This window comes from Gorilla gorilla, chromosome 12 (genome assembly GCF_029281585.2).
Source record: "Gorilla gorilla gorilla isolate KB3781 chromosome 12, NHGRI_mGorGor1-v2.1_pri, whole genome shotgun sequence".
Taxonomy (NCBI): Eukaryota; Metazoa; Chordata; class Mammalia; order Primates; family Hominidae; genus Gorilla; species Gorilla gorilla.
This window is the reverse complement of record NC_073236.2, coordinates 74,821,250-74,892,787: the sequence shown is the minus strand read 5'-3', so window position 1 is coordinate 74,892,787 and position 71,538 is coordinate 74,821,250. Positions and strand designations below refer to the sequence as shown.

Below are 71,538 nucleotides of genomic sequence, written 5' to 3'. Positions count from 1 at the left end.
GGTAGTGGCTGGGATGGTGGTACTTGGGGGGCTACTGGGCTAGCTCTGGGGAGAAGTTGTAGAGTAGGACAGAGGGGAACAGATCTGGAAGTTTTTAAGGAAGTTAATAAGGTTGATGAGCCTTGATGATGGTTTGTGGGGATGGGGAGTGGGGTGACCTCTAGGCTTGTGGCTGGCTCAACTGGATGAACAGGGGTGCTACCCACCATGACAGGAATATGGTTGAGAAGAAGAGATGGAACACCAAAAGTGTCAGGTTCCTGGAGGGACTGGCCTTAGGTGGGAGTGGCGACAGCTAACATTAGTTTAGTGCTAGCCATGAACCAACTGTGGCCCAAAGTGCTGTACATGTGTAAATTTATTAAGACAATGACCTTACGCCCATTTTACTGATGAGAAAACTGAGGCACCGAGAGGTTAAGTAATTTGTCCAAGGCCACACAACTGTTTAGGAAATGGGAGTTGAATCCAAGCAGTTTGTTCCCGTGAGGTTCCCAAGGAATATATGTGCTGAGAAGGCTCCCATGAGCAAATGGCATGTAATGTCTGTAACACTACTATCTGGGGCTTGGGCCCCCAACTCCAGTGCAGAGAAAACTCTGGGAAGCTAGATTTTGATTCCCAGAACAGCCTCCCTTTTCTAAGTCAGTTAGGCCTAAATGGCTTCTGACGAAGCAGCCTGGGAGGCGTGCTCGATTTCACAGCCGCCACCCCAACTTGAGTCTCCAATCTTGCCACCGTGATCTGGGCAGCCTGGCCTAATGGATCCCCAGCAGGGTCAGGGTGAGAGGCTGTGTGTTTCCTGTGTGCCGATGCTGCTGCTTCAGCCTGCTGCCAGGAGGGAGGAAGAAAGGATGTCCATACAGAAAGGGAGACAGGGATGGGCTGGCTCAGAGGGAAGCGTCTGCCTATGCCAGGGTCACTTGGAAAGAAGAGAGAGAAGAGAGAGCCACCTGCATGGGCTTCACCTCCTTGGAAAACACCACCGCTGGAAAGTGTGGCCTGGTCTCTTGCTGAAACCATCACAGGGTTAACAAAAATTACATGCCAGGTTCTGACAGAAATATAATTAAGCATTAATCAGGCTGCACTTGGCACACTTCCTTGTAGCTGCTTGCTAAATAAAAGTCACACATGACCATTTGCATTCCCATTGTTCCTATGGATAGGATCTCTGACGTTAGCATCATAAGGCTTTCGTTTAAGGATTGCTTAAGATGTTTTTCAGATCCTGAATTCCAGCGGAATGGCTGACGCCAACAAATCTGAAGGCCCCCACAGAGGAACCAAATTGGCGTGAGAATGTAGTTTCATTCCCCCTATCCCATGGCTTCACCCTGCACTCTTTGGCCCAGGAATGATCCCCACATCTCAGCCCCACACTCATGCAGACCCCTTAAAATCTCTAGCCCCAGCTCCTCAGGGAGGCAGATTTGAAGTTCACTCTCATCTCCTCATTTGGTTGCTTTATGAGTAACCCTCTTTCTGTGCTGCACCTTGGTGTCTTGGTGTCATCACTTTCCACACATCGGGCAGCAAACCTGGTATGGTGACGTTGCCTGGAGCCAGATGAGCTCTCATCTGTACATATAGAGATGTAAGTCTTCAGCATGGCTCGTCTTGTCAACACAGAGTGCTAACCAGCGTCCTCAACAACATCCTCCCATTGGACACAAAGAAGAGCTTCCTAGCACACTGTTCTAGAACATCCTTCCGAGTAGGTGACTCCAAGGGTCAATGCAGCACTAAGGCTACAGAAGCGAGGGGAGGGGCTGTGTCTACCACCCATCTTCCTCATCACTCTCATCAAAAGGCATTTCACACTTATACTGTAAAAATGTCATGTGAATGTGGTTACTTTCTCTCCCTTTCTCTCTCTCAAAATATCTTATTGTATGTAATGCTTTTGAACCTCAGTTGACCACGGGTAACTGCAACCACGGAAAGCGAAACTGTGGATAAAGGGGTATGGACTCTTGCCTCATCTCCCACTACTGGATTATCAATTCCTTGAAGGCAGGGACCATGCCATTTAGTTCTGTTATGGCCACTGCCCCCAGCACAGTGCTTGGCACTTGTGGGCACCTTGTGAAACTGATCAAAGTCCCTATTTGTTCAGAAGCCGCCTGGTCACAAGCCAGATAAATCCAAAGTGTCTTCAGGCAGAAGGAGAGGTTTAAGAGACACAGATGCATTGACAGCTCTGTTGCATAGGAAAGAGTTGGTCATTTCAAAGATTTGTTGAGCATTTCTTATACGCAGCATGCAGGCTGTGGCGCTGGGGCACACAAAGATGAACTCATATCTCTCGCCCTCCAGGGCTTCACCCTTGAAGGGGAGATACACGTACTGCTGGCTACCACGCAGTGGACCAGGCGGGTATTGATGAGTATGGACAAAGGGATCCTAGAAGAAATGGGATCTGTTTTGGGGTGGGAAGATGGGTTGGGTGACAGAAGAGGCTAAGGAATGGCTTTTATAGAGGATATGACACTTGAGTGGGCTTTAAATGCTATAAATATAATTATCATAACATAAAATTAGCACTTTAAAGTGTATAACTGGGCCAGGCACAGTAGTTCATGCCTATAATCCCAGCACTTTGGGAGGCTGAGGTAGGAGGATGGCTTGAGCCCAGGAGCTCCAGACAAGCTTGGGCAACATGGCGAGACCCCCATCTCTTCAAAATTAAGAATAAAAAAAATTAGTCAGGCATGGTGGTGCATGCCTGTGGCCTTGGGAGGCTGAGGCAGGAGGATCACTTGAGCTTGGGAGGTTGAGGCTGCAGTGAGCCGTGATGATGCTACTGCACTCCAGCCTCGGCAACAGAGTGAGACACTGTCTTAAATTAATTAATTAATTAAAGTGTATAACTCCGTGGTTTTTAGTATATTCACAATGTTGTATAACCATTATCGCTATCTAATTCCAGAATATTTTTATCTGAGACAAAAGTGGAGAGGTGTAGAAATGCCTGGCCCCTCTGAGGGTGGGAGTGAGTGATCCACACAAGAAAGCATGCCTGGAACAGGGATGGGAGAGGCCAGGCCAGGTTGTGCAGGGCTTCTCCTGTCTTGGGAAAACAGGAATTAGGCTGTTTGCCTGTAGGTAATGGTAGGGCACCCGGGAGAATTTTAGCCTGGAGTGTGACATGAACTTTTGTGTCCCTTTCTCCCTCCCTCCAAGCCTGGGCAGAGCAGTGGGCAGGCCGGGAGACATCTTGAAGATGTTTGCTTCCCTTCTTCAGCTCTCCAGGCTGCTGACATCCTGGCTCCCTGAAGTCTAACAGGGGAGAAAAGAGTGGATTGAAAATAAGAAAATGCTCGTGTGAAGGAGTAAAAAGGCAGCTGGAAGTACAACATTCATTTGGAGATGGAATAAATAAATGAGATAAAATCCTAAATAAATATCTTACACGGTTCTAATTGCATTTTAAAAGCTGCCACCAGAGAACAGATAAAATGATGCTGTATTTCATTAGTGGCTCCTGTAATTCTACGGTATTTGCCAGCAAGCCCTGTTAAAGTACTCTGTAATTAAAGACCAGTTCTAGGTCCTGTAATTTAGAGCATTATCAAAATATGGCAAGTGACAGGAGGTAAAGAAATGGAAACAAACCCTGCTTTTATGAGGTCCTGGTAGACCACATAGAATGTGAATTTTTACAGCTCAGCCTTTGTATTGCCCTCACCACCAGGGCCAGTCCACATCAATGCTTTCCATTTGACAGGTGACCGGTTATGTTTTTGTTTTGTTTTGTTTTGTTGTTAGATGAAGTCTCACTCTGTCACCAGGCTGGAGTGCAGTGGCGCGATCTCGGCTCACTGCAACCTCCGCCTCCTGGGTTCAAGTAATTATCCTGCCTCCGCCTCCCGAGTAGCTGGGACTACAGGCACCTGCCACCACGCCCAGCTAATTTTTGTATTTTTAGTAGAGATGGGGTTTCACCATGTTAGCCAGGATGGTCTCCATCTCTTGACTTCGTGATTCGCCCGCCTTGGCCTCCCAAAGTGTTGGGATTATAGGCGTGAGCCACTGCACCAGGCCTCCAGTTATGTTTTTATTGTCCCAAAGGAGTGTGGATGGAGAAGTAAATCAGTTCTTTGATTTAAAAAATTGAGATATAATTATCACAACATAAAATCAGCACTTTAAAGTGTATAACTGGGCCAGGCACAGTAGTTCATGCCTGTAATCTCAGCACTTTGGGAGGCTGAGGCAGAAGGATTGCTTGAGCCCAGGAGTTCCAGACAAGCTTGGGCAACATGGCAAGACCCCCATCTCCTCAAAAATAAGAATAAAAAAAATTAGGAATGGTGGGGCATGCCTGTGGTCTTGGGAGGCTGAGGCAGGAGGATCACTTGAGCTTGGGGGGTTGAAGCCGCAGTGAGCTGTGATGATGCCACTACACTCCAGCCTCGGCAACAGAGTGAGACACTGTCTTTAATTAATTAATTAATTACAGTGTATAACTCAGTGGTTTTTAGTATATTCACAATGTTGTACAACCATTATCACTATCTAATTCCAGAATATTTTTATCACCCCCAGAAGAAACTTTGTTCCTATTGGCAGTGTCTTAGTACATTCCTGCTGCTATAACAAAATACCCAAAATTGGGTAATTTAGAAATAACAGATACTTATTTTTATTTTTAAATTTTTTTTTTTTTTTTTTTTTTTGTACGGAGTTTCGCTCTTGTTGCCCAGGCTGGAGTGCAATGGCGCGATTTCGGCTCACTGCAACCTCCACCTCCCAGGTTCAAGCAATTCTCCTACCTCAGCCTCCCGAGTAGCTAGGATATAGGCATAAGCCACCATGCCCAGCTAATTTTATATTTTTAGTAGAGATGGGGTTTCTTCATGTTGGTCAGGCTGGTCTCGAACTTCCAACCTCAGGTCATCCACCTGTCTCAGCCTCTCAAAGTGCTGGGATTATAGGTGCGAGTCACTGCCACTGGCCCAGATATTTATTTTTCATAGCTCTAGAGGCTGAGAGCTCTAAGATCAAAGCCAGCAGATTTGGTGTCTGGTGAGGGCTCCATCTTTGCTTCCAAGATAGGTGCTCTTGTGTGTCCTCACATGGCATAAAAGTGAAAGGGGAAAAGGGACTAAGGCATTCCCTTTGATCTCTTTTTTATTGTTGTTGAGACAGGGTCTCACTCTGTTGCCCAGGTTGGAGTACAGCAACACAATCACAACTCACTACAGCCTCAACCTCCTGGGTTCAGCTGATCCTCCCACCTCAGCCTCCTGAGTAGCTGGGACTATAGGCATGTGCCGCCACTCTCAGCTAATTTTTGTTTGTTTGTTTTGTTTTGAGACACAGCCTCCCTTTGTTGCTCAGGCTGGAGTGCAATGGCATGATCTCCGCTCACTACAACCTCTGCCTCCTGGGTTCAAGCGATCCTCCTGTCTCAGCCTCCCGAGTAGCTAGGATTACAGGCATGTGCCACCACCACTGGCTAATTTTTGTATTATTAGTGGAGACAGGGTGTCACCCTGTTGGCCAGGCTGGTCTCGAACTCCTGACCTCCAGTGATCCACCTGCCTTAGCCTCCCAAAGTGCTGGGATTACAGGCATGAGCCATCGTGCCCGGCTGTCACCTTTTTGTAATTTTTGTAGAGACAGGGTTTCACCATGTTGCCCAGACTGGCCTCAAACTCCTGGGCTCAAGCAATCTGCCTGCATTGGCCTCCCAAAATGCTGAGATTACAGGTGTGAGCCACCAGGCCTGGCCTTGACCTCTTTTATAAGAACACTAGTCTCCCTTATTGGGATGGAGTGCTTATAACTTAATCACTTCCGCAAAGGTACCACTTCTTAATACACTGGGTATTCACTTTCAACATATTCAGTTTCAACATATGAATTTTGGAGGGACACACACATTCAGATCATAGCAAGTATTCAGTCCTCATTCCCACCTACCCAGCCTTTGGCAACCACTAATCGTCTTCCTATCTCTACAGAATTGCCAATTCTGGACATCTCATATACATAGAACCATACAATACCTGGTCTTTTGTGTCTGGCTTCACTTAGAATGTTTTCAAGATTCATCCCTGGTATAGCATGCATCAGTACTTCATTCATTTTTATGGCTATTCTGCAGTGATTAGGTCTATGCAAACCTGCCTCCAAAGGCCAAGGGAGTCGAGAGGCCAGAGAAAGAGGCTGGCAATCCAGCTTCTCAGAAGTAAACATTTAGTAGGGATATAAGAATGGAAGCCATGTTCCTGGTGGTATGAGACAGTGAATCCCCACACCATTACCCCCTAGGCCCAGGGCTTATATACCATAGGGAAAAGATATCCATGCCTCAAAACGAATTTGCCTAAGGGCAGGATTTACAGTAAGTAGTAAAGTAGAAATCTTAGAGGCATTCCCCAAATGGGTTTATCAGAAGTCAAAATGGCAGATTAGCATCCAAGATGGAGTTAGTTGCTTTAGCCTCTACAATAGAGAAAAGATAGATTGTTGCCTGGAAACACCACATTTGGTTTATTCATTCATCTGTTGATTCCACATTTTAGGTATCTATTATATGACTATAAACATTCATTGCAAGAGTTTGTGTGAACGTAGGTTTTTTATTCTCTCAGGTACCTAGGGGTAGAATTGCTGGGCTCATAACTCGATGTGTAACCATTTGAGGAGCTGCCAAGCTGTTTTCCACACAGCTGCACCGTTTCCCATTCCCAAAAGCAATGTATGAGGGCTCCAATCTCTCTATATCCCTACCCGCAGTTGCCAATGTCCTTTTTCTTTCTTTTTTTTTTTTTTTATATATAGCCATCCTAAGGGTATGAATCGCATTGTGGTGAAGTAGTAAGTAGTATCGCATTGTGGTGAAATCTGTCCTGTAACTAGGAAAATAGCCATTCTTTTGCCTTTGCTGTTTGTGATAAACCATGGAGGTTCTCTGTGTTAGGCCAGCATAAGACAGTTTGTGGTTCTGCTTCTCCTGTTCTCACCACTGGGCCCTGGCCTGGAGACCTCCTCCTGACCGAGGACACTGTCAGAGGGACTCAGGTGGATTGGGTTCAATCCTGGTTCTGCCAATTGTTAGCGAGGGTGAACTTATTAAAGGGCGAGTTATTAAAGTTTCCTAAGCCTCATCTCTAAAATGGGAATAATTTAAGTGACTGCTAATTTATTTCAAGGACTCTTAAGATATACCCTTTTCACATCTTAACATCTCTGAGATAGAGATGTGTTTCAAGGTGTTTGTGGGGCTGGCAGGAGTTGTGAATGTAGTCATTCTCACCTGGACATACACATTAGAACTCGCAGATGGGATGTCAGCTGCCAGAGAGAGAACCCCAGAGACAAGAGTGGAGCCTCTTCGAGGCAATGCCACCGTACCAACACTCTTGCCACAAAGGACAGCACTGTGCGTAAAACTCAGATCTCAAGGACTGGGCCATGGTGATCCCAAGAGTGGGCCCTAGATCAGAGGAAGTTTGGGGAGTATCTTCACCTGTTCATTTCACTTGTATTTTCCCTATTATCTATGCACAAGAGTGGTATGCAGTAACCATCTCTGTTGAAGGAAATCTAAAAGAGCTCTTTCAGAACTGTAAAATAAAAATTCTAAGGGCTAAGAAATACTTTGTGTCAATTAATTGACTTTATTTTCCTTTTTTAACAGTATATAAAATAATGATGTGTGTGACAATCAGTGATGAAATAAAGGTACCTACTTCCCACATTGGAAGGCTATTGAGAGGCCTTGGCAGGGGGCGGATAGTGTGCGTGGAACACTGAACACAGGGCCTGGCAGAGAGTAGTCCTGTTATAAATGTTGCTGGTTAGGAAGATTATTCACAATAACATGCCTATTTGTAATATTATTGTAGCAGGACGAACCACTGACAAAACCCCTCAGACACTGGGTTAAGGAAGGATTTGGCTTTATTTGGCCAGGAGCCTCGGCAGACTCACGTCTCAGCAGCCGGGAGCTTCGGCAGACTCATGTCTCAAGAACCGAGCTCACCAAAGCCAGAGTTCCTGGCCCTTTTAAGGGCTTACAACTCTAAGGGGTTCCACGTGAAAGGGTCGTGATAGATTAAGAGCATATGTGGTTAGAGTGGGGGGTTAACCTTTTAACCTCAGGCCTGGTCATCAGTGGCACTGGCTGGCCTTGCCACTGACTTCATTCCCGTTGTTTTTCAACTTTTTACTTCCTCCTTCTCTTCAGAGACAGGAGACAGTAAGAGAAATGGCCTCGCTCCTCATTTCCCCCTTTGAGAACCTCATTCACTAGTGAGAGTTTTCACTGTCATGTTCACAACCCAGGTCTTCCTGCCAGTCCAGTTCCATCGATTCCTAGAGTTACATACTCTCCTGTTTTCCAACGGGGATCAAGTAGTTCTAACGGGTTATAGCACACATCAGGTTGGTCACTTCCTGGGATGCATACCTTGTACTGGGTGGCATTATACACACAAGTCCCTTTTAGAGTTCCAGTACATTTATAATAACTACAAAACAGAAAGACTGTTTTAACTTTTTGCCCTACTCAGTAACTTGAACAGTCCTCAGTCTGAGGAAGGTCAGTTGAAGTCCTTACTGCACAAGTCCGAAATTTAAGGAAAATGAGTCCCACGATGAGTTTCCTCATGCTTTGGCCATGCGTGGACCAGTCAGCTTCCGGGTGTGATTGGGGCAGGGCTTGTCATCTTCTTCAAAGTCACCTTGCATGGGTTGTCTGGGTTTGGTCTCCCCTCCCAGGTCTCAGGTGCTGTGGGTTTTATGTGACTGTGGTGGATCCAGGCTGGGATTTCCTCTACTTTTATGGCTGTGGGAGTGGTCAAGACAACGGTCTGGGGTCCTTTCCACTGTGGCCGCAACGGGGCTATGCTCCAATCCTTGATCCACACCCAATCACCTTTGCTGTCTTCTGTACTGAGTCAGCCACAAATGCCAGCCCGTTGTCCGAGCTGATTCGTAAGGGCAGCCCAAACTTAGGGATGAGATCTCAGAGAAGCACACGGGTTACTTCATGAGCTTTCTCAGTCCGTGTTGGATAGGCCTCTACCCACCCAGAGTATGTACACACTAGAACTAGCAATTTCTTGTTACCTCCACATTTGGGCATCTCAGTAAAGTCTACTTGGAGATCTTCAAAGGGGGCTGCTCCAGAAGCTCGTATGCCGGGTGGGATGGTTGGACCTTGCCCAGCACTGCGCTGCCAGCAGACGACACACTGCTGCACCACTGTTTCTGGCAAGGGCTGACAGATGCGAGATGTAGAAGTACTGGCCCAACAACTTTTCAAGTGATCTTGACCTAGGTGGGTGGTCTCCTGCACAGCCAGTACGACTGCAGCTCCTAGCAGTTGTGGCATGGCTATTCTTCCACCCAACAACTGGATCCATCCTTCTTCTATCACCTGCCCTCCCTCTGCCTGGAGAAAGTCCTTCTCTTCTTTAGATTAAGTAAGTACAAGGTCAGGTACCTGAGGGAGCAGGGGGACTGTGACTGATGCCCGGTAGGGGGTGGATGCTGATTTTCGAGCCTCTGAGTCAGCTCAGGAGTTGCCCAAAGCAATCAAGGTGGAAGTTCACTGGTGTTCTTTGCAGTGCATGACTGCCACCTTTTGGAGCTTCCATACTGCCTCAATAATTGCAGGATCTCTTGCTGATATTTTATGTCTTTTCCCCCAGAGTTCAACAGGACTTTTCCTTTATATAACGCCCCATGCACTTGGAGGGTTAAGAAGGCATACTGAGAGTCAGTATAAATATTTACAGTCTTACCTTCACTTAGCTCTAAGGCCCAAATTAAAGCAATGAGTTCGGCCTTCTGGGCTGAAGTACCCTGGGGCAATGATTTGGCTTCAATGACAGCGTCCAGGGTTACCACTGCATATCATGCACACCTCTCTCCCTGTGGGTTGACAAAGCTGCTCCTGTCCACATACAGCTCCCAGTCTACTGATGCCCAAGTATGGTCTTGGAGGTCCAGCCTGCTAGAATAAACTGTGTCCAATACCTCTACACAGTTATGTTCAACTGGGCTCTCTGGTTCCGGGAGTAAGGTGGCGGGGTTCAAGGTGTTGCAAACTTCAATAGTTATGCAGGGCTTTTCACAGAGTAAGCTTTGGTACCTAGTTAGTCTAGCATTCGTAAGCCAATGATGTCCTTTGGTATTCATTAAAGTCACCACAGCATGGGAGGCCTTTAAGTTCAGGTTTTGCCCAAGAGTTAGTTTATCCACTTCTTGTGCTAGCAGGGAAGTTGCTGCCAAGGCCCTCAAACATGGGGGCCAATCTTTAAAAACTCCATCTAGTTGTTTGAAGAGGTAGGCTACCAGTCTTGGCCAGGGCCCCACCATCTGGGTTAAAATTCCAACTGCCATTTTTTCTCTCTCTGACACATATAGTGTAAATGGCTTTGTCAGGTCAGGCAGCCCCAGGGCTGGGGCTGACATGAGTTTCTCTTTTAACTCATGAAAAGCTCGTTACTGTTGGGACTCCCATTCAAAAGACTCTTTGTTATCCCCCTTTGTGACTTCGTACAGAGGCTTGGCCAGTACTGCAAAGTTTGGGATCCATAACCTGCAGAACCCCACAGCTCCTAAGAATTCTCTCAACTGCTTTCTGGTCTCAGGCTCCGGTAGGTTGCAAATGACCTGCTTTCTTTTTGACCCCAGGCTGCACTCTCCCTGTCGGATAGTAAATCCCAAGTAACATACCTGCTGTTGGCAGATCTGAGCTTTCTTCTTGGACACCTTATACCCACAGTCCTCCAGGTGCTGGAGCAGGGTATCCATTCCCTTGGTGCGCCCGACTGCTGTGGGGTGTCCCAGCAGGAGGTCATCAATGTACTGGAGCAACACGCAACCTAGGTCTCTAGCGGGGAACTTTTGGAAGTCTTGAGCCAATGCCTCCCTGAAGATGGTGGGGGAGTTCTTGAACCCTTGGGGAAGCTGGGTCCAAGTGTACTGAGTGGTGACACCTGACCACAGATCCTCCCACTGAAAGGCAAACAGTTTCTGGCTCTCAGGGTCTAGTCTCATGCTAAAGAAAGTGTCCTTCAGGTCCAGGCAGGTGAACCAGCTGTCCTCAGCTGGCAGTGACCCCAACAATGTGTATGGGTTAGGTACCATTGGGTGCAAAGTCACTGTAGCTTGACTGACCAAGCACAAGTCCTGCACTGGCCTGTAGTCCTTGGTCCCTGCCTTGGGAACAGGCAGGAGGGGAGTGTTCCATGGAGACTGACAAGGAACTATAATTCCAAAGGCCCTCAGGCACTTGAGATGGACCTGGATACCTTCAAGAGCTTCTCTGGGGACCGGGTACTGTTTTTGCCTGACTGGCTGGGCCCCAGGCTTAAATTCTATGAGTATGGGGGCCTGGTTGATTGCCAACCCTGGAGGGTTGTCTTCTGCCCACATCCTTGGCCACCGCTTAGCCAGAGCTGTTCCTATCCCTTGGCCTGGCTCAGTTAATAAGAGTTTCCATGAGGTTCCAAGATGGCCCAATAGGAACAGCTCCAGTCTATAGCTCCCAGTGTGAGGGACACAGAAGACAGGTGATTTCTGCATTTCTAACTGAGGTACCAGGTTCATCTCACTGGAGTTTGTCAGACAGTGGGTGCAGGACAGTGGGCGCAGCCCACGGAGCATGAGCCAAAGCAGGGTGAGGCATCGCCTCACCCAGGAAGCACAAGAGGTCAGGGAATTCCCTTTCCTAGCCAAGGGAAGCTGTGACAGACGGCACCTGGAAAATCGGTCACTCCTACCCTAATACTGTGCTTTTCCAATGGTCTTAGCAAACGGCACACCAGGAGATTATATCCTGCGCATGGCTCAGGGGGTCCCACGCCCATGGACCCTCGCTCATTGCTAGCACAGCAGTCTGAGATCAAACTGCAAGGCAGCAGCGAGGCTGGGAGAGGGGCGCCCACCATTGCTGAGGCTTGAGTAGGTAAACAAAGCAGCCAGGAAGCTTGAACTGGGTGGAGCCCATTGCAGCTCAAGGAGGCCTGTCTGCCTCTGTAGACCCCACCTCTGGGGGCAGGGCATAGCTGAACAAAAGGCAGCAGAAATTTCTGCAACCTTAAACGTCCTTGTCTGACAGCTTTGAAGAGAGTAGTCTTCAAAGACTCCCAGCACGGACTCTGAGATCTGAGAACAGACAGACTGCCGCCTTGAGTGGGTCCCTGACCCCTGAGTAGCCTAACTGGGAGACACCTCCCAGTAGGGGCCAACTGACACCTCATATGGCCGGGTGTCCCTCTGAGATGAAGCTTCCAGAGGAACAATCAGACAGCAACATTTGCTGTTCTGCAATATTTGCTGTTCTACAGCCTCCGCTGGTGATACCCAGGCAAACAGGGTCTGGAGTGGACCTCCGGCAAACTTCAACAGACCTGCAGCTGAGGGTCCTGACTGTTAGAAGGAAAACTAACAAACAGAAAGGACATCCACACCAAAACCCCATCTGTACATCACCATCAAAGACCAAAGGTAGATAAAACCACAAAGATGGGGAGAAACCAGAGCAGAATAGCTGAAAATTCTAAAAACCAGAGCACCTCTCCTCCTCCAAAGGAACACATCTCCTCGCCAGCAACAGAACAAAGCTGGATGGAGAAGGACTTTGACAAGTTCACAGAAGGCTTCAGAGTATTGGTAATAAACTTCTCTGAGCTAGAGGAGGATGTCGGAACCTATCACAAAGAAGCTAAAAACCTTGAAAAAAGATTAGATGAATGGCTAACTAGAATAAACAGTGTAGAGAAGACCTTAAATGACCTGATGGAGCTGAAAGCCATGACACAAGAACTACGTGACGCATACACAAGCTTCAGTAGCTGATTCGATCAACTGGAAGAAAGGGTATCAGTGACTGAAGATCAAATGAATGAAATGAAGTTAGAAGGGAAGTTTAGAGAAAAAAGAGTAAAAACAAACAAAGCCTCCAAGAAATATGGGACTATGTGAAAAGACCAAATCAACGTCTGATTGGTGTACCTGAAAGTGACGGGGAGAATGGAACCAAGTTGGAAAACACTCTGCAGGATATTATCCAGGAGAACTTCCCCAACCTAGCAAGGCATGCCAACATTCAAATTCAGGAAATACAGAGAATGCCATAAAGATACTCCTCAAGAAGAGCAACTCCAAGACACATAATTATCAGATTCACCAAAGTTGAAATGAAGGAAAAAATGTTAGGGCAGCCAGAGTGAAAGATTGGGTTACCCCCAAAGGGAAGCCCATTGGACTAACAGTGGATCTCTCAGCAGAAACTCTACAAGCCAGAAGAGAGTAGGGGCCAATATTCAACATTCTTAGAGAAAAGAATGTTCAACCCAGAATTTCATATCCAGCCAAACTAAGCTTCATAAGTGAAGGAAAAATAAAATCTTTACAGACAAACAAATGCTGAGAGATTTTGTCACCATCAGGCCTGCCTTACAAGAGCTCCTGAAGGAAGCACTAAATATGGAAAGGAACAACCGGTGCCAGCCACTGCAAAAACATGCCAAATTGTAAAGACCATCGATGCTAAGAAGAAACTACATCAACTAATGAGCAAAATAACCAGCTAACATCATAATGACAGGATCAAATTCACACATAACAATATTAACCTTAAATGTAAATGAGCTAAATGCTCCAATTAAAAGATGCAGACTGGTAAATTGGATAAAGAGTCAAGACCCATCAGTGTGCTGTGTTCAGGTGACCCATCTCACATGCAGAGACACACATATGCTCAAAATAAAGGGATGCAGGAAGATCTACCAAGCAAATGGAAAACAAAAAAAAGCAGGGGTTGCAATCCTAGTCTCTGATAAAACAGACTTTAAACCAACAAAGATCAGAAGAGACAAAGAAGGCTGTTACATAATGGTAAAGGGATCAATTCAACAAGAAGAGCTAACTATCCTAAATATAAATGCACCCAATGCAGGAGCACCCAGATTCATAAAGCAAGTCCTTAGAGACCTACAAAGAGACTTAGACTCCCACATAATAATGGGAGACTTTAACACCCCACTGTCGACATTAGACAGATCAACGAGACAGAAAGTTAACAAGGATATCCAGGAATTGAACTCAGCTTTGCACCAAGCAGACCTAATAGACATCTACAGAACTCTCCACCCCAAATCAACAGAATATACATTTCTCTCAGCACATCACACTTATTCCAAAATTGACCACATAGTTGGAAGTAAAGCACTCCTCAGCAAATGTAAAAGAACAGAAAATATAAAACACTGTCTCTCAGACCATAGTGCAATCAAACTAGAACTCAGGATTAAGAAACTCACTCAAAACCGCTGAACTACATGGAAACTGAACAACCTGCTCCTGAATGACTACTGGGTACCTAATGAAATGAAGGCAGAATAAAGATGTTCTTTGAAACCAATGAGAACAAAGACACAACATACCAGAATCTCTGGGACACATTTAAAGCAGTGTGTAGAGGGAAATTTATAGCACTAAATGCCCACAAGAGAAAGCAGGAAAGATCTAAAATTGACACCCTAACATCACAATGAAAAGAACTAGAGAAGAAAGAGCAAACACATTCAAAAGCTAGCAGAAGGCAAGAAATAACTAAGATCAGAGCAGAACCAAAGGAGATACAGACACAAAAAACCCTTCAAAAAAAAAAAAAAAATCAATGAATCCAGAAGCTGGTTTTTTAAAAACATCAACAAAATTGATAGACCACTAGCAAGACTAATTAGGAAGAAAAGAGAGAAGAATCAAATAGATGCAATAAAAAATGATAAAGGGGATATCACCACCAATCCCACAGAAATACAAACTATCATCAGAGAATACGATAAACACCTCTACGCAAATAAACTAGAAAATCTAGAAGAAATGGATAAATTCCTGGCACATACACCCTCCCAAGCCTAAACCAGGAGGAAGTTGAATCCCTGCATAGACCAATAACAGGCTCTGAAATTGAGGCAATAATTAATAGCCTACCAACCAAAAAAAGTGCAGGACCAGATGGATTCACAGCTGAATTCTATCAGAGGTACAAACAGGAGCTGGTACCATTCCTTCTGAAACTATTCCAATCAATAGAAAAAGAAGGAATCCTCCCTAACTCATTTTATGAGGCCAGCATCATCCTGATACCAAAGCCTGGCAGAGACACAACAACAAAAGAGAATTTTAGACCAATATCCCTGATGAACATCGATGCAAAAATCCTCAATAAAATACTGGCAAACCGAATCTGGCAGCACATCAAAAAGCTTATCCACCATCATCAAGTGGGCTTCATCCCTGGGATGCAAGGCTGGTTCAACATATGCAAATCAATAAACATAATCCATCATATAAACAGAACCAAAGACAAAAATCACATGATTATCTCAATAGATGCAGAAAAGACCTTCAACAAAATTCAACAGCCCTTCATGCTAAAAACTCTCAATAAATTAGATATTGATGGGACGTATCTCAAAATAAGAGCTATTTATGACAAACTCACAGCCAATATCATACTGAATGGAAGCATTCCCTTTGAAAACGGGCACAAGATAGGGATGCCCTCGCTCACGGCTTCTATTCAACATAGTGTTGGAAGTTCTGGCCAGGGCAATCGGTCAGGAGAAAGAAATACAGGGTATTCAATTAGGAAAAGAGGAAATCAAATTGTCCCTGTTTGCAGATGACATGATTGTATATCTAGAAAACCCCATCATCTCAGCCCAAAATCTCCTTAAGCTGATAAGCAACTTCAGCAAAGTCTCAGGATACAAAATCAATGTGCGAAAATCACAAGCATTCCTAAACACCAATAACAGACAAACAGAGAGCCAAATCATGAGTGAATTCCCATTCACAATTGCTACAAAGAGAATAAAATACCTAGGAATCCAACTTATAAGGGATGTGAAGGACCTCTTCAAGGAGAACAACAAACCACTGCTCAATGAAATAAAAGAGGACACAAACAAATGGAAGAACATTCCATGGTCATGGATAGGAAGAATCAGTACCGTGAAAATGGCCATACTGCCCAAGGTAATTTATAGATTCAATGCCATCTCCATCAAGCTACCAATGACTTTCTTCACAGATTGGAAAAAAAACACTTTAAAGTTCATATGGAACCAAAAAAGAGCCCACATTGCCAAGACAATCCTAAGCAAAAAGAACAAGGCTACAGTAACCAAAACAGCATGGTACTGGTACCAAAACAGAGATACAGACCAATGGAAAGAACAGAGCCCTCAGAAGTAATACCACACATCTACAACCATCTGATCTTTGACAAACCTGACAAAAACAATCAATGGGGAAAGGATTCCCTATTTAATAAATGGTGCTGGGAAAACTAGCTAGCCATATGTAGAAAGCTGAAACTGGATCCCTTCCTTACACCTTATACAAAAATTAATTCAAGATGGATTAATTTAAAGACTTAAATGTTAGACCTAAAACCATAAAAACCCTAGAAGAAAACCTAGGCAATACCATTCAGGACATAGGCAAGGGCAAGGACTTCATGTCTAAAACACCAAAACCAATGGCAACAAAAACCAAAACTGACAAATGGGATCTAATTAAACTAAAGAGCTTCTGCACAGCAAAAGAAACTACTATTAGAGTGAACAGGCAATCTACAGAATGGGAGAAAATTTTTGCAATCTACCCATCTGACAAAGGGCTAATATCCGGAATCTACAAAGAACTCAATCAAATTTACAAGAAAAAAAAATCAAACAACCCCATCAAAAAGTGGGCAAAAGATTATGAACAGACACTTCTCAAAAGAAGACATGTTCATCATCACTGGCCATCAGAGAAATGCAAATCAAAACCACAATGAGATACCATCTCACACCAGTTACAATGGTGATCATTAAAAAGTCAGGAAACAACAGGTGCTGGAGAGGATGTGCAGAAATAGGAACACTTTTACACTGTTGGTGGGACTGTGAACTAGTTCAACCATTGTGGAAGACAGTGTGGCAATTCCTCAAGGATCTAGAACTAAAATACCATTTGACCCAGCCATCCCATTACTGGGTATATACCCAAAGGATTATAAATCATGCTGTTATAAAGACACATGCACATGTATGTTTACTGCAGCACCATTCACAATAGCAAAGACTTGGAACCAACCCAAACGTCCAACAATAATAGACTGGATTAAGAAAATGTGGCACATATACACCATGGAATACCATGCAGCCATGAAAAAGGATGAGTTCATGTCCTTGGTAGGGACATGGATGAAGCTGGAAGCCATCATTCTGAGCAAACTATCGCAAGGACAGAAAACCAAACACTGCATGTTCTCACTCATAGGTGGGAATTGAACAATGATAACACTTGGACACAGGATGGGGAACATCACACACCGGGGCCTGTCGTGGGGTGGGGGGAGGGGGGAGGGATAGCATTAGGAGATATACCTAATGTAAATGACGAGTTAATGGGTGCAGCACACCAACATGGCAGATGTATACATATGTAACAAACCTGCACGTTGTACACATGTTCCCTAGAACTTAAAGTATAATAGTAATAATAATAATAAAAAGAAGAGTCTCCATTCCTCCTCCTGAGGAACCGTAAGGGCCATGATGACTCCCGTTCCAGGTAACTTTAGCTGTAAAGAGCTGTGCTTTGTAAAAGAGATGGTGGCTTTCAGTTTGCTAAGTAGGTCCCTTCCTAGCAAAGGCAAGGGGCAGTCAGGCATGTACAGGAACTGGTGAATCACTTCATGCCCCCACTACGGTACAGGTCCGGGGCTAACAGAAAGCTTGCTTTGCCAAAACCCCTGTGGCTCCAATTATATCAATAGTCTTTTTGGATAAGGGGGTGACGGGGTGGCCATTACTGAATGTTCAGCACCAGTATCGACTAGGAACTCAACGTCCTTGCCCCCGGACTGTCATCCTGACCATGGGCTCTTTGGGGGCACATGAACCTGGTCCCCCTCCATCCAGTAACCCTTCTGCCAGATTGAACAAGGCTCCTTCATCCTTGCCTGAGGCCTCATGCTCAGAGTCACCTTGTTTCCCTTTCAACTGGGGGCACTTGTCCTTCCAATGTCCTTTACAGTAAGCACACTGGTTACGCTGCAAGCGTAGATGGCCAGACTGGGTATTTTTCTTGGAGCCCCCTTCTCTCGCCCTTTGGAGGGACCCCTCTAATAGCTGCAGCTAGCAGGTCGGCGTTTCGCCGGGCTTGGTGTTCGCTCTCTGCAGTTCTCTCTGTGGCTTACTGCAGCTCTATTTACAAACACCTGGTTGGCTGTCTCCAATAACTGTGACGTATTCATGCCTGCAAACCCAGCCTGTTTCTGCAATTTTCCTCTAATGTCTTCTGTACTTTGACTAAAGCCATGTTAATCATATGCTGATTTTCAGGGCTATTGGGATCAAAGGGAGTATACATACGATAGGCCTCACGTAGAATAGTCTCTTGTAGAATTGTGCCGGGCTCTCATCTTTCCCTTAAATGACCTCAGAGACTTTGTTAACATTTGTGGCCTTCTGAGCTCCCTTCTTTAACCCTTCCAGAAGGGCTTCCCTGTACCGGTTTAGCCTTTGCATACCCTTTCATTTGGGTCCCACTGGGGGTCTGTTCCTGGTAATTGGATCCTCACATACTCTTGGGGGTTTTGGCAATCAGCTGGAACGTGTTCTTCCAGCCACTTAGTTGCTGCTTGGAGCACTCTCCTCCTTTCATCTGTGTTAAAGAGGTACATAAGCAACTGGTGGCAATCAGCCCAGGTGGGGTTGTGGGTCTGGATAATAGTTTCGAGCAAATCAATTAAAGCTTGAGGCTTTTCGGTATAGGATGGGGTATTGTTTTTCCAACTGAGGAGATTGGTAGAGGTGAAGGGCTGGTACACAAAGGCATGCCTTTCCACCATATGCCCGTCCTCATCTACCCTAGTATACCGTTGCTCTCTCAGAGGCATTTGTATCCCAGTTCTAGGCCTCAAACGGGCTGCCAAGGGAGGGGTTTCTCCCGAGGTCTCGCATCCTTTCTTTTCTACTCTGGGTGACCTAGGGGTATATAGGCCTTGTGGAAGCTCGAGCGCAGTGGGCTCAGGAGTGGGAGGCCTTCCTTCTTGATGAAAGGGGGTGGGGGCACTGGCACTGTTCCTCTGATGTTGGGTCGGACAGAACTTTAGGCGCCTACTCCCTTCAGTGGGTGGAGCGGAATTCTTCCTTGGCTGTCTGTCCCTTTGCCACTAATACTTCTACGTCTGTCCTCTTAACCACGGTGCAGGGGTCTAAAACCAGCTGTAACCAAGTGTCTATGTACAGAAACTGGTCTAGGTATCCTTTACCAGTTACCTTGTGCCACACCTTTGAAACAAGGGAGCTGTCTAGACTTCCTCCTGATGGCCAACCCACTTCTAATGCCAGCCACTCTATCTCACACAAAGTTTTCCTGGTGTCATAGTAACTCCATAGTCTCCACTAAATCCTTCCTTGAAATTTCTCAACATAGTTCCTAGTGGAGTGGGCGCTTACTTTGCGTTCCACCCATCTTCCTCCCGAGACAAAACAACACTCACACCACAAGAAGGAAAGGGTAAAGGGGTCACTCACTTGTCTCGCCCATCTTAAACTCAAGCACTCACTCACTTTCACTTTCCTTTTTGCAAACGAGTCAAGCCAAATCAAAATCAATACTGAGACCAAAGTGCTGATAAGGGCACACCGTGGTTGATCAGGCCGCGCTTCCATTCAAATGGAGTGGGCAAATTCCCAGAACCAGCCTGTTAAGCAATTCAAACCAAGTCAAGAATCAAACCAAAGTGCCGACAAAGGCGCACTGTGGGTGATCAGGCCACGCTTCCACTCAAATGGAGTGGGCAAGTTCCCAGGACCGGGCCTACCGTATTCCAGATGTCCAGACTCCAGGCGCCAGTTCCTTCCTGGTGTTCAGCTGCTGCATTGATCCTCCGCGGGGGCCTGCAGTGCACTGCTCTGACGAGGCGTTCCACAGAGGCAAATGCCTACCCTGGAGCGCTCTCAGGATCCGCATCGCTCAAGCTGGCCGGAGTCCCCCGTAGGAATACTTCCCAGGGCAAGCCTAAGCTGCCTAAGGGGCTGCCTCGACCGTCCATCAACCACCTCTCTTCCTGGTCAGGGAACCAAGAAATGTAGCAGGACAGCCGCGGACAAAACCCCTCAGACACCGGGTTACGAAGGATTTGGCTTTATTGGGCTGTGAGCCTCGGCAGACTCGCGTCTCAACGGCGGGGAGTTTTGGCAGACTCGCGTCTCAAGAACCGAGCTCCAAGAAGCCAGAGTTCCTGGCCCTTTTAAGGCCTTACAACTCTAAGGGGTTCCATGTGAAAGGGTCGTGATAGATTGAGAGCACATGCGGTTAGAGTGGGGGGTTAACCTTTTAACCTCAGGCCTGGTCATCAGTGGCACTGGCTGGTCTTGCCACTGACTTCATTCCTGTTGTTTTTCAACTTTTACTTCCTCCTTCTCTTCAGAGACAGGAGACAGTAAGAGAAATGGCCTCTCTCCTCATTATGATGTGTAAATATTGCCCAACTTTCTACAAGGGACCCTTCTTCTGGCCCTTCACTGACTCATTAATCCTAAAGGAGGAAAACCCATAATAATTGCTTATTTCTTTCATAGCACTCAGAAAAATCAAGGCCAGGCGCAGAGGCTCATGCCTGTAATCCCAGCACTTTGGGAGGCCAAGGCAGGTGGATCGCTTGAGCCCAAGAGTTCAAGACCATCCTGGGCAACACAGTGAGACCCTGTCTTTACAAAAAAATACAAAAATTAGCTGGGTGTGATGGTGCGTGCCTGTGTTCCCATCTACTAAGGATGGTGAGGTGGGAGGATCGCTGGAGCCCAGGAGGCGGGGATTGCAGTGAGCCAAGCTCATACCACTGTACTCCAGCCTAGGTGACAGAATGAGACTCTATCTCAAGAAAAAAAAATTTTAATGAAAAATCAATAAATTACTTGGCTCAATGAATACAAAATTTGTTTTGTTTTGTTTTGTTTTTTTCAGATGGAGTCTCACTCTGTCACCCAGGCTGGAGTGCAGTGGCACAATCTCGGCTCACTGCAACCTCTGCCTCCTGGGTTCAAGTGATTCTCCTGCCTCAGCCTCCCAAGTAGCTGGGACTACGGGCATGTGCCACCACGCCCAGCTAATTTTTGTATTTTTAGTGGAGACAAGGTTTAGCCATGTTTGCCAGGCTAGTCTTGAACCCCTGACCTCAAGTGATCTGCCCGCCTCGGCCTCCCAAAGTGCTGGGATTACACGCATAAGTCACCACGTCCAGCCCCCAATGAATACAAAATTCAACAAATGTTAGTCAAAGGCTCTTACGGAAAAGGCTTGTTGCAGGACTGGAGGATGACATGCTAATGCTAGTGTCCTCCTAGAAGATGCACACTTGGCACCATATAGGTCAGTTCCAACCAGAAGTTGATTTCAGGACCCCAGGGGCACTTGTGTTTAGTAGCTTTCTCTATGAAGCCCGGTAACTATGTCCACTGTTATGTAAATCTCTTCCAAACTTTGGGTTCAGTGACTTCACATTGGTAGCCTGAAACTGGCCATGTGATGAGATATTTACACCACAGGAATTGGCAAACACCGTAAATCAGCTCATCACTGCACTGAATTCCTCGAGTTGAGGTGGTATCTATAAGTTCAGTCTCACACCACAAGCTGAGGGGCACTCACTGGGTCAGCAGAGATATTTGAGCCTTTAAGGAGTTATAGCACCAGGGGCATTTGCCCCTGCTCTGCTGGACACACGTCCTTGTAACAGTGTCCATTTCCATGTGGCTGTCTTTGGGTATGTCTGACCTGCTAGGAGGTTCTTCTTGCTCCTGTTTCAGCAGTCAGTCCATCTTCCAGACACTGGACAAACCTCTCCATGGTTTCTCCGTGGCTGGAGTTAGGCTTAGAGTTGAAGCTCACAGGGGCTGAGTCAAGGTGAGAATGAAACAGACACAAAAGCCCAACAAAAGAGGAAAACAATGCATATTTGATAACTGAAAAGGGGGCGGAGATGGGCTTTTTCTTAATTTTTGACTGAAATTATTGGCATGGTTGAATTCATAGACTTCCTCCCCACCTCCAGCTCTCCTGGCAGAATTCTATAGCCACTAGCACAGTCTCACTTCTTTTCTCTTCAACTGTCCTTATGAGGCTTAGCACACCTTGTAATAAAGACCAGGCAAGAGAAGACCGGGGAAGGGAGAACAGAAAACCAGCTTGCCTAGGAAGCGAAGAACACCATTTGAGGAGGGAGGTGGAGGTGCTAGAGCAGCTATGGGGTAGGAGAGAAGTAGATGGAGGAAGACGGGGGATTAAACGCATTATTTTATTATTCTCTGAATAGGTAATATATGCACATGGTACACAATTACAGAGGTCTCCCACTTCCCCTCATCTGTGCACCCAGCAGCCCCATTTCCTCCCTAGAAATAGCCTATGCCATCAGTTCTTCACATATCTCAGGGATTCTTGAGAATATTCCACCTCAAGGGCTCGCAGGCTTCCCTGGATGAGAATCACCTGGAGGGCCTGTGCCAGGACTGCTACCACCAGCCCCTGGGGGTTCTTTTCTGATTCAAAGGCTCTGGTGAATTTGCCTTTTCTTTTCCTTTCTTTTTTCTTTTCTTTTCTTTCTTTCTTTCTCTCTTTCTCCGTTCTTTCTTTCTCCCTCTCTCTCTTTCTTTCTTCTTTCTTTGGTGGAGTTTCGCTCTTGTTACCTAGGCTGGAGTGCAATGGCGCGATCTCGGCTCACCGCAACCTCTGCCTCCCGGGTTCAAGCGATTCTCCTGCCTCAGCCTCCCAAGCAGCTGGGATTACAGGCATGCGCCACCACACCTGGCTTTTTGTATTTTTAGTAGAGACAGGGTTTCTCCACGTTGGTCAGGCTGGTCTCGAACTCCCAACCTCAGGTGATCCACCCACCTCGGACTCCCAAAGTGCTAGGGTTACAGGCGTGAGCCACTGCACCCAGCCTGGGAATCTGCATTTCTAACAAGTTCCCAGGTGATGCCGATGCTGCTGGCCAGGGATTACACTTTGAGAACCACAGTTGTGGAGGTATTCACAGAAACCCTTTCAATACTCTCTGTCTCTCTCTTTGAAGTAATTTGAGTATCTGTTTCTGGCAATGGAAATGCCTCTAAGACAGCATTAATACAGCGCAATTCCTTCCTGTGGGCCTTCCCTATGCTGGACTCTTCATCTGGACTACTCTCATCCCTGACCTCCACATGTCCAAGGCCCAGTTCAATGGCCATTTCCTCCAGGAAGTCTTCCTTGGTTCTCTCCCTATACTGGAAGAAGTCTTATGCTCCCTTAAATTTCCATAAGAGTGTTTGTCTGCATTCTTCTAAGGGTACCTGTTATTTATTAGAACAATATATTAAAAATGGGACTCTCTTTGCCTCAATTTTTATAATTTTTATTAAAGAGATATCAGATCCCAAAATAAGTCTGAAGGAGACCATCAAATGTAGTATTTAGGTTTCAAGATTCTTGGTCCTCCCTCCCCTGGTCAGCTTGGGGACTGTAGAATGGCTGAGGTAATTTTTGGATGATTTCTTGGGAGAGGGCCATGCTGTAAGCCTACAAGAGGAAAGGAGAAATTAAATGGAGCTGTCGCTTCCATACTCTGGAGCCTAGAGAGCCTGGGTTTCAGTGGCCACTTGAGAGCTTGATGAGGGTTCTCTGTAGCTGGGGGAATCCAGGGACCAGTGCCTGAGACAGCCGAAGCAGCCTGGGGCCAGGCAGAGAGAGAGGAGGAATTGCCCTCCACCAAAGGCAGAGCAAGGGGAGCGTTGTTGCTTCTTGAGGACCAGTGGAAAGTCTCCAAGGCAGCCATTGTGGGGGCATCTGAAATCCCATCCAATATAGCCGGTCTGGTAGGGGCTGTGTGGTGACCTCAGCTGAAAGGAAGTGTGAGGTGAACTTCACATTCCCATGGCTCCACATGGCAGAGTCCTGGGAATGGTGGACAAGCCCCCAGTTTGGGGGATCTCTGAGGAACACCCAAAACACCCATAATCACAAGAGTCACCTTTACTCACCTGCCATCCAGAGGACCTTGAGATTTGGAGACAAGGGCACCACCTTTTGATTTTACCCTTTCTCCTATGGGCAGGAAGCTCATTCACCTGCTGGTGGGAAAAGGAGGGGTTGGGGGAGAGAGAGTGAGAGAGAAAAGCTACCCCATCTCCCTTCTCAGGTGGCTGGGGAGATGGAAGAACATGTAATGCCACATCAAGTTCAAAGTCTTGATTATGATATAACACTGGACATTCTCCTGAAAGGAGACAGTGGTTGTAACTCAGAGGGGCAAAGGACTATAAGACTGCTGTTTCCTAAAGGTGGCAAGACAGGGCATAGCCCTGCTGAAGTTTCATCAGGGGCAGGCAAAGTCATTCCTTTTATTGTTATGCACCATGTTTGCTTAAAGTTTCACACACACACTGCATAAGCTTTTTCTTTCCCTCACTATGTCATGAACTCCCTGATATCCTGGTGTGTAACACCTCTGTGGCCCTTTTGGTGCCTAGCATGCCTAGCACCATACCTGGCACATACAAGTCTACAGCTGATAGTTGCCCATTTATTCATTGATCCTTGCCTTCAACATGTATTGAGAGCCCATGTTGGGTGGTAGCAAGAGAGCAGGACATGAAATGCATGTGACTTGTGTTCCAGGAGCTTGCTGTCTGCAGGGGAGGTGTATGAGAAGTGTCTGCAGAGCCTCACCCCACTCCAAGGGGAGCAAATTCAAGCCCATGGGCACCAGGCAGGAGGATGAATAAGGGAGGCAGTCTCTAACTGCGACACCTTGGGCAAGTCTAAGACAATAGGCATGTTGGCAATTCTGGCAGAACAGGGCACCCACCATGCCCCTCGGAAGGTGGCAGCTGTTCTTTATTGCCTTCTGAGAATCCAAAATGACTGTTGCCAGGTTGCCTGCTTCTCCAAAAGAGTTTGAAATCTGGAGTTGCATGTAAAATGTCACCAAAAAAACCACATCTGTAGGTTCCTTCAGTCCAAGGGTCACGGTCCGGGCCACAGTGCTGTTGTTGGCTCTCTCCCCTGGTATTCCTGTTTATAAAGAGGGGGGTGCCAGTAATTGTGAGCCACGTGCTGCTTCTTTAGGAATTAATTAGTCAGGGATTTGGAGCAGCTTTATACAAAGAACTTAGCTGTGTGAAAACACTCTTTGGCCCAAAGAAGAAATATTTTTAAAATCCCAACCCTAAGTGCTTAATCTGCTAAGATGTACAACAAATAAAAATAACACTTGGAAAAGAGCTTGCTTCCTGTTTCAGAAGAGCCCCTGTGGCCTCTACAGTCTGATTACAGGGAAGGAGCCTTTTCTGCCAGTGGTATGACAACAAGCCACAGACTTACCAAACCAAGTCAGAATTTGAAAGGAACTAGTTGACAAGTGGCATTCACTGCAGCTTTATTACCTGGAAAATAGTTGCGTCCATTGGAGATGTAGTGACAGCTTCTAGGGCTGATCCCCCATGGTGGGGCTGTCCTTTGAGCTCCTGCTCGGACACTGCTGGGATCCAAAGGCCCAGGAGCCAGACTGTAAATGGAGCTGGAGAAGTCCTAGGAGACAACACAGCAGGCAGCCCAGGACAGTTGGCTACCTGACGCATGTCTCCATGTTCTGGGTCCTGTTCTGGGGACAGTCCCAGAGGTAGCAATCTATACAAATATAATGTATGACTGCCTTGAGGTGCAAATAAGGCCATGTTTCTCATTTGTATCATTAACTCCCATCTACCTTTATAAGCAGGAAATCTGATCATCTAAACATCCCTTTAAACCTCCTAAGAATCCTAAGCACTTGGTTCCAGGAAGTCAGTACTGTGTCTGCAGGTCTGATGGAGAGAATGGGGAAGCTCCCCTGACGATTGTTTCAGTGGCTGCCACAAGGTGTTGTTGTTGGAGACTGTTTTTGTGCAGACCTGCACACAGCTGCCCTACACTTTGGGCGGAGGCCCTTGCTGGTGCAGGCAGGTCTTTGCCAGCCCACAGTAGTGCCACATGCCTGGCAGTGTGAAGAAAGTGCAGGGCTGTAGGCCAGCACTTGTTGCAGCACAAATTGGAATGGGGAGGGGCCGAGGGTGTGTCTAACCTGATTTCTCAACTGGCCACCCTGAGATATCAGGCAGGCCACCAGAAATTCTGTTTCCATAAAGATCCCATAACTTTCTAGAAGGGCAGCAAAACTTTGAGACTGGCCTGCACTAAGAGAAGGCAGTGGGCGTGGTTAAGAGCACAGATTTTGAAATCAGATCTACTTTGGCTCAAATTTTGACCCTTTAATAGTTGTGTGATTTGGGGCAAGTTGTTTAATGTTTCTGGGCATCAGCTTCCTTGTCTATAAAATAAGGATAAAAACACCTATTTTATAGTTTGGAGAGCTAAGCCATGTAAAAAGCTCAGCATGGCGTCTAACCATGCCAGATTCACAATGAAAATGGCCACTGTTCAGGCGAAGGAAAAAACTCCACTGTTGCCCTCTGAAGGTTTGCTGAAAATTCGACTCACAAAAGACAGATTCAGTGCAGAAAGAACATACACATTTATTTTATTAGAGTTAACGTGATAAGGGAGGCTTTAGGGTGAAGACCCAACCCCCCAGTGGGGTGTAGAGGCTTATATGTTCTAATTCTTTTTTTTTTCTCTAACTTGCTTCAGAGGAAGATACCCTTCTTCTCAGGGGAAAGGGAGATGGGGAAGTGTGGATGATTTTAGAGTAGTAAATGATGTTTAGGGGAATTCAGTGGGCTTGAAGAACATACAATGGCCTGGGGCAAAGCTTGTTGGGCCCAGAGAATGGACAATGGTTTGTGACAAAAGTCCATCAGGTGTGTGGGCAGACACTAGTCTTTTTTCCTATAATATGGATTCAGTTAATGAAAACTCAGGGAAGGGGCTAAAGGCAATTCTTTTCATCTTTGGTAGGTGCAGACTTTAGGCAGAAAAGGGAGCTTCAGAGCACAGCGTCCTCCTATGCTTTGGGAGAGATGGGTGGGGAAGGGGAGGTCAGAGAGACCTTGAGGCTCCTTTTTCAGTTCAACATGTACAAATGGCCATATTTTGGGGTACTGGTTTTTGAGCCCCGATGCCACTCATAGGTGTTTTATTTGGGCATTAATTGTGCCAGTTTTTTAAAAAAAACAAAATGACCTGTTATAATTTGAAAACTGCAGACAATGAATACATTTTAGCTAGAAATTTTGATAAATTGGATATATTGAATAAGGCTTTCAACCTGTTTTATATTCTTTTTTTTTTAATTTTTATTTATTTCTTCTTATTATTTTTTTAGAGACAGGGTCTTGCAATGTCGCCCAGGCTGTAGTACAATAGCTATTCACAGGTGCAATCCCATTACTGATCAACACAGGAGTTTTGACCTGCTCAGTTTCTGACCTGGGCTGGTTCACTCCTCCTTAGGCAACCTGGTGGCACCCCCGCTACACTTAGTGCAGACACCTAATGGTCACAGTGCGCTACAGCCCAAGGCTTCTGGGCTCCAGCACTGTTCCCACCTCAGCCTCTCCAGTAGCTATGACTGCAGGTGTGTGCCCACCACACCCAGCTATATTCTTATTTTTAAAGATCAAAATCATAGAACAAATGTTTACTCTCAAGTCCTATTCAGTGATGACCTTGTGTAGTACTTGACATAGAGTTAAGTTGTCACAGTGTCTGGTTTTTAGCTCTTGTGCTCTTAGACGACATAAACGCAGACAGTCATGGAAGGGCTGCCCAGCCCACATGCTACCACCTCTGAGCCCTTACATAAGCTCTGCCAGGTTTACCTTCCTGCTCTGGATTGATTTCTCCATAGAGGACCTTGCCTCCTGCTTTGCTGAAAAATCAGAAGCATGAGGCAGGAACTGCCTCAACTTCCTGCTGCCAAATCTCAAGTCTCCTGAATCCAGCTTCCCATTTTGCCCTCCCCTTGTCCAGGAGGAGCAGTCCCTCAAGGCCAGCCCCCCCACACCCTTTCACCTCTTTCCTCCTGCCTTCTCAGGACACTTGCATTAACCATCACTCCAGATCACTCTGTATTTTCAACCTCACTTTTTCCCGGATTCTTCCAATTGGCATCAGACTATGTTCAAAATTTATTAAAGATAAAAAAGTGAAGATCCTTTTATCCTCCACTATTAGTTAGGAAGTAGGTTTGACTGCTATAAAGTCCCCAAATAATCAAATCCACTTAAAAAGCTTAAACAAGATGAAAGTTTACTTATTTCTCACATAAGCTGGCAGGGCAGTACCTTACTGGCAGGGACCTCAGCTTCTTAAGGGTCCTCACTCCACCATTCCTAGGGGTGGCCTTGTCTCCACAGTTCATGATAACTCTCACTGCTGTAAGCAGCATCAGGAAAGAGGGATGGGGAGATGGAGAGCCTTTCCACATGAGGGTATGACTTCCACTCACCTCCCAACAGGCCAGAATTTAGCAACATGGCCATGCTTAGCTGCAAGGAAGGCTGGGGATCAGCTATTATTCTGGTACCCAGTTGATACCGTTTGGATATTTGTCCCTGCCCAAATCTCATGTTGAAATGTAATCCCCAATGCTGGAGGTGGGGCCTGGTGGGAGGTGTTTGGATCATGGGGGTGGATCCCTCATGAGTGGCTTGGATCATCTCCTTGGTAATAAGCGAGCTCACACTTTAGTTCACACGAGATTTTTTCTTTATAAATTAATGAACCAATTAAACCTCTTTTCTTTATAAATTACCCAGTCTCAAGTATTTCTTTATAGCAATACAAGAATGCCCTAATATACCAGTTAAACACAGAGACTCTATTAATGTACCAGGAGGGAGAATGGGTATAGGGTACAGCAAGCAAGTCTACTCCTGCACACCGTATCCCCCCTAAGAACAGCCCAATCTCGATTTTCTCCTTCTCACCCCAAGTTTTCAAATGAGTTGTCCACACTCATCATCTCTACTTCCTGTCTGTGTTTGTTTTCCACATAGATGAGAATTTGCAAAAGTGTTTTGAAGCAAGGGAGAATTTTTTTTCTCATGTCAGATGCATAATGTGCTGACATATAACAATGTTTGAGGGAGGCACATCTCATTCATAAGCGTGAAAACCCAGTAATTATGCATAACTGCAAAAGGATCAGAGAGAATATTATACAAGTTCATTCCTTGAAGGTGGGACTAGGGGTGGGTTGAGCTGCTTAAGAAGACCTGGAAGGCGAGGTCCAGGGAGCTAAGTAAAGCCATGGAAGGAGCTGTTGTTGTCCAGGGATGGGCTGAGTCAAGGAGACACAACCAGGAGGCAACCCATGCTGGGGTCTGAGAGAATTGGATCTTGTGTGAAACTGAAGGAAGGAGAGGATACACGTGGTAGGAAGAGGGGATCAGACAAGGGTGGGGGAGGCAGATGGGAGGCAGTGAAGGTGCCTTTTAAATTCCTGATCTCATGCTTTGTAAATGTGGTGATGGGGGCACCTTTTCACATGGTACCAACTGTGCTTTCCCAGAATGGGGTAGCTCCTTAAAGGAGACATATACACAAAAGGACGAAATTCTTTTTTTTTTTTTTTTTGAGTCAGAGTCTTGCTCTGTCACCCAGGCTGTAGTGCAATGGCATGATCTCGGCTCACTGCAACCTCCGCCACCTGGGTTCAAGCAATTCTCCTGTCTCAGCCTCCCAAGTAACTGGGATTACGGGTGCCCGCCACTATACCCAGCTAATTTTTTGGTATTTTTAGTAGAGACGGGGTTTCACCATGTTGCCCAGGCTGGTCTTGAACTCCTGACCTCAAGTGATCTGCCCGCCTGGGCCTTCCAAAGTGCTGGGATTACAGGTGTGAGCCACTGCACCTGGCCAACAAAATTCTTATGTGCATTGGTTTTTCTCTACTTAGATCTGTTCATACTTATGGTGTTTACTAGGTAACCCATGCTTGGAGCATTGCGGATGAAACTTATGAAATCTTTGAGAACATAGCCTTTGATATCAATGCAAAGCACACGTTAAGATAAATCTGGGGTCCAGGTGTGGCAGCTCATGCCTATAATCCCAGCACTTTGGGAGGCCGAGGCGGGCGGATCACCTGAGGTCAGGAGATCCAAACCAGCCTGGCTAACATGGTGAAACCCCATTTCTACTAAAAATACAAAAAATTAGCTAGGCGGGGTGGCGAGTGCCTGTAATACCAACTACTCAGGAGGCTGAGGCAGGAGAATCGCATGAATCCAGGAGGCGGAGGTTGCAGTGGGCCGAGATTGCACCATTACACTCCAGCCTGGGCAACAAGAGCAAAACTCCATCTCAAAAAAAAAGAAAAAAAAAAGAGAGAGAGATAAATCTGGATAATTTCTGAGTCACACTGCGAGGGATCAAATCCTGGCTTCTATACGATATACGAATTAGCTCTGCAGCTTTGGGCAAGTGACTTTGCCCCTCTGTTCTTAATTTATAAAGTGGAGATAATAAGAATACATTTAGTTCCAGTAAGGTTGTTGAAACTAACATAAAACCCAATCCAAATGGGCTTTAACAGGAAAAGGGAAATTACAGGCTTATGTAATTCAAAAGATCTAATGGTAGCATTCAAGTGTGGTTTGATCAAGGCTCCAGTTTGGTTTCTCTGAGATTTCCTTTGACTTTGATCATAGCAGCAAATTGGGTAGGAACACAGATTCCCCTTTGCACAGCCTGCCATCTAGGAAAGGATGTTCACACCCAGAATTCCTGTCCGTGGTTCCAAGACTCACTCTAGCTGGACTGGAATGGTGACCACCCACAGAACCTCACTGTGGGCAGGGTTAATGGGCTGAGCCTAGGGCCACACCCCACCCATGGAACCAGGTATGGAATTGGCTTCCCTGGAACCTACTGGACTCCTCTCAGAAGTCAGAGGCTGCTGGGAAGAAGGAAGGGAAAATACAAGCATGAGAAGCAAGCTAGAGGAATTGTTACCAACCACAGGTTCTTAGGCACCCATGCAATAGCAATTGACAGGAGGCCAAACAAGTTTCCCAGACAAGACTTTATGGGCGCTTGTGCTCCAACACAAGGAAACTAGCCCACGAGCAAGAGTTCTTGGCTGGCCCCACTGAGGGGAGTGCATTTCGGTGTCTTAAGGAGGGTGACATGCATAATTCATGAGGTAGGTGAGCCTCACTACATGTGCAGGGTGGAGTACAGGGTGTGCAGGCATGGTAAGGAATCATGCCAACACATACCGTTGCGTGAGCAGAAAATAGCAGATAAGCCCTCCTCTGGGCAGGGATTTTAGTATTATAATGAGGCAAGGGGCAAATATCATTCTTCGGATCTTATGTGCATGCAGGCTGTAGGATTAACTCCCTTGAGTAAGATTTAGGGTGGATGCTGCTTATCTTAGTTTCTTCAAGATCGCAAAGTCAGCGGGGATGCGTTAGAGTGATGGTGGTGCAAAGTCTGCTAATTGACAGGTGTGGGAGTGGGGGCCTCATTCCAGTGAGGGCTGAGTCCTGTCCCTATGCTGTCTCACAATCTGCTATATCCATGCACACTGTTTTGACCCAGGACTCCTCCCCCAACAGTTATGGCCTTCTGGTGTCCTAAGTTAACCTTAAAGAAGCAAACATAGAGCTAGTTTGTCATGGGAAATTTTGACAGACTCATAAAGGAAAAGACATGATAGGTCACAGCAATGCCATGTCTATACTCATTTCCAAGAACCACATTGTAACCCACATGTGTATTGGCTGTGAAACTCTTAAACTCTTTCTCCAGGGCCAGAATATGACTTTTGTGGGTCTCCATTTTTGCCTTCATCGTCCCTTTCTTCTATAAAAAGTACTAAAAACTATATTACTAAGTTGATACTGACAGAGCTCAAGACATAGTATCCACAAATATAGCACGTTGGCATTTGAGAAAACAGCAGAAGCAGGAAGGCCACTCTCACCTTCTCCTCACTCTGCTCCCCTGAAGAGGGCCTTAAGAGAATTATCTGACCTTCCTCCGAAGAAAATCTTCATTCCAGAGATGTCCTTCCTACACCCAAGGAAAGGAATGTCCTTTTCTCTGAAGACACAGGAACACAAAAAAGAATCTAAACAGGCCTTGCTAAGTACTTTCCAGTTTAATATCATTAGATCATAGTTTTTTATCCTCCAATCATACTTCTGCATGGCTGTCTATAAAATACACAGTTTTTCCTGTTTCTTTGGGCCTTCATTTCTGAGTGTTCCCATGTTATATAATTTTCTTTTTCTTTTTTCTTTTTTCTTTTTGAGAGAGAGAGAGTCTCACTCTGTCACCCAGGCTGGAGTGCAGTGACACAATCATAACTCACTGCAGCCTCAACCTCCTTGGCTCAAGTGATCCTCCAACCTCAGCCTCCAAAGTAGCTGGGACTACAGGTGTGCACCACTGCACCTGGCCAATTTTTAAAATTTTTAGTAGAGACGAGGTCTGGCTATGTTACCTGGCTGGCCTTGAACTCCTGGGCTCAAGTGATCCTCCCGCCTTGGCCTCCCAAAGTGCTGGGATTGCAGGCGTGAGCCACCTTGCCCAGCCCACATAAAATTTGTATTAAATAAATTTGTGTGCTTTTCTCTTGTTAATCTGTCTTTTATTATAGGTGTCTCAGCCTTGAACCTTGTGATGAGTGAGAAATCTTTCTCCCCTACGGTATGTCTGTATTAACATTATATATTAAAACATTGTCTTCTAGTTAAAAAAAAATTGAAGCATTTTCATGAGCCACTAAAATTATCATGAGCTCTGGGCTCTGCCCCAGCTGTGCCTGATGGATGGGTCCACTCCGCCTTTATTCCCAATGCACCACAGGAGAAAAGTTTCAATGTGCACCTTGCCAAGAATTTCATCTTCTTTATGTTGCCCATGGCATTTTCTGAGCAGCTTTCCTGGAGCTCTGTCTGCCATCTTGCTTATGAAAACCCCAAGTTGTGTAATGGTTACCTGACAGAATGGGAATCCAGATCTCCTTCAGGATACAGCAAGATGGAGGCCTGCAGAGATGGCCTGAAAATAAGTAGCTGGATCCTAAAAGAGTGGAAAGGAAAGTGTTCTGTGCAGTGTTCAGGCATTGAAGCTGTCCTGTTAGTGAATGAGGAAAGAGGAAGAACCCTAAAATGATCCTAATGGCCTGCACACCTTCCTTCCTTCTGTTAAGTTTCTATGATCATGAGTAGGTTCATCCTTTTATTAAAAAGTTTAATAAGCCAGGCATGGTAGCTCATGCCTGTAATCCCAGAACTTTGGGAGGAGAAGGCAGGTGGATCCTTTGAGCCTAGGAGTTTGAGACCACCCTGGGCAACAAAGTGAGACCCTGTCTCTTTGAAAAAAAGAAGTTTAACCAGTCTCGGCAGGTTAAGTTATGCTGTGGTAACAAACGACGCCAAAATCTCAGTGCTTAAAACCACAAAGATTTATTTTGTATCCATTCTACATGTCCTTCTTGGGGTGGCTAGGGACTGTCCTCCATGTCCTCCTTACTCAGGGAGCCTAGCGGATGGAGTGGCACCATCTGGAACCGGGACAGCAGTAGTGGCAGGAAGAAGGAAAATGTGGCAAATTGCAAATTGGTTGGTGAGCCTGCCACTGGGCCACTTCCCCTCGCTTTTCTTTGGCCTCCAACACTGATTCAGAAGGCGGGGAAGTACGATTTCACCATGCTTCCAGGGGGGCAGAATAAGAATATGCAGTGGCCAGCCTCAATGATTGCTGCAATAATTTTCATCTTTTTTTTTTTCTTTATCCTTTCATTCTTACAAAACTTGCACATGGTAACCAATAGCTCCATTCTAGGGTGAAGGAAAGAGCCTGAGTCTCTTCTGTGGCTGGGGACAGGAAATGCACCCACCTGCCAAGCTGCTGGTGACACCTGGTGGCAGCCAGGAAGCCCCAGACTCCTGAGGGAGGAGCAGTGTCCCTATTCTCCGGCCCCCAGGTGAGAGTTCCCAGCACTGGCTGGCCTGCTGGGCTGAGCAGGTATCTGGGGATGAGGACTTAGGAGTATGAAGGCCAAGGGCTCCCTGGGAGGGAAGAGAAGGTTTCCCCAGAGATGTTCACAGGGCGTGGGATCTCTAGGTAGTAAAAGGAATGCAACCTGGCTTCTTGCTCCCAGCAGGTGAAGCCAGACGTATTATGATGTGTGGCAATCTAAATGACAAAATACTTTGTGGACACGGTTGGGAAGTACAGATAATGACATTACATCATGTCCATTACATAAACGAAGTGAAAAAAGGTAGATACAAAAATTAGACTACAAATGACAGTTCGAAAAGAATGTTGTGTGTGTGTGTGTGTGTGTAGCGGGTATGAATAAGTCCACAAACTATATGAGCAAGACATATTTGATTCCTTTATTTCCTTTTAGTCAACTTAGTCCTGACTCTGAGCTTTCATTCATCCTGATAAAAATTTGTCCCCAGTTATTTTTAGAGTTTCCCACTGCCATGGTTGTGCTGGGGTCTCTCGTCCATAGCTGCAAAACACTGGCATTCTCCTGTGATTTTTGAGTCCATGGATACAGCCTTCTTCCACTCCACACAGTCCGTGGAAGCCCCCCATCTGGCTGGGGTACACGAATCAATCTTGGTGGGTCCAGAGACTCGATTCCTCAGAGGCACCCTCTGCAGCGTCACCCCTGAAGTCTTGCCACACCACCCACCCCCCATTCTCACCTCTCCTTTCTCCCTTCTTCCCTCTCTCCCACCTGCCCCTCAGAACACATACTCTTGAATGAGTTTAAGTTTTTCAAGAGGAAGAAGTACGTCAGCCTTGCCGAAATAATCGAATAACGGGATACTAGCAACATGGAAACCAGAAACCAGCCTGGACAACCTGGTGAAACCCCATCTCTACTAAAAAAAAAAAAAATTTTCAAAAATTAGCCGGGTGTGGTGATGCGTGCTCATAGTACCAGCTACTCAGGAGGCTGAAGCACGAAAATTGCTTAAACCCAGGAGGCGGAGGTTGCAGTGAGCCGAGATTGCACCACTGCACTCCAGCCTGGGCGACAGAGAAAGTCTTTGTCTCAAAGTAATAATAATAATAATAAACATTGAATGTACCTCTTCCTCAGGGAAAGGAGGTTAAATAAAGCTGGATTTCCATCTGAAAAGGGAGATAGAGGGGAAATATGGACAATAACATATGAAGTAAGAGTCAGAAAAATATCTGTACATGTAAATAGATGTATATGGAATCACCTCATAATGTTACGGTGATTATTTATGGACAGTGAGGTTGCAGGTGAGTTTTATTTTCGACCCCACCTCTGGTACTCATGACCTTTGTGTGGCCCTCTCCTACTCTGTAACAGGGCGAGTTTGGGTGACCTATAGAATACAGCAGAAGTGAAGGTTCGTCACTCCCCACTGAGGCTATAAAGGGCCGTAGTTTCCATCTTGGACACTGTCTCTCTTGCTCTTTCTCTGACATCATTTATTCTTAAGGGAAATTTTGCCCTGAGAAGCACTATAGAGGGGCCCAGCCATGGCCTCCTGCCAACAGCCACATGAGTGAGCTTAGAACCAGACCCTAGCAGGCCACTGATGCCATCCATCTGTAGTCCCAGCTAGTTGGGAGGCTGAGGCTAGAGAATTACTTGAGCCCAGGAGTTCAAGGCAGCAGTGAGCTGTGATCACAATGCTGAAAAAGCAGCAGATCCTGCAACCTGCCAAGGCTTCACATGAGAATAGCTCTGACAACATCTGGACTGCAACCTCTTGAGACTCCCTGAGTCAGAACTACCCAGCATATTTCAGACGAGACCATAAAAGAGGAAGAAAAGAACCACCTGGCTGAGCTGCTCTTAGTGATAGTGAGATAACAGATGTTTGATATTTTAAGCTGCTGGGTTTTGGAGATAACCTGTTACACAACAACAAATAACTAACACAGTATTTTCCCCGCAATTTTCAAGTTCTATATAATGTACATATATTGCCTTACAACCAGAAAAAAAATGTTTTAAAAGATCAAGTAAATCCTTCATTCCAGTGTGATACAGAACAACCTGTTCAGTTGTCTGATTACCATCACTGCTTTGCACACCTGTACCCACTGAAGTCCATGTGGTAAGACACCAGCTACACACCAGGGAGGCCTGAACAGGGGTTGGTCTTAATTTAGTTTTGCCAGAGAACTCCGTGTTGCAAAACATCCCATAAAAAGGGATGATTCTTTTCGTGTGATGCAGGTCTTGCAAATGTAGCCAAAAATCAGTTAATTCCCTCAGGAAACTGGATAACATTTAAACTTGGTTAACTGCCTCAAACGTTGTATAAAGTAATAAATAGCATTTGACTATCACCAACAGCTACATTTTGTTTATAGAGGATTTTCTTTCCTTTATTTTTTTTTATTTTTTATTTTTTTAGAGACAAGGTCTCCTTCTGTCGCCCAAGCTGGAGTGCAGTGGTGCAATCACGGCTCATTGCAGCCTCAACCTCCCAGGCTCAAATGATCCTCCCAGCTCAGCTTTTTGGGCACCTGGAACTACAGGCACATGTCACCACACCCAGCTTGGATTTCCCAAAATTGGAAATGTACATTTTTCTTTTGAAGGTCAGTGGGCCTAGAACAAAATGTGGCATGGTAGGGAGAATGCTGTCCTTGAACCTGAAGCCTTCCCTCTGCCAGGAACAGCTCTGTGGCTCTGCAACAAGTCACTTTGCCTCTCTGGCCAGTTTCCTTATATGTAAAACAGCAGTGTTGAATATACTATCTCTAATGACTCCAAAAATTTGTTACCCTATAGTCTTGCTTTAACCTACCATAGTATTTTGGCTCTTGAATGACAAGCCTGAGCCCCCACTCATGATGGATGTTGCACTATCCGGTACGGAGGCCACTATGTGCATGTGGCTAAATTCAAATTAATTTAAATGAACTAAAATTAAAATGTATTTCTCTGTTGCAGTAGCCATGTTTCAGGTGCTCCATAGCACCTGCAGCCAGTGGCGATGTATGACACAGCGCAGAGTTAGAGCACTTCCACCATCACAGAAAGTTCTACTGGACAGCTGCTCTAGGGCCTCACCTCTCCAAGTGTGGTCCATGAACCAGCAGCACCACATTACCTAGGAGCCCTTAGAAATGTAGACTCTCAGCTGGGCACAGTGGCTCAAGCCTGTAATCCCAGCACTTTGGGAGGCCAAGGCAGGCTGATCACCTGAGGTCAGGACTTCAAGACCAGCTTGGTCAACATGGTGAAACCCTGTCTTTACTAAAAATACAAAAATTAGCCAGGCGTGGTGGCAGGTGCCTGTAGTCTCAGCTACTCGGAAGGCTGAGGCAAGAGAATCGCTTGAATTCAAGAGGCAGAGGTTGCAGTGAGCTGAGACTGTGCCATTGCACTCCAGCCAGGGCAATAAGAGTGAAACTCCATCTCAAAAAAAAAAAAAAAAAAAAGAAAGAAAGAAAGAAAGAAAAGAAAAGAAATGTAGACTCTTGGGCCCTACCCCAGATCAGCTGAATCAGAATCTGGATTTTAACAAGATTCCCCAGTGCCTCCTGCAGGTGTGAGTTTGAGAAGCCCTGCTATAGGGAATGTTCTCTGCTGAGCAGGTGACCGGAAGGACAGAGTGGTGGTTAGATGTGTGTCCTCGGCCGGATGCAGTGGCTCATGCCTGCAATCCCAGCACTTTGGGAGGCCAAGGCTGGAGGATCACTCGAGCCCAGGAGTTCGAGACCATCCTGGGCAACATAGGGAGACATTGTCTTTACAAAAACATAAACAAAATTAGCCGGGCATGGTAGTGCATGCCTGTGGTCCCAGCTACTTGGGAGGCTGAGGCAGGAGGATCACTTGAGCCTGGAAGGTCAAGGATGCAGTGAGCCAAGATCGTACCACTGCACTCCAGCCTGGGCAACAGAGTGAGACCTTGTCTCAAAAAAAAAAAAAAAAAAAAAAAAAAATTGTGGCCTCTGTGACCACACTCAGTGGATGTGTAGCCTGGCTATTTCTTGGCTGTGTGACCTTAGGCAAATTTCTTAACCCTTCTGGGCTCCAGTTTCCTTATTCAGAAAATAGTATCCATCTCATGGGAAACTCTGAGGCCATAACAATATAAAACAATTATCACAGTGCCTCCCTAACACACAGTAAGTGCTCTTTAAATGACAGTTTTGTTATTTTGGGGTTCTGCGAGGTTTCAGGTTTCTGACAACCCCAGGCCTTGAGATCCAATGCAGACAACAGGCCAAGAGCGGCTCTTCTCCTTTCTGCCACAGGGTGGCGCTGTGTCACAACGTCCTTTCCTCTCCCGCAGACTTGGAGCTGGCTCCCCGGCAGGAAACCAGAATTTGAGATTTCCGCTGTCTCTGTTTCCGATTACTAAGCACGACCGGGCAGCCTGGACACCGATCCAAGCATTCATCTGGCAGATAATAGGAAAACAGTCCTCAGCTTTGTATCCAGTTGGAATGCAAAAGTAAGGGTCGAACCAAGAGTTCAATAAGGGCTGTGTGAAAGTGGTCGTGGAAGCCGGAGACTCCTGATGGAGGGCTGGGGGCAGGGAAGTTTCGGATTTTCTGTATCAGCTGTGCAACGACTTGTGTTCCTTGAACCACATGTTCAAACTACAGCCCTTTGCTGGCCAAGTATATGGGTGTGTGTGTGGGCGGGGAGTCGGGGTGGGGAGCCTGTGGGAGGTGTGGGTGTGAGAAGGAGAGACAGAGGATTTTTAATGTTTTGAAACAGGGTCTTGCTCTGTTCTCAGGCTGGAGTGCAGTGGTACAATCACAGCTCACTGCAGCCTCGACCTCCCTGGCTCAAGCAATCCTCCCATCTCAGCCTCCTGAGTAACAGGGGCCACAGGCATGTGCCACCATGCCCGGCTAATTTTTTATTTTTGGTAGAGATGGGAGTCTCCCTATGTTGCCCAGGCTGGTCTCAAACTCCTGGGCTCAAGGGATCCTCCCATCTCAGTCTCCCAAAGTGTTGGGATTACAGGTATGACCCGCCGTTTCTGGCTGGGATTTTTTAAGGAGTCGATTTCTAAAGTTTCTCAGACTTGAGCCTACCTCACAGTCACCTGGGGAGGCTTGATTGCTTGGCCATAGTCTCAGAATTTTCAATTCAGTGGGAGGTCTGGCCTGAATAATTTGCATTCCAAACAAGCTCCCAGGTGATGCTGACGCTTCTGATCCAGGGACCGCCCTTCACTACCCTAAACTGAAAAGCTCACCTGGACCAAATTAGATACTCCTAGTTCAAGAGAAGGACATCACTCCACAGGAAGTTCCTTTAACACCCCACCCATGGTGACACCCTCAGCACTCTTAGGAACCTCTTAAGTCCCCCTTGGGCCATGTCAGGGGACTTATCAGCCTGAAACCCCATGTGGACAGGAAAAGTGGCTACAGGGCCAGGAGCCGGGGTTATTCCCAAGTTATAGTCCCCACTTCCCTCCAGGCTCTTAATTCATAACTCTTGCTGTGTCCTGAGAAGGGTGATTAAGACCCTCAAAACCCTGCTTAGTCCCACTTGTGGCACCAAACCTGCGGAGAGCACTCTTTTTGCCTGATGCCACCAGTCCAAAGCAGAGTCACTTCCCCCTAGAAATAGGAAACAGCAGAGGTCTGGATGATTCTGATGGGCGTGTTGGACATTCTCTCAGAGGGAGGGTGGACAACTCAGATGGGACCCCCACGGGTTGATACAGGCTGATTGGAACACTCATGACCAGAGAGAGTGTCCTAAGAACAAGCCTGGGTCCTCCTCTGAGTTCCTCAGGCACCAGGGCCTCTGCATGTATGGCACTGATCATATACTGCCTGGCCATGAGTCGTGAGCTTTGCCATTCTTTTAAAAAGAGTATGTGGCCCACTCAGGATGTGCCAGGCTCAGCACCAAGCTTGAATGGGAGCCCACATCCTCACAATGGGGAAAACATGCGGATGTCAAAGCACATCTCACATATGTGTAGTGGGCCTATGTATGCAGCTGCCAGGCTCTGGGCCTTCTTTGAGTTCCCCTAAAACCTAGTTTCCCAAGCAGTGCAGTGAGGCCCACTGGTGGGCCATGAGATGAGTAACGGAGGCCAGAAGCTAATGTTTTAAGTCTAAATAGTTTTAAGGAATAGCTATCTGTATAAGGTTGAGATAAAGATAAAATAAATTTGGTAAAAGTAAGGTGAGTTGATTTAGAGAACAATAATAGGCTATAGGATAAGTGCTTATCTGAAGTTTGGGAAACACTGGCCAACAGAATTCACACATGCAAAAGTGTGGGTGAGTAACGGAGACTTCACTGGAGACTTCATGGTAGCAATTGAGGAGGGGTCTTTATGTAGCACAGCCCACATCCCACACAGCCATAGGACCCCACAGGACTCATTTTCATTCTTCCCAAGTCCATTCATGGCCACACAGTCACTGGATCTTTTTGTGTTTTTGTTTTGAGACAGGTTCTCGCTCTTTCGCCCAGGCTGGAGTGTAGTGATGCTATCTTGGCTCACTGCAACCTCGACCTCCCTGGTCTTGGGTGATCCTCCCACCTCAGCCTCCCAAGTAGCTGAGAACACAGGCATGCACCACCATGCCTGGCTAATTTTTTGTACAAACGGGGTTTTGCCATGTTGCCCAGGCTGGTCTCAAACTCTTCAGCTCAAGCCATCCGCCCCCCCTCAGCCTCCCAAAGTGCTGGGATTACAGATGTGAACCACTGTGCCCAGCCCACTGGGTCTTTCTTTCTTTTTTTTTTTTTTTTTTTTTTGAGACGGAGTCTTGCTCTGTTGCCCAGGCTGGAGTGCAGTGGCGTGATCTCGGCTCACTGCAACCTCTGCCTCCCGGGTTCAAGCGATTCTCCTGCCTCAGCCTCCCAAGCAGCTGAGACTACAGGCACGTGCCACTACGACCAATAATTTTTTGTATTTTTAGTAGAGACGGGGTTTCACCGTGTTAGCCAGGATGGTCTTGATCTCCAGACCTTATGATCCGCCTGCCTCGGCCTCCCAAAGTGCTGGGATTACAGGCGTGAGCCACCGCACCCGGCCTGGGTCTTTTTATTGTCTGTGTTTCTGCCACTTGGGTGCAGATTCCTGGCTCCATACAGGGGCCACACCCTACATCACCACCTTCAGTTCTTTCCCTTTATTATGAAGAAGATTCAGCTGTCTCCCAAATTCCACCCCAAACTCTGAAACTGGGGAAAGCTTATATAGTTTATATTGTAAAGGTCAATGAATACCAGTAAAGCCATTTAAAAAAAAATGCTTTATTAATGAAGATAGTAATGCAGAATGGTGCAACTACTTTGAAAACAGTTATGCAGTTTCTTAAAATGATAAACATACACGCACTGATAACCCAGCCATTCCACTCCTAGGTATTTACTGTATTCACCCAAGGTAATATATGGCCATAGAAAGACTTGTACAATAATGTTCATAACAGCTTAATTAGTAATGGCTAAAAACTGAAAACAACCCAAATGTCCACCAACAAGTGAATGGATAAACAAATTGAGATGTTTCCATTCAATGAAATACTCTCAGAAATTAAAAAGGAATGAACTATTGATACATTCAATGATATGGATGAATTGCAGAAAAACTACAATTCAAGAAGCAAGATAAAAGGAATACGTACTATATTATTCCATTCAGATAACATTCTAGAAAATGGGCCAGGTGTGGTGGCATGCATCTGTGGTCCCAGCTACTTGAGAGGCTGAAGTTGGAGAATCACTTGAGCCCAGGAGGTCAAGGCTGCAGTGAGCTATGATCATGCCACTGCACTCCAGCCTGGGTGACACAGTGAGACTCTGTCTCTGAAAAACTACGAAATAAAAATAAAGGAAAAAGTGTAAGGGCCCTTTCCACAGACACAGCACAGCCTTGATCCTGCTCCCCAGAGCCAACTACTGTTAGCAATTTACTGAACAACCTCTCAGGTTATTTCTTATGAATACACATGAATTTATAGAGATTTTATTTTTACAGAAACAGGATTATACCATACATATGGTTCTGCAGCTGCTTTTTTATGAAATAATGTGAGGGCCTTGGAGAAATAAAGTTTAGCTCCAATGTACACTTTAACATGATTATGCTGTTCCCTTGCCACAGGGCTTGGGAGAAATTAGACTAAGCCAAATCAGGTAGCCACTCTTGAGAAAAGTACACAACTAGGCTGGGCGTGGCAGCTCACACCTGTAATCCCAGCACCTTGGGAGGCCGAGGCAGGAGGATTACTTGAGCCCAGGAGTTCAAGACCATCCTGGGCAACAGATCAAGACTGCATCTCTTGCTAAAGAATTAAAATTACTAAAAATTTAAAAATTAGTTTTAATTTTTAAAATTAAAATTACTACTACTAAAAATTAATTTTAAAATTTTTTTTACTAAAATTAAAAATTAAAAAATTACTACTAAAAATAAAAAAATTAGCCAGGTGTGGTGGTGAGCACCTGTGGTCCCAGCTACTCAGGAGACTGAGGTGGGAGGATCACTGAGTCCAGGAGTTCAAGCCATGTTCATGCCACTGCACTCCAACCTGGGTGACAGAGAAAGACCTTGTCTCAAAAAAATAAATATAAAAAAAGAAAGAAAAATGCATAGCTAAATACTGAGTCCAGGATCACTGAGTCCAGGAGTTCAAGGCTGCACTGAGCCATATTCATGCCACTGCACTCCAACCTGGGTGACAGAGAAAGATCATGTCTCAAAAAATAAATATAAAAAAAGAAAGAAAAATGCATAGCTAAATACTCATCTCCTGTTTCATTAGATTCTCCCTAGGGATGCTAGTGGATCTGCTGTAGAGAGGGAGACACAAACCTCCCCCTGGACTTGGGGGTGTGGGAATGTCTTTGGGAAAGCCATCAGCAGGGGCTGACTGTGGTCGGGGTGAGCAGAGCCGTTGCCAATTTTGCAAGGTGAGAAAGTAAGTTTTTATTAACACAGCAGAAGGTTTCAAGTCTGTTCTCTGGAAACCTAAGATGTACTTACTGTGCCTTCACATAGAGTCTAGGTCATGTTCTCGTCATCCTTGGGAGGTGGTGGTGTGGTGTGGACAGGGACCGGGCTCTGAAGTGCAGCAAAATGGGTTGGAATCCCAGCTCTCACCCTTGCCAGCTGGGTGACCTTGGGCAAGTCACATGTCCTTCCCCATTGGCTTCCACTGGCTTGTTGTGGAGGTTCATGCTGTAGCCGTATGTGCGGCGCCTGGTAATTCGTAGCCAATCAGCAGCCCCTAGGAAGCTAATTTTACTGGTCTCCTATTATTATTACTTCCTATTGAGGTCATTGACCTCAGGCTTTGCCAACAGCCTTCCCCTCCCACAAAGGCAACTGGCGCCCCCTCTCAACTCTTTCCAGGTCAGCAGCAGCAAATAGCTAAAATTTGCTGTGAAATCTTGGCTTGCAGGGCCCGTATTGATTTTGTTCTCGAAGCCTTTCAAGTAGCCGCTGCCCTGTGATCTCCCTGCAATGCCCCTAACAAAACCCAGCAGCTTCCCCAGACAGCTACTGGAGACACATATGCTTCTAGAAAGAAACCCGGACCCCTGGGCCACTAGAACCAGTCCTGTCTTTATCTCGAAGCCCCAAGGTCTCAGAGCTCAGTGTGTTTATCAGGTCATTTAGCAGCTACCCAGGTAATGGTTGAGGAGCATGGGCAGGAGGCTTCTGCCTCATCACCTTCCTTTCAACAGATATTGATCTCGTTCCGCTACGTGCAAGGGAACCACACACAATGCTCCCAGGACCTTTGGCGTCCCAGTGCTGCTTGTTGGCTAGGGTAGTGGTAAACAAAGGAAAGGCAACCTTAGCTGAGTCCCTGCCTCCATTCTTGCCAAAATTTAAACCAGGTCAATTTTTCCGGCCTAGTGCACCCTTTAACTTTGTTGCTGAACTGTTTGCTAGTCCTGGTGGCTCAGCAAGGACTAGGGAAGGCAGGTGGCCTGGCTGAGACCCTGCAGCTCAGTTCCTGCCACGGACTCAGCACTAGCCAGGTGTGTGGCCTTCAGACAACTCACTCACCTCTCAGTGCTGTTTTCACACATCATTTTCTAAGTTTTGTGGAAGTAAGACCACAGGCCAAAATGTCACACTAGACTAACAGAGAAACCTCTTCCAGAAGTTTCTGCAGCAGCCCACACACTAGTGATGATGGTGAGTGGATGCTCCCTTGTAAACCAGATGCTTGTGAGGTAAGAGCTGCCTATGTCTAGAAGGGTTTTTTGTTTTTTGTATTTTTGTTTTTTTGAGACAGGATCTCCCTCTGTTGCCCAGGCTGGAGTGCAGTGGCTCAATCTCAGCTCACTGCAACCTCTGCCTCCCAGGTTCAAACAATTCTCCTGCTTCAGCCTCCCGAGTAGCTGGGATGACAGGCACGTGCCACCACGCCCGGCCAATTTTTGTATTTTTAGTAGAGATAGAGTTTCACCATATTGGTCAGGCTGGTCTCGAACTCCCGACCTCAGGTGATCTCCCTGCCTTGGCCTCCCAAAGTGCTGGGATTACAGGTGTGAGCCACCGTGCCTGGCCTCTAGAAGGGTTGTAACACAGATAGTTGGAACAAAAAGGTATTTCCATCCTCCAAGGACCTGTCTAGACATGAAGGCCAACTGTGAGAGGAGAGATTCAGAGGAGATGGGTCACCATGGGGGTCAGACCCACAGATGGGGATGGGGAAGAAGAGGTGATAATCCTTAGCAACCTACATACAACTGCAGAAGCCGGTGCTGGCTAAGTCAGGCAGAAAAGAAACTTAGTGAGAGGATACTGGGTGGCCACACAGTGGTGGGAAGACAGAACTGTGTCTGCAAAATGGGGAAGAAGGAGGGAGGTCATGGGACCGGAGCCCACGTCACACCCCTGGAGGTAGCTTGTTCTGGTATCACTGGGTCTGGTTGTGGTGACTGCCCCTGTGGCCACTGTTAAAGTAGATCCCCACCAACCTGAAGTCTGAGGTGAGTGCCTCCAACCAGCCAAGCCCTAACCACAAGGGAAGCTTCGAGAGAGTGTGCCTTACCTCAGCAGGGGTCTTTGCCTAACACAAAGCCGACTTTGCCTCTCACCATGTTGAATGGGGTGGTCCCAAACTCAGGAAGTGGGGTCAAGGCTGGGTGGCCAAAAATTCAACAAATGTCCCACAGTGGAAGGCCAGCTGATCAGTCTCTGAAACTGTGCTTACTGATGAGAGGTGGAAGCTATTCATGGGGCAACTGGGGGCTCCAACCGACAGTAACAGGTCTCCAGGAGGCAGCAACAGGGGCTCTCAGAGGAAGCCTTATCTCGTCACTCTCCACTGGGGACAGTGTTGGCAATGTCTGGGCAAGGTCTAGCTCCATCACCTATGATGGGGTGCAGTGGCACAATCTTGGCTCACAGCCTCTGCCTCCAGGGCTCAAGCCATCCTCCTACCTCAGCCTCCCAAGTAGCTTGGACCACAGGTACACACCACCACGCCCAGCTAATTTTTTTTTTTTTAATAGAGACAGGGTTTTGCCACGCTGCCCAGGCTGGTCTCAAACTTATGAGCTCAAGTGATCCACCACCTTGGACTCTTAAAGTGCTGGGATCACAGGTGTGAGCCACTGTGCCCAGCCGATTAAATCTTAAAGCTCCAAAATAATCTTCTTTGACTCCATGTCTCACATCCAGGCTGGGTTCTCACATCTTGGGTGAGGGGTGCTACTGGCATCCAGTGGGTAGAGGCCAAGGGTGCTGGTAAACATTCTGCGATGCCCAGGACAGCCACATGCCCCCAGTGAAGAATTATCCCACTAAAATGTCAACAGTGCTGAGGCTGAGAATCCCTGATTTATTCAGAGGTCCTCACAGGTCAGCTCATCAGGCATGTCTGCAGAGAGGACAATAGCCTGGACATGTGGCCCGAATTTTGGGGGAGACCCATTCTTGTAGCAAGGACAGGGGAAATGAACTGTGTTTGGAAAAGGCAAGGCAGGAACCCCATCCTAAGTGCCCCAAGCTTCTGGACAGGTTATGATGACTGAGCCTCAGGAACAAGGACTGCATAGGTATTTGCTTACAACCTGAACTAGCATTCAAGATGCTGGAACAGGCAGATACTAGGGATGCAGCATGAAAGCCTGAGAGTCTGCAGTTGGCTGGGACCAGAGACGGAATGCTGTGGTGGTTTGGTTTGGCTCTGTGTCCCCACCCAAATCTCATCTCAAATTGCAATCCCCACATTTTGCGGGTGGGGCCTAGTGGGAGTCCACCCCCATGATTCAATCACCAGTCTCAGGTAGTTCTTCATAGCAGTGTGAGAATGAACTAATACAGAAAATTGGTACTGGGAGTCAGGCACTGCTATAGAAATACCTAAAAATGACAAAGTGACTTTGGAATTGGGTAACATGCAAAGGTTGTAACAGTTTGGAGGGTTCAGAAGAAGACAGGAAGATGTGGAAAGTTAGAAACTTCCTAGAGACTTGTTGAGTGGTTTTGACCAAAATGCTGACAGTGATATGGACAACGAAGTCCAGGCTGAGGTGGTCTCAGATGGAGATGAGAAATTTACTGGGAACTGGAGTAAAGGTCACTCTTACTATGCTTTAGCAAAGACACTGGTGGCATTTTGCCCCTGCCCTAGAGATCTGTGGGACTTTCCATTTGGAAGTGATGACATATGATATCTGGTAGAAGAAATTTCTAAGCAGCAAAGCATTCAAGATGTGACCTGGCTGTTTCTAAAAGTGTATGCTGATATGCATAGAGAAAGGGATGGTTTGAAATTGGAACTTACATTTAAAAGTGAAGCAGAGCATAAAAGTTTGGAAAATTTGCAGCCTGACCATGCAGTAAAAAAGAAAAACCCATTTTCTGGGGAGAAATTCAAGCCAGCTACAGAAATTTGCATAAGTAAAGAGGAGCCAAATGTTAATTGCCAAGACAATGGGGAAAATATCTCCAGGGCATGTCAGAGACCTTCACAGCAGCCCCTTTGTATCACAAGCCCAGAGGCCTAGGAGGGAAAAATGGTTTCATGGGCCAGGCCCAGGGCCCAGCTGCTCTGTGCAGCCTTGGGACATGGCACATGGGAGCCCACCTCTTACATCAGCATGGCGTGGATGTGAGACATGGAGTCAAAGAAGATTATTTTGGAGCTTTAAGATTTAATCAGCTGGGCACAGTGGCACACACCTGTGATCCCAGCACTTTGGGAGCCCAAGGTGGTGGATCACTTGAGCTCACAAGTTTGAGACCAGCCTGGGCAGCATGGCAAAACCCTGTCTCTTTTAAAAAAAAAAAAAATTAGCTGGGCGTGGTGGTGTGTACCTGTGGTCCAAGCTACTTGGGAGGCTGAGGTAGGAGGATGGCTTGAGCCCTGGAGGCGGAGGCTGTGAGCCAAGATTGTGCCACTGCACCCCATCATAGGTGACGGAGCCAGACTTTGCCTCGGAAAAAAAAAAAGAAGATTTAATGACTGTCCTGATGGGTTTCAAAATTGCATGGGGCCTGTAGCCCCTTTGTTTTGGCCAACTTCTCCCATTTGGAATGGGTGCATTTACCCAATGCCTGTACCCCCATCTTATCTTGGAAGTAACTAACTTGTTTTTGATTTTACGGTCTCATAGGCGGATAGGACTGGCCTTGTCTCTGATGAGACTTTGGACTTGGACTTTTGAGTTGATGCTGGAATGAGTGAAGACTTTGGAAGACTCTTAGGAAGGCCTGATTGGTTTTGAAATGTGAGAAGGATATGAGGTTTGGGAGGGGCCAGGGGAAGAATGATGTGGTTTAACTCTGTGTCCCCACCCAAATTTCATGTTGAATTGTAATCCCCAGCGTTGGGGGAAAGACCTGGTGGGAGGTGATTGGATCATAGGGGCAGTTTCCCCCTTGCTGTTCTTGTGATAGTATGTGAGTTCTCACAAGATCTGATGGTTTAAAAGTGCGTCGCACTACCCGCTTCGTGCTCTCTCTCTCTCCTGCTCTGCCATGGTAAGATGTACCTGCTTCCCTTTCACCTTCCGCCATGATTGTAAGTAGTTTCTTGAGGCCTCCCAGCCATGCTTCCTGTCAAATCTGTGGAACTTGAGTTGATTAAACCTCTTTTCTTCATAAATTACCCAGCCTCAGGTAGTTATTTATGGCAGTGTGAGAAAGGACTAATACATGTGGCTTCAGCTCTGGGGAGGAGAGGCAAAGGGGGTGAGGAGCCAGGAACTGCTGGCTTCCAGTCAGACCTTAAGGCCAACCACAGTTTAGTCCTTGGGTCCAGCCTCCTCAGTTGGGTTGTCGTTGTCATCTCCTTAGACACATGATGGTGGGTGGGATAAAGGGGACAGATAAATCAAGATCTCAAGGGAGGCAGAAATTTGTACAACTGGGAAGCAAGACAAATGTCTACTTGTTTTCATAATGCAATGGGCCGAAATTAAAGCTTTGCATAATATTCTTGGTTGGTGGTTTTTTTGTGTTTTTTTATTTTTTAATTTTCATAGAGATGAGGTCTCACTATGTTGCCCAGGCTGGTCTCGAATTCTGGGCTCAAGCAATCCTCCTGCCTTGACCTCCCAAAATTGTGGAATTATAGGCATGAGCTACCCCAACCAGCCCAGGATATTGTTTAAAAAGTATCAAGAAACCTGGTATAAACAATATATCAAAGTTCTGTCTGATTTTCCATAGACCCACAGATGGTGCTAATTTTCCATGTTGGTAAAATGCTTTGGCTTTTGCAAAACACTTTCAGGGCTCTTAGCATCTCAGCAACCCTGTGAGGTAGCCATTAACAATCCCATTTGACAGGCAAGGAAACTGAGGCTTGAAAAGGCCGGGCAGCTCACCCACAGCCACAGGGCTAGCTAGAGCCTCAACTCTTCCTTGCCTTTCTTCTTCTGTAGGAAACATTTATGTCAGTTCCAAGGGGCATTTAAAAACTCCACCAACTCAGAGGTTGATCCACCAACCTCAGCCTCCCAAAGTGCTGAGATTACAGGCGTGAGCCACCACGTCTGGCCTCTGTATACATTCCTTCCCCCCATTACCCCCCAGAAACAGGGTCTTGCTCTGTTGCCCAGGCTCTGGATACAGTGGCACAATTATAGCTCACGGCAGCCTCACACTCCTGACCCACCACACCTGGCTATTTCTTATATTTAGTTATTTGTTATAGTTATTCCACTTGCCTGATCACCCTACTCCTTTTGGGTTTTAGGTTTTTAATTCTTTAGGGAAATCTGGTACTATTTCCTAGTAAAATGTTCCATATATCTTAGGGGATTCTGGCCCAAGATTAGGAAAGAAAATTGGTAGATAGGGGATTGCTGCTGGAGAAAAGTCTTACTGACAGCAGCAAGAAATGACAGTTATTAGTCTGACAGTGAGAGAGTCACTGTGACCTGGGCACTTTTCCTTTTTTGCTGCTTTACATTGTGGTGAGCCTGCTCTCTTCTTCTTGGCTGCCTTCTCCCACTTGGGTTTGGCACAATTTCCCCTTTGGGAAAAACAACGTCCTAGCAGCCATCTACTTATAATTTCTCTCACATGGCCAGGCACTCATTGGAGGCTGCTGTTCTTTGGGAAATGCCCTCTTCAGCAGCCTTGATGAATGTGGGGAGAAAGCCTCAGGAATTGGCTTCCCTTTAAGGAATACGGACTGTCCTTCTCTTTTACTAAATTGGTGCTAATTGCCATTGTGAACATTTGCTTGTTTCATTTTATTATCTTTTTGAGATATATTTCTTTTTAGTCCTAGGCTTATATTTAAACTAATGTGTAATTATTGTTTGGAATTCTTAATAATCCACTCAACCCTGCTCAAGAGGCAAATATTTTAGCACTGGAAAATATTTATATGTGTCTTCATGGTTTCTTATTCTGGATGCAACTATAAAATAATAAACTACAACAAATATCTTCCAAACAGTAATTATACATTTATTCATATCAGATCCCTTTAAGCTATTTCACTAGTTTGGTGGTGTCTAAGCAATATGGTGACATGCATTTCCTATCCAAGTCAACTGGGTTCCCTTTTTGCAGCTGACATCTCTAAGAGCTGAGACTCTTAATCTGCAAAAGTCATTTTGTAATAGCTTTCTTGAAGGACAACTGGCATACAACAAACTACATATATTTGAAGTATGCAATTCAACATGTTTTGACATATTTATACACCAGTGAAACCATCACCACAATCAAGATAACGTATCTATCACCCCAGAAAGTTTTCTCAAGCCCATTTGTAATTTCTCACTCCTGCCCTTTTTCACCTTCCCCTCCTCATTTCCCAGGCAATAACTGAACTGCCTACTGTCACCATAAATGAGTTTCCATTTTCTAGAATTTTATATAAATGAAATTAAGCCATATGTCCTATTTTTCCTGGCTTCATTCACTCAATATAATTTTGTGATTCATCCATGTTGTGTTGTATCAATACTTCATTCTTTTTGTTATTGAGGACTATGTCCACTGTATGAATACAATGCAATTTGTTTATCCATCCATGTCCCTGTTAAGGGACAGTTGGCTTGTTTCCAGTTTTGGGGCCATTATAGATAATGCTGCTGTGAACATTTGTGTACAAATCTTTGTGTGGACCTACGCTTTCTCGTCTTTTGGGTAAATACCTAGGAGTGGAATAGTTGGATCTTATGGTAGATGTTTATCTAGCATATTAAGAAAGTGCCAAAAAATGAAAAAGAAACAGTAAACTGTTCTTTCAAGTGTTTTCCATTCCCACTAGCAGGGTATGAGAGTTCTAGTTTCTTCACATTCTTGCCAAAATTTGGGATGATCAGTCTTTTAAACTTTAGACATTGTAACATATGCATAGTGGTATATTGTGGGTTTAATTTGCATTTCCCTTATGACTAATGATCATAAGGGATCATTAGTCAATGATGCCTTCATCATTGACTGATGACCAAAGCATCATCTTTGGTGAAATGTGGAATTAAATCTTTGCAAAAGTAAAATTTTGCACAGTTTAGTGTCCTGTGTGATTTATTTGTCAAACATCACAATGCTATGACCTGCTACTTCCTGACACACTGATTTAACCCCTCTAAGTGTGCATTCAAAATCCTAGCACCAGTAAAAGCCAGCATTTATGAGGTGCTTATTACATGCCATTGCCTGTGCTTAGCATTTTATGCGTACTAACTCAGTTATTCCTTACAACATCTCACTTTTTGGGTGAGAAAACAGTGACCCAGAGAGATGAAGCAACTTGCCCCAAATCACACAGCTAGTTCAGTGGTAGAGCAGGGGCTCAAAGTTGTGTGGGAAGTGGGAGAGAAGAATATAAAGAAGCATTGGTCTGCAGTTGAGAATTCATCTGCGGTTTTTCCACATCCTTTGTGCAGAAGGTGAATAGATCGTGGAATTGATCTGGAGTCCAGAATTTTGCCAAGTGCAGAGGACCACAGGGTATGATATCGACCAAGTTATTTGAAGTGACTGATTAGGTGATCTTGACTAGCTAGAGAAGGAAGACAGAAGAAAGAAAGATCAACAATGGAGGAGTCAGAGGGCTCCAGGAGGTTGGAGGGCCATGACAGGCAAGAGAGTGCTGCAAACATGGATGATTTTGGCTAAAGTGAGATGTAGGAACTTGGGAATTCATAGGTGACAGGGCTCCTAGTACTGATGGGGTTCAGGCACAAGGAGGTTGGATACTGGCAATCAGGAAATGGAGGGCAATGTCACTAAATGGCTTGAGTCCCAAAGAGATAGTCATTTATTTTAATTTTTTTCTAGAGAAAAACAGTTTAGATGCATTCAGACTATTTTCTATTTTTTCATTCACATGTTATTTTTTATGGAATGAAATCTATCAATATCTTCCTTTATGGTTTGGGTGATGTTTCAGGGTGATCAATCATCCCCATTTGCATGGAACTGTTCAGTTTTAGCACTGAAAGTACCACATCCTGGGAAATTCCTCAGTCCCGGGCAAATCAGAACAGTTGGTCACCCTAGAAGCCATGGATTCTCATACTTCAAAAAATTACCAGTAGTCTCACAACCAGTTCTCTCCTTTCATTCTCATCCCTCCTCTCTTGCTGAATTATTATCCAAAATACAAAAGAACAAACTCACAGACTGGTAGGAACCTACATCTTTAATCCTAACCCCCGTTACCTGCTTTGGATATCCAACACTCTAACCAAATAGGCTTAATTAAATATGATTCCCCAAACACCACCACCCCAGGTGTCTCAGTCACTCTGTGCTGTTATAAATGACTATATACTGGGTGGCTTAGACAACAGAGATTTATTTCTCACTGTTCTAGAGGCCAGGAAGTCTGAGATCAGGGCGCCAGCATGGTCGGCTCTGGTAAGGGACCTCTTCCTCGTTTGCAGATGACCATTTTCTCGTTGTGTCCTCACATGGCAGAGAGGATAGAAAGCAAGCTCTCTCCTGTCTTTTCATGAAGACACTAACCCCGTTCATGAGGGATTCACCCTCATGGCCTAATTACTTTCCAGAGGCCACCCCACCTAATGCCATCACACTGGGGACTGGGCTTCAACAAGTCGATTAGGGGGAAGGGGAGAGGCACAAGCGTCCAGTCCATAGTACCAGGCTCTCATATCTCAGGCCTCTGTTCCTGGTCTTCTCCTTCCCTGAATTTTCTCTCCCTTTGCAGCCTGCCTGCCTCCCATTCTTCCTTTCAGACCTTCCTTTGAAGCAACCTTGTCCAGGAAGGCTTTGCAACCTGAACTCTTCCTCCTTAGATATTTATAGCTCTTTGAGCTCCTCTATTAATTATAACAAGGTAGTAAGTGACAGAACATCTGACACCAGATGGCTCAAACAAACGAAAAGCACCCTACCTTTGGAAGGTAGATCCACATTCAGGCATAGTCGGATTACAGGATCAGAGCATAGCCATCCAGATTCTGTATCTCTTCCTCCATCTCTCAACTCTAGGTTACCCCTCTCCTCGAGCAGCCCCTCCCCTCACAGCTGTAAGAGCATTGGCAGCTTCTTGGGCTGCATTTTTTCAGGGTACGGGAAAAGAGGAGGAGTTACTATATCAACATCCCCAGAGGCTGAAAATGCCCCTGACTGGACCACTTTATTCCATCGCTGTGGTCAGGAGGTTGTGCAGGGCCATGAGGCTGCACAGGTGGTTGTTATGCATTGCATGACACCAAGAGGTGCCACTCACATAGTCTGCAACACAGCTACCAGACCGAGCACACCCTTTCACCTCTCTGGGTCTCAGTTTCATGAGTCAGATAAGAGTGACAAATCTGAGGTCTCCTTTAGTCCTACAGATCTACCATTCCACCATTCTGTGACCTCCTCTGTTGAAATAGTATTTTAGTGGTTTGGCTATCTTTCCATGAAGAGTTCTTAAACTCTCTTTTTATCTATGTTCATCCCCTTCCAGAAAAACAAGTGGGCGGTAAGCTTTTTTAAAAAGAGGAAGCAGAGAAGCCCAAAGAAATTAAGATGTAAAAATAGTACATTGTGAAAATTCTCAGTTCCGTGTTACCACTGGTCATATCTATTTGGGTGGACAAGTTATAATGTGATCGCCATTTGCTGAGTGTTTGTTACATGCTTGCTTCTAAATGTTCCTTGTGTGTTACATCTTCTAGTTTCTTCTGGTGACCCCCATGGACTAGATGGTACTGTACCTGTTGTTCCCATTTTATAGACAAAGAAAATAAGCCCTGGAAAGTTGCTCGGGGTGCATGTTTACTGAATGGTGGCATCTGGATTTGAACATATGTTTGCTGGGCTTCACATTTCTCTCTCACCCAACACACTGTGTCACTCCTTCGTCAGAGTCTCTGCTGGAGTTCATCGAGTCTCAACTGGGGGCTCTAACCCAAGGGAGTGATGTACTTGCTGGTTCACAGAAACATGAGTGTTTCTAAAAGGAAGATTCAATTTTAATATAATTAATAATTATAAATAATAACATTTTATATTTGGAAATTTTTATTTTCTGACAAAAGTATAGAAAGTAAAATTCAATAAAATACTCTTGGCTGGTTGCAGTGGCTCACGCCTATAATCCCAGCCCTTTGGCAGGCCGAGGTGGGTGGATCACGAGGTCAAGAGAGCGAGATCATCCTGGCCAACATGGTGAAACCCTGACTCTACTAAAAATACAAAAATTAGCTGGGTGTGGTGGCACACGCCTATAGTCCCAGCTACTCAAGAGGCTGAGGCAGGGGAATCGCTTGAACCTGAGAGGCAGAGGTTGCAGTGAGCTGAGATCGCACCACTGCACTCCAGCCTGGTGACAGAGCAAGACTCCATCTCAAAAAAAAAAAAAAAATACTCTTGGCAAGTGGGGACACACAGACAAGAGAGATGCTGCTTCATGTATCAGAACCTTGGGTCAGGGATGACCTTTGAGACTTGTATGTCAATCTGAAGAAGAAATTGTTTTTAAAAAGCTGAAAAGCACAGATCGATACAATAATGGGCAGGTCTTATTTTAGTTAGTATCTGTTTCAATTCAGTCCCTACTTTGCTGCCCAGGGCTGTGTGTATGCCACTAACCTTTCCCAGGGAGTGCTGGTCAACCAGGAGAGCAGGCTGGATATTGTAGGGGAGCCCTGCCTCTCCAGGCAGCAGCAGGTAGGTCAAGACTCAGACAGCCTCTCTTCCAAGCCTGGCTTCCTGGATCTTTGTCCAACCCTAACATGTGATGGGAGGTACACAATGCAAAAATAACCAAAGAGACCTAACTGGGTTGCTGCTGAAAATAGGGGCTTTTTCATATGAAAATGTCACATTAAGGAAAGAATACCATGCAACCTGATAGACGACTGTTCCGTAGGCAGGTGGAACCAAGGTGGTCCCTGCTTGTCCATGCATGGGGCACCATCTCTTGGTGTTGCTAGAGTAATGAATAAATGTTCTTGTATTCCAGTGAGTTTCCTAGTGGATAGTTCACTGACCTGTTTATTTGCAGGCCTAGATTCTTCTGTGTAAAAAATGGAGACTTCATTTTGCCCTTGGCTTGAACTGGTGCTCAGTACCCACAAGTCCTACGTGATTCTGTCTACAAACTCGGTGGCAGTTGTTGGTGTAGTCCACCAAGTGTTTTTACTACTCCACCTGGAACATGGAAAGATTATACTTCCTCCCCCCTTGAAGTTGGGTGTGGCCACATCATTTGCATTGGTGAGCGAAGGTGAATGGAACTGAGGTGTGTCACTGCCAGACAGGAGCTAGTGCAAGATTCATTCATCTTGCTCATTCTGGCAAAGCAACCAGCAACAATGGAGGCAGGGAAGCTCCATCAGCTTGAGTGACTCTGAGTGATATCTTGACATCACTCTGAGTGACTCTGACAAGTACAGCCCCCTTGTGGACTCCCAACGGACATGCAGCATGAGAAATAAATCTTTGTTCCTTTAAGCCACTATAATATTGGGATTATCTGTTACTGATACATAATCTAGTCAATGCTAACTGACACAAACTCCTGCTCCCTCCAAGAATGGTACCACCCCATACCTCAGTAATTAATAATCCACTGTTTTCCTCTAATTCATCACTATTTCATGCATTTTAGTTTGTGCCTACAACTGAACTGTTTGAAACCAAGCCTCACATGTTATGCTTCCATATCCTTCACAATAGTAGAGTGTAATGGCTAAGTGCACTGGGTTTAGAGTCTAGCAGAACTGGGTCCAAATCCCAGACCTATTCAGTGTGACCTTGGCCAAGTGATTTAACCTAGAGGAGCCTCGGTTTCCTTATTCCTAAAATGGGGATAACAAGGCAGGCATCCTAGGATTGCCAGGAGCTTGGGATTTATTACATCCCTGGGACTTAGCAAGAAGCCTGACGCAAAGTACGAGCCTAATGGTTTAACTTCAACAGTGCTGAACACACATGAGGTGCTGACTTGCTGTGTGACTCGTGCCTCCTTTTGATGAGCAGAGTCTTCCAACTTTGGGCCCACAACCATAGCAACTTATAAGTCCCCCCTTAGAACTAATAAGCCCTCAGATATTTGGAGACAGCTCTCATGAGTACCATTCAGACATATTCTTGTAAAATAACATCATCAATCAAAACCGCAATGAGATACCACTTCATATCTACTAGGATGGCCACAATGAAAAAGACAGACAATAACAGGTGTTGGCGAGGATATGGAGAAAGTTGAACCCTCATACACTGCTGGGAGAATGTAAAATCATGCAGAAGTTTTGACAAACAGTCTGGCAGTTCCTTCAGCAGTTAAGCTTAGAGTTATCATATGATATAGTTTGGATGTTTGTTCCTTGCAAATCTCATGTTGAAATTTGATCCTGGTGTTGGAGGTGGGGCCTGGTGGGAGGCGTTTGGGTCATGGGGGGCGGATCCCTCATGAATTGCTTGGTACCCTCCCCATGGTAATGGGCAAGTTCTCACTCTATTAGTTAAGGCAAGATCTGATTGCTAAAAAACAGCCTGGCACCTCCTCATCTCTCCTGCTCACTGTCTCACCATGTGACATACCTGCTTCCCCTCCACCTTCTGCCATGAGTAAAAGCTTCCTGAGGCCTCACCAGAAGCTGAGCAGATGCCAGTGCTATGCTTGTATAGACTGCAGAACTGTGGGCCAAATAAACCTCTTTTCTTTATAAATTACCCAGCCTCAGGTATTTCTTTATAGCAATGCAAAACAGATTAACATACCATATGGTATAGCCCAGCACTTCCACTCCTAAGTAGGTACCCAAGAGAAATGAAAACGTTTCCACACAAAAACTCACATATGAACGTTCATGGAAGAATTATCCGTAATAGCCAAACACAAAAAAAAACCAACTCAAATGTCCATCAACTGATGAATGGTTAAACAAAATGTGATATATCCATGCAATGGAATATTATTTGGCCATAAAAAGAATAATACATGCTAGAATACGGATGAATCTTGAAAACATTATGCTAAGTGAAAGAAGCCGGAAACAAATGTTCCCATGTTGCATGACTCCATTTATATGAAACGTCCAGAATAGGCAGGTCCACAGAGACAGAAGGTTGTTTGCTGGGGGCTAGTGCTGTGGGATCAGGAATTTGGGAGTAATGGCTAAAGGGTGTGGGGTTTCTTTATGGGGTAATGAAAATGTTCTGGAATTCGTGGTGATAGTTACAGAACTCCATGGATATACTTTTAAAAACCCCTCTGATTTGTACATTTTTAAAAGACGGTTTTATGGTATGTGAATTATATCTCAATTAAAAAATATATATCCTCTTCAACAAAAGCACAGGTGGGTACCTGTCCACATGGAAAACTTTTCTTAGGGCAGGACATTAAGACATTCATGCAGCATGTGTCTTTAGAAACTTACAGCAAAAGGTGGCAATGAGTTCTACCCTCACCTGTGAAAGGTAAACATCCTTTCTCCAGAAGAGCCTGCTAGCCAGGAAGGGCAGCTTGGAGCCTCTCACAAAAAGTCTGCAAGGAGCAGCCCAGTCCTGACTTCTCTGGGCACCTGGGAGTTGGATTCAGCATTCTGTGCAAACACACACACTTGGCCAGAAAGTCCTGAAGCCAGTTTCTTGTATGGGCAACAGAGGAAGGTGGGAGGAGTGCTGGAAGTGAGGGGGCTGAAGGAGGACACAGCCAAATAAGATGAGACTTAGCTACACTGAGGTTGTCCCTGTAAGTCAATGGTGACCACTCTAAGGATAAGCCAGTAAGTCAGTGGCCAGCTTTCCCACTCTGCATATTTCTCTTACATTCCAGGTGACATCACCTGGGGTAGCAGACAACACCAGTTGCCAGTAGTTCTCAAAGAATGGTCCCTGGTTACTGGCATCACTGGGAAACTGGTGAGGGAGGAAACTGAGAGGAGGAGCAAAATCTCAGTTTGAACAAGCCCTCCAGGTAACTCCAGTGCACGCAAAGTTTGAAAACCACTGGCCTGAGGTGGGCAGATCACTTGAGGTCAGGAGTTTGAGACCAGCCTGGCCAATATGGTGAAACCCCATCTCTACTAAAAATACCAAATAGCTGAGCATGATGGCTGTAATCCCAGCTACTCATGGGCTGAGGCAGGAGAATCGCTTGAACACAGGAGGCGGAGGTTGCAGTGAGCTGAGATCATGCCACTGCACCCCCAGCCCAGGTGACAGAGCTAGGCTCCATCGCAAATAAAGAAAAAAAGAAAAACCACTGGCCTGCACTCTGGCCGTGGTCACCTCTCTTCCTCATTATCAGAACGCTGGCTTTGCTTGGGAAAGTGGGAATCAGTGCCACATGCTCAGGACAGAAGAGAGACTGACAGAAGGACTCAGGGCCACTGAGAGCACAGAGCTGCTGCACCTGCCCTGACCCATACACCTCTAGTCTAGGCTTGTGCGGTTGGGAAACTTAAACCCCTAATTTGCTGAAGCTGCTATTTTCAGATTCCTGCTATTTACAACTGAATCCATTCTCTACCAGTGAACCTGGGGACAGGAAGTTCTGAAAACACCAGGTTTGTCCTGGTTGGAGAAGTGTGGGATTTTTCTCTTGCAGGAACCAAGCACATGGGCTGTCGTACACGCGAGGGGCCAGGGTTCAGAGCTAGATTTCTGGTTTCAGTTTCTCTGCAGGGCTGGGGCAGGCCAGCTGGGCCAGGCCATGGGTGAAGTGGGCGGGCTCTGACCAGAGTGCCAGGGGTGCCATCCCGGGTGCCCATGCCCTGCCCCCCTGCTTCAGCCTTAGCTGCTTTCTCCCAGGACCTGGCAGTTGACAACTCTCCCATGACAAAAAGTCTGGGCCTGGGTGGCTCCAGGGTCAGTTCAGTGACTCAATAACATCAAGCACGCTGGCTTTTTATTTTTATTTTTGTATTTTTTTGAGACGGAGTTTCGCTCTTGTTGCCCAGGCTGTAGTGCAATGGCGCAATCTCGGCTCATGCAAACTCCACCTCCTGGATTCAAGCAATTCCCCTGCCTCAGCCTCTCGAGTAGCTAGGATTACAGGCATGCACCACTATGCCCAGCTAATTTTGTATTTTTAGTAGAGACAAGGTTTCACCATGTTGGTCAGGCTGGTCTTGGACTCCTGACCTCAGGTGATGTGCTTGCCTTGGCCTCCGAAAGTGCTGGGATTACCAGCGTGAGCCACCACACCCAGCCCCTGGCTTTTTATTTTAATTCATTAATTAATTCAATAAAGATTTGTTGAATACCTATTAGATGCCAGGTGCTGCTCTAGGTGTCGGGGAATGGACCAGGGTGCTGCTTTCTGGAAGTTCACATTTGTGCATGTGTGAGAGTGAGTGCGGGTGAGCATGAGAGTGAGAGAGTGTGTATGCATGTATCAGGGAGCGTGAGTGCATATGAGTGTGAGTTTGTGTGTGAGTGCATGTGAGTATGAGGAAGTGTAAGAGTGTGTGTGTGAGAATAAACAAGTCCTTAAAGTGTAAAGTGCTAATATGCACTCTGAAAAACAATAAGGCAGGAAAAGGGAATAGAACGATTAAGAAGGGGGTGCATTAGAAAGAGAGTGGTCAGAGAATGCCTCTCCAAGGTGGTGACATTTACACAGGGAGCTGAAGCAAGTGGGTGAACAGGCCAGGTGTGGGCTGAGATCACTCCAGGCTGAGAGCATCCCAGGTGAAGCAGAACAGCCAGGGCAGAGGCCATGAGGCTGGAGCGTGCTGGAAACATTCAAGGATCAACAAGGAAGCCAGAGGTTGGCTTGGAGGGAGGGAGGGAGGGAGGGGGAGAGTAAAAGGATGAGATCAAAGAGGCAGTGGGGAGTCAGATCACATGGGGCTTTATGGATTTGGAATTTTATTCGTGGAGAGGGAGGGAGTCATCATTGGGTTTTGAGGAGAGGAGCAATGAGTTCTGACTTCCGAACAGAGTCATCCTCACTACTGTGCACAGAACAGCCTGAGGGACGCCCACCATCCTCTGCTCCGCCATCCTCAGTGTTTTCACTTTACCTTTAGACTTCTGTCCTCCAGGTCACAGGATGGTTGCCATGGCTCCAAATGTGACACGTACACCTCACTCACGTCCAGGCTGCTGAGATCCGAAGATAAAACCAGATCACACCACAGATTTATGTTACTGTGAATTCACTGACCCCAGCCTCACTCGGCTCTCAACATCGCCTAGAAAACCTCCTCTATTTCCCCGGCAAGATTTTTCCCTTTCTCCACAGCAGCTATTTCCAATTATCATCATTTTCTTCAAACCTACAATACCACTACTCTCCTCTCAGTAGATGGTCAAGCTCTTATTTCGCAGAAAAAACCCAGAAACCATTAGGTGGAAATCCCCTCAGCTGCCACCAAACCTATCAGGAGGATCTTGTCGGCATCTGCCTCATCGCTCCTGCTTCCTCCGTGAGAGGCAGCCCTCGCAGGTGTAAAGGCAGTCCGTCCTGGGCTTCCCCCATACCATCCCCTCCAGCACATTCTCAGGGATGCATCCTATTGCTCACCTCCTCTTTCCCTCCTGTGTTTTCAACATCTCCCTTCTCTACTGGCTTCTTCCCATCTTTTCCCCAGTCTTAAAAAGAAATAAACAAACAAATGCTAAGTTAGAGACACCAAGCACAAAAGGTCACACACTGTAGGATTCCATTTATTTTTTATTTTCAATATTTATTTTTTTGAATTTTAGTAGAGACGAGGTCTCGCTTGAACTGAGGTTAAGTGATCCTCCTGCCTCAACCTCCCTACGTGCTGGGACTACAGGTGTGACCCACCACACCTGGCCAGGATTCCATTTATATGAAATATTCAGTACAGGTAAATCCATAAAGACAGCAGATTAGTGGTTGCCTGGGGCTGAGGGGAGGGGGTTGGGAAGTGACTGCTTATTGTGTATGGAATCTTTTTTGCAGATGATGAAATGTTTTGGAACCAGAGAAGAGCGATGGCTGCACAACACTGTGAATGTACTCAATGCCACTGTACGCTTTAAAATGGCTAATTTTGACTAGGCGCGGTAGCTGGCGCCTGTAATCCCAGCACTTTGGGAGGCCGAGGCGGGCTGATCACTTGAGGTCAGGAGTCTGAGACCAGCCTGGCCAACATGGCAAAACCCCATCTTTACTATACATACAAAAATTACCCGAGTGTGGTGGCAGGCGCCTGTAATCCCAGCTACTCAGGAGGCTGAGGCAGAAGAATCGCTTAAACCTGGGAGGCAGAGGTTGCAGTGAGCAGGGATCAAGCAGGGGCTGCACTCCAGCCTGGGTGACAGAGTAAGACTCTGTCAAATAACATAACATAACATAACATAACATAACATAACATAACATAACATAACATAACATAACATAAAATATTTAATTTTATGTTATGTGAATTTCACCTCAATAATAAGAAACAGACTCACAATTTCATATTGTCTTCAGACACCTCAAACCTAATATGCTTAAAATTCAGCTCACCAACTGGCTCCTCACTCCCTATTTCAGTCAGTGGTGTCAGGTCCACAATGTGTGGCCATACAGGTTGTAGCCTGCACAGAGGCCTCTAGCTAGGAGGAGTGTGGGAGACAGAATCCAGCCTATGCCACTCATAGGATGTCACCTTGGCAATAGCTACTCCTGCTCAGCAGCCCTGTTTCTAACTCTCACAAAGGTACCTTAAGGGCTGGAAGTGGACTGGAAATAGAATTGCATGGCCCACCATTGTCGTGCGAGGCAGACACCTGAGCCTCATTCTTGACTTTTCTTTGAGCACACAGAACCATCACCCCCACCATCCAGTCAGTTACTAAGTCTTGTCAATTCTTCTTTCTGTCCTCCTCCCTCCAATGCCACCAACCTGACTGGGCCACCATTATCTCTCACCTGCAAAGGTGGAGAACATAGATTTCCCATCCCTGTGCTTCTAGAGCTAACACGGCCAACTCACCTGGGGTGAGAGGTGTCCATGTTCCTCCATTAGGTGGAGCTCAGCAATGGAAAGACCATGATAAGTGCCGGGGACTCAGCCTCTTCTTCCCCTCCTCATCCTGGCCAGAGGAAGGCAGTGATTCTCCAGAGAAGACCCAGATGGATGCCTGGGTGGCTGCCCAAGGCCTAGACTGGAGGGAACCATTGGGCAGGGAGTGACTGGAAACCCATTTGGCCCTCACAACAAAGGCACATTTGCTAACTGCTTATTCAGGAATAAAGGTGAGGTTTGACTTCCACGAGGAGGCCACCTGTGTCTATTTCTCAAACTGCTTTCACAGTGAGAATGAAAACCAAAAATAATAATAATAACAGTAATAATAAAGGGAGCCTGGATTGCTAGTCTAGACTTTTTAAAAGGTTTTCTTTTCCATGTTCTACGTAATAGCCAAAGTGATCCTTCTGACATGCAAATCCAATCATTCTGTTTCCCCTGAACAAAACCATATCCTGGCATCTCATTGCCTTCATGATAAAATCCAACTCTTTAACAGGGCCTGAAGTACCCTTGGTGATCTGGTCCATGTTTAGCTCTCCAGACTCAATTCTCACCACTTCCTTCCTTGCCCTCTCTGCTTGTTGGGCAGCCATGGAATTGCACCATCGAGGTCTCCGGCTGCAGGGAGCAGTCAAGTGACAGCCACAGTTCCCACCCTTCAGGATCCCTCACTGCATCCCTCCAAAGCCACATGTCCCCTGAGCTAATTCCAGCCAAAGGCTGAGCATAACACGGCACTAGCTTCTGCCTGATGGGGAATTCCTCTGAGGGCCAGCTTTGGCTCAGGGACTCCCCATCTGCCTGGCCAAAACCTTCTTAGAACCACGCTGCAGTCTGAGACTTTCCTCTCCAATCATCCTTCCTGCCCTGGCTCCTTCCATGGGGTCAGACCCACATCATGATTCAGAAGCTCCAGCAGAAAGCTCTTCCTTTCGCTGCCTGCTCCTCCTGCTCTGTTAATGAACACGACTGTCATACAGAACTACCTCCCATCATGTTCTGCTCTCCTCCCCTGGTTTTGTACATGCTGCTCCCTCTGCCTGGAAGATTCTCTCTTCTTTCCCTGACCCTTTCCCTGGTCAATCTCTATGCATCCTACAGGATCTAGCTTAGTGGTCACTTTGTTCACCCGAGACAGGCATTGATGGCTCACCGTGGCCTAGGCATTGTTCTGGGAGTGCACTGGGGATGCAATAAGGAATACAAAATAGGTAAAGCCCCTGCGTTCACCAAGCTTACTTTGTGGTGGGTAAATGGTCAATAAACATATTTTTCAAAACAGATCCACAATCCGCTGGTAGAAAAGACCAGTACTATAAAGAGAATAAAGCAGCATGAGGGCATGGAATGGAATGATAAAGGTGGCGGGGTGGGTGGGGATTATTTTAGACAGAAAGATTGGAGAAGGCTCCTTGTGGAGGTGATGCCTGAGCAGAGTCCTGAATAACATGAATGAGTGAGTCATGGAGCCATCTGGGAGAAGCTCTTTCCAGGCCAGGGGAAGGCATCCAGACAGCAGAGGGCAGCTGCAGCGGCCTGCCGCCCATGGCTCTGGGGTGGGTGCCCCTCCTGTGGGCTCCTGCAGCCACTCTTGCTTCCCTAGCAGAGGGCACATGTACTAGTTAAGGGAAACTGGTTGACTAGTCTGCCTCTCCTTCAGACAGCAACCCGGTGAGGACAGGACACTTGCTTGTCAGCCTAACTGGTTAGTACCCTATCCCCTGAGCCTTGCACAGCTCTCGACGTGCAGTAAGTTCTGATGGCTGAATGCATAATTACAATAATAGCTGTCCGTTCAGGGAGCACTTACAGTGTGCCTGGCTCTGTGCTGAAGGTTTCACTCCTACTTTCTCACTTAGTATTCCTAACAGCAAAGTAGGTAGCATTATCATCCCCAGGTATACGGCCACAATAGGCTATTCACACTTTCTCTGCCAGGCCCAAGGAAACAGGCACAGAGAATTTAAATCACGTATCATGGCTCTACAGCTGAAAAGTGTATTTCAAAATGTATAAAGACTGGGTGTGGTGGCTCACACCTATAATCCCAGCACTTTGGGAGTCTGAGGTGGGAGGCTTGCTAGAGGCCAGGAATTCAAGACCAGCCTGGGCAAGATAGTGAGACTCTGTCTTTACAAAAAAAAAAAAAGAAAAATTAATTAGCTGGGCGTGGTGGTACACACCTGTGGTCCCAGCCACTCAGGAGGCTGAAAGAGGAGGATCACTTGGGCCCAGGAGTTTGAGGCTGCAGTGAGCTTTGATCACACTCAGAGGCATGAGGTGCCCCCAGCATGGTATGATTTAGAGGTTGAATTCTAACAGAAGGCTCCTAGCATTTTAGTGTCAGAAGGGACATTTAGAAGATCCCACCCCATCCGCTGCACACAGGGACACTGAGTCAGAAGGCTGAGGTGACTCTGAGGCTGCCTTACTGTTTGCTCAAGCTTAAACTTGACAACAAGGATTACAAAAGCCATTTGATCAGAGGCCTGGCACTGCTTAACTGAAATGAGAAAACATGTTGCCGTAAGGATGATTATGTAAAGAGGGGATGCGGTTCACAGACTGGCCTTGCTCGTGTCTGCTGGAGCCCTGCCACAGTGACTCCAGCATCCTGCCCACACTGGCAAGCCCCGGCAGCCTTGGCCTGCTCTTTGCCTTAGCATTGCCATGCTGCTTGCTTCAATGCCAACTGGCCCCATGTGCCGGCCACTCCCTGCCACTTTGGCAGTTCATCTGGTGCTCCTGGCAGTGCCAGGCATTATGCCATGGTTCAGGCTTTCCCCACCCCTGGAGCAAAAGAAATGTGCAAAAGGCCCATCGTTCTTACCATGGGAGAGGATGCATTCAGCCCCATCATTTTACAGCAGTGAAAACTGAGTCCCGGAGGGATGACGTGACTTGCCCAAGGTTCCAAAGCTGGTTGGGGACAGAGCCTAAGCAAGACTCCTGTTCATGGTTTCTTCCTCCTTTGGGGCCTCTGCCTCCTCTCTGGCTCTCCTCTCTAGTGATCCCCATGCTGCTTCCCTCTCCAGACCGGAAAGCTGTCTTCCTGTCCTCGCCCAAGGCCCCAGCATTAATCCCAGCCGCCATCCCTCATGCCCCATCACCTCCTCTCTCAGCCTCTGCTCTGCTCTGCTCTTGCCCCTCCAATCCATTCTCAAAAAAATAAGCCAGGTCACATTACTTCCCTACCAAAGCCCCTGATCACTCCCCCTCACCCAGAGGAGGGATCCTTGGCATGGCATTCTGTTCCTCCCCAGCCCAGTCCCAACTGACCTCTGCAGGTTCATTCCTAAGGCGTCCCTACACACCCCTGACATTCCAGCCACACTACTCAACTACCCCATAGGCTGCTGCGAGAATTAAATAACATCTGATAAGCCGACAGCACCTGGAGTATAGTAAGAGCTGTCACCTGTGTGGGCTGGGCACTTCTCCACCAGACTAAATTCTAGAGCCCACCTGAGCTGGCTAGTGGGCGAGTACTGCTCTGCTCTCTGAGCCAGGACACATGTCCTTAGCTGTGACCCTGGCCAGACCCTCACCTCCCCGGGTCCAGGTTACATGCCCCAAGAAAAAAGGTACAATGAAGAACCCCTCTGCTGTCCACGATTTCTCAGGAACTTTTTCGGTTTTTGAGAAAAAAATTTGAAGTGGTTCCTATGAAATGGCCACATGGTTTATTATTAGTTCCTGGCCCTCAAGAGCAGTGGGGAGCTACTGTCCCCTTTGGGTCCCTACCATCATAGCTGCAGGTCTCAACTTGGGGCTGGGGAAAGACACCCGGAATATTCCCCATGGGGCACAGGGGTGGAACAGGCCGTAGGTGCTCTTTGTGTTCTAGCTACTCATTTGCACAGGAGGCACTTGCAGCCTTACAGGCTAAGGCATAAGAGCCCAACTTCATGAATGCATCGTATCACATCCAGAGGTGAGCTGTGGGCAATGAGCGGTCCCAGTCGCAGCCTCCATGATGAAGGTAGATTCCTACCTGCTTTGAAAACCTGGCAGCTGTTGGCTCATGAGGTTACCCACCTGTCCATCTGTCTATCCATCCAATCATCCATCCATTTCTCCAGGAGACATTAACTTTGCCTCTTTCCCATGTTTATTTTCTGAACAAAACCCACTGGGAGAATAAAGAAGATCAGAAAAGCAAACCAGCTCTCCAAAACTCACTTTGATTTTTCCTTTCCCCCTCCCTCTTTCCTTTTTCCCTTTCTTATACCTGGGGTACATATCGGGTGTCGTGCAAGATAAGTTACAAATAAGGATGAATTCAATTATCTCTCCTTTGTTATAGTTAATTTAGTTTCTGAAATATTTCAAAAGAATGGACAAGTATGGAGAATAACATAACAGTCATAAAAGACCCATCGTCCACTCCAATGAACATTAACTTTTCACCATATTTGCTTTGAGGTTTTTGTTTTCTTAGGAAACAAAATGCCATGGGTCCAGTTGAAGTTGTCTTCCTCAACATCACTCCACCTCCTTTCTCTATGAGCTCTTCCCATCCAGTGTGGCATCTTCCAGCAGGCTTTAGGCTTTTTACTAGGCCCCTAGGTTTAGACCCCATAAACAATACATAGGATACCCCATAAACAACACAACATATTGTTTATGGGAGTTTTGGATTTCGGATTTTATGGGCATGATATCATACTGTGTGTCTCCTTTTGCGACTTGCTTTCTAATTTTATTGGATTCTTTAAAGTTGCATGTGTAATACATGCTGGTTATAACAAGTTCAAGCAACACAGAGATAGCGTAAGGAAAAGTTAATCATCTCCATCTGCCTGACTCTAATCCCACTGCCCCAGGTAACCACTGCTAACAGTTTAACAAACGTCTTTCTGCACCTTTTTTGCTGCTCACACAAACATACACAGAGGCTTCATCATAAAAGCTCATGAAATGCTGAAGAAAGAGCCAGAGAAAGTTCAGGACAGGCCAGAGAGCATTTAGGACCGGCAACATGAACAGACACGGCTCTCTGGTGCTACAGTAGTGAGAGGCAGCAGAGGAAGACGTGCAACTTCCCCTGCCGTTAACCCACATCCTGCTGGGTTTCCCCACTCACACCCCCCACGTGACAGGCCCAGTGGTCTCAGAGGTGTCCAGGGCCAGTGGTGAGCAGTGTCCTTTCTAATAAATGTCCTTGGACCTGGCAAATGGGGAGGGTCCAGGCCGTCACTCGCCGGCTAGGTGACTGTGGCAAGTCTCTGTAGTAAAGGGGCCACAAGACCTCTGAAGTCCTTCCTGATTGATGATTGTCAATCAGATTGCTCTGGCAGAGAGATGAGCTGCTGCTGGGTCCGAGATGCGGAAGAGCCTTTGGGAAGCTAGACTGTCATAGCTCACACTCTGGCTTTAGTTGTGCCTGAGAAGGGATTCACAGATGATATGTGTTTTCTGACTGCTCCATGAACCAGGAATGAGTACACTGGATGCCAAGCAAGTTTCCAAGTGTTGGATTTTGTTTGTTTGTTTTCTTCTCTTTTTACTTTTTAAAAGTGTAATAGGACCAGACATGTTAAGCTCAGAGATGGACTGGAATGTTTTTTTGCCCTTGCCAAAAGAAAAAAAAGAATCAATCATTAGAGCTTAAGTTTTGTTTTGTTTTGTTTTGTTTTGTTTTTCTTAATTAGTTTCATGTCACTGCAAAGCAGTAAGAGAAACTGAATGCAAGACTTTGGTCAGCTTCATCTGGGTGGTCTGTTCACTTGTTGACCCTTGAGGCTGTAATAGCTTGGAGAGGAGCATAAACCTTGCTGGGACTTATAAACTGAGATTTGACATGATTTCTAAAGATCTCTCCAGTTGTTAAATTCTGCAATTCTTTGTGTTTTTTTCACATGTATTCATTCAATAAACTTTTTTTAAGTGCCCAGTATGTGTCAATCATTGTCCTAATAGTTGGGGATATCAGTGAAAAACCAGACAAACCCCCACCCTCATGGAATGAAGAACTCCTTACACACAATCTCAAACACAAGGACTTCCACTCTTCATCAATATTCCAATAATTCAGTCATGCACCTTTCAGAGTGTATGGATCCCCATAACACCCTCATGACAATGGGCAGGACAGGTATTCCTAGTCCCCTTTTCCAAATGGGCAGACCAAGAATGACTACATGTAGGAATGGAACCTCAGAATGAATGATATTGTAGTCTCGAAGGAGACACAGCAGAGGTGAAATGCCCCAGATATCACTTCCTGGAGCCTCAGTCCAGCTCATCTCACAGAATGGGAAAATCTGCTGTGCACATCTTCTGATTTCATGCCAAGGAGAAGCTTAAGTTTCCAGATCTGATTAAAAAAGCCAGTGGTGAATTCTGAAAAATGATACTGGGGTAAGGGAGGCTAGGATTCCCGACTCCTTGAGCAAATGAAGCTCCCTACCCTGCTTCATTTGTCCATAATGTTTAAAACCCCATTTGGCATCCTTAAAGTTGAAAATAGCTCTCTCATGCTTCATTTTTCCCTTTCTTTCCTTTTCCCTGGCCTGGTATTGGCCCCAACAGCAGCAGTCTACAGCCCCTGTGCAGGCCGGGGCACTGACCCCTCCTCAGGCCCCAGTAGAGGGGCAGGTGGCCATTCAATCTCTTCCATTAATGCCTTCCAATACCAGCCCAGGGATTCCCTAAATTGCCCAGTGGGGCCTTTCCAGGGCCCTTAATAACTTGCCCACAGCCCTGGATCCCCTAGCTCTGGGCTCCTGGCCAATATTCTCCAAACTCTTTTCATGAGCAATGAAAGGGTTCTTTAGTGTTGCAGTCAAATGCAGGGTCTTTTCTCCCTTTTTCTTGGAGGGCTATGAACCCTTTTCAGGCTGCTGCTGTCTCCCCAGCATGGCCCATCTATCAGAGAGTTCAGACCCCGAGTGTGTGCCCGCTGGGTGAAAAGGTGGCTTCTGTGGTGACTGGGGAGTTTGGAGCTCCCAACAAACTCTCAGGCAGCCTCAAGTTGGCAGCACAGACATAATAAATTATCTGAACCGAATCTGCTCCTAAAAATATGCTGCATAGAACATTTTAGTGGGTTCATGAAGATCATGGCAAAAAAAAAAAAAAAAAGAAAGAAAGAAAAAGAAAACTTTAGGATAACAAGCGTCTATATTTCATTAAAATAGAGAAAAGGGGTGGGGTGTAGTGGCTCACACCTAGCCCATTAAACCCAGCACTTTGGGAGGCCAAGGTGGAAGAACTGCTTGAGGACAGGAGTTTGAGACCAGCCTGGACAACATATATTTGTATAAATTAAAATTTTAAAAAATAAAAAATGAAAAATAAATAAAATGGAGAAAATGATAATACATTGCCAACCTATCCAAACACTCCAATCAATATCCTCTTAATCACTAAAACACTCAAAACATTTACGTAAACATCCACCAAGGAGCTCTGAACAATAGAAATCAGTGTTTCCCAGAGTATGAACCTGGACCGGCAGCATCAGCATCACTTGGGAACTTGTAAAAAACTCAGATTATCAAGGGTGGGTATGGTGGCTCACACTTGTAATCCCAGCACTTTGGGAGGCCAAGGCAGGGGGATCATTTGAGCTCAGGAGTTCGAGATCAGCCTGGGCAACATGGTGAAATTTCATCTTTACAAAAAGTACAAAAAAATTAGCCAGGCATGGTGGCACATGCCTGTGGTCCCAGCTACTCGGGAGGCTGAGGTGGGAAGATGGGTGGAGCTAGAACCTGGGAGGCAGAGGCTGCAGTGAACCAAGATCTCACCATTGCACTCCAGCATGGGCAATGGAGCCTGACCTTTTCTCAAAAAAAAAAAAAAAAAAAGCAAATTCTCAGACCCCATTCTAAACCTACTAAAGCAGGGGTTTACTCTGAGATGGGGTCCAGCAATCTGAGTTTTAGCAAAACCTCCAAGAGATTCTGATGCTTGCTGAGGTCTAAGAACCACTGATATGAAACACTGAACAATTACCTAATTATTTAACACTGGGTGAAGTCATCAGTGGGTACCTTTGTGTTCAAGACACTTTCATATTGGATTGAGTTATGAGATATGAACTACATTTTACTTCTTCATCACAAAAATATAAAAATAGTGACATCACTTATTAAGAATCCACAGTGAATGCATAGAGTGCACAGAAAGAATTGCACGTACACAGGACATGTGCATGCCTATGTTCATATCACATATGATTTTGCCTCTCACAATACACTTGATCACATTCAACTTTTTTCTTTTTCTTTCTTTTGTGTGTGTGTGTGTGTGTGTGTGTGTGTGTGTGATGGAGTTTTGCTCTCGTTGCCCAGGCTGGAATGCAATGGTGCCATCTCTGCTCTCTGCAAACTCCGCCTCCCGGGTTCAAGCGATTCTGCTGCCTCAGCCTCCCGCGTAGCTGGGATTACAGGCACCCGCCACCATGCCCGGCTAATTTTTGTATTTTTAGTAGAGACAGGGTTTTACCATGTTGGTGAGGCTGGTCTCGAACTCCTGACCTCAGGTGATCCACCCACCTTGGGTTCCCAAAGTGCTGGGATTACAGGCATGAGCCACCACACCCGGCCTCAACTTTTCTTCTAATTTATGGGGGTTGTTTAGGCCTCTTAGTCTCAATTGCTTTATTCATAGGCTTTTCAACTTTCTTACAAGACATCTTCCCAATATGGCAGAACAACATAGACACGAGAGGCGCTTCTACCAGGAGGAGAGCTGAGATGTGCCTGTCGCACATCCTCCACCCTTCCACTAGGACCTGGAAGGTTGCTGGAGAGCAGATTATAATAGAGTGTTTTGATTCATATAGCACATTTTTTTCTTTTCTTTTTTAAGCTACCAATTCTTGAGCCTGCATCACATAGCAAATTTTAAGTAAAAATGTTGCTAAGTCTCTATAACAAATGTTTGGAGAGTGAAAGTTCAGATGGTGGTTCTTACTCTTGGAGGAAGTGCTGATGAATCAATGGATGCTGGCCTCAGTTCCCAACCAGTCTAGGCACAGCAGGGTGATTCAGGAGTGAATTCCCAGTCCCTGAGGGCTAATAGACATTCCCAGACTATTTGTTTACACAACTGTCCTGGGAGTTGTTTAACTTCAGCCTCATTTCAGATGCAAAATATCACAAGTGCTTTCTCTTTGCAGGTCCAGAAGGAAATGTCAGGCGAAGATTTTATCTGTTATCTTCGTGTGAGGGCTCAAATGAATAATCAAGAACCAAAAGAGATTAATTCGCCAAATTACTACGGAGGTCTGTCATGCCTGGGTGTGAGGAGGACAGAGATGATCAAAACAGGGGATGCTGACCTCTATGGGTTTACAATGTAGAGGAGTTGGAACTTGAGGTTGTAATGGAAACTGAAAATTCAAGTCTTTTATCTCCTGGGGAAGGTCGTACCCAGGGTAATGCTTCTCATTTATTTATGTGTTAAATAACGTATTTTATAAAATTGACCGGCTGGGTGCGGTGGCTCACGCCTGTAATCCTAACACTTTGGGAGGCCAAGGCAGGTGGATCACATGAGGTCAAGAGTTTGAAACCAGCCTGGCCAACATGGTGAAACCCCGTCTCTACTAAAAATATAAAAAAGTTAGCCGGGCGTGGTGGTATGTGCCTGTAATCCCAGCTACTTGGCAGGCTGAGGCAGGAGAATTGCTTGAACCTGGGAGGCAAAGTTTACAGTGAGCCGAGGTTGCACCACTGCACTCC

At 46.1% G+C, this 71,538-nt stretch overlaps 1 protein-coding gene and 1 non-coding gene across 6 annotated transcripts; both read right to left on the bottom strand.

The window, feature by feature from the left end:
- Window positions 1-23,020: 23,020 nt before the first annotated feature.
- LOC134756790 (uncharacterized) lies at window positions 23,021-53,125 on the bottom strand. Of its 5 annotated transcripts, XR_010129968.1 has the most exons (6): window positions 52,796-53,120; window positions 32,974-33,057; window positions 31,955-32,073; window positions 25,467-25,611; window positions 24,063-24,152; window positions 23,021-23,601 (listed from the first exon to the last, which is right to left on the bottom strand). XR_010129968.1 is itself a non-coding variant. In XM_063695852.1 (4 exons), exons 1-4 carry the CDS (start codon window positions 52,822-52,824, stop codon window positions 23,503-23,505), a joined length of 363 nt encoding a protein of 120 aa, XP_063551922.1. In that variant the 5' UTR covers window positions 52,825-53,107; the 3' UTR covers window positions 23,021-23,502. The 5 variants fall into 5 exon arrangements, 4 of the variants coding, with proteins under 4 accessions (XP_063551922.1, XP_063551920.1, XP_063551921.1 ...); XM_063695852.1 differs by lacking the exons at window positions 31,955-32,073; window positions 32,974-33,057 and having other exon boundaries at window positions 52,796-53,107; XM_063695850.1 differs by lacking the exons at window positions 23,021-23,601; window positions 31,955-32,073; window positions 32,974-33,057 and adding an exon at window positions 23,629-23,921 and having other exon boundaries at window positions 52,796-53,125.
- Window positions 29,068-29,167, bottom strand: LOC115933664 (small nucleolar RNA U13). Its single transcript, XR_004069527.1, has one exon. It is a non-coding gene; the product is annotated as a small nucleolar RNA U13 (small nucleolar RNA).
- Window positions 53,126-71,538: the final 18,413 nt, after the last annotated feature.

Excerpts from the sequence above, each read along its gene's own strand:
- LOC134756790 (XM_063695849.1), bottom strand. The coding sequence starts at position 52,816 with ATGTGGATCTACCTTCCAAAG. Across the intron at positions 25,612-52,795 it reads TGTGGATCTACCTTCCAAAG|GACTTCTCCAGCTCCATTTA; the intron begins GTAGGGTGCTTT and ends GTTGTCTCCTAG. Across the intron at positions 25,096-25,466 it reads TGGACGCAACTATTTTCCAG|GAATACCAGGGGAGAGAGCC; the intron begins GTAATAAAGCTG and ends CTTTATAAACAG.